The sequence below is a fragment of the Carica papaya genome, chromosome 6 (assembly GCF_054855325.1).
Source record: "Carica papaya isolate Zhongbai chromosome 6, ASM5485532v1, whole genome shotgun sequence".
Taxonomy (NCBI): domain Eukaryota; kingdom Viridiplantae; phylum Streptophyta; class Magnoliopsida; order Brassicales; family Caricaceae; genus Carica; species Carica papaya.
Window position 1 is genome coordinate 27,046,682 of NC_142314.1, and position 72,089 is coordinate 27,118,770.

General features: G+C 35.7%; 2 protein-coding genes across 3 annotated transcripts; both read right to left on the reverse strand.

The window, feature by feature from the left end:
• Nucleotides 1-3,417: 3,417 nt before the first annotated feature.
• On the reverse strand, nucleotides 3,418-31,485 carry LOC110806813 (E3 ubiquitin-protein ligase RKP). 2 transcript variants are annotated; one of them, XM_022031756.2, is made up of 10 exons: nucleotides 29,197-31,464; nucleotides 28,259-29,080; nucleotides 27,495-27,655; nucleotides 26,396-26,534; nucleotides 25,645-25,728; nucleotides 9,829-10,113; nucleotides 9,600-9,731; nucleotides 5,325-5,524; nucleotides 4,471-4,675; nucleotides 3,418-4,221 (listed from the first exon to the last, which is right to left on the reverse strand). In XM_022031756.2, exons 1-10 carry the CDS (start codon nucleotides 30,694-30,696, stop codon nucleotides 3,931-3,933), a joined length of 3,819 nt encoding a protein of 1,272 aa, XP_021887448.2. In that variant the 5' UTR covers nucleotides 30,697-31,464; the 3' UTR covers nucleotides 3,418-3,930. The 2 variants fall into 2 exon arrangements, with proteins under 2 accessions (XP_021887448.2, XP_088062602.1); XM_088206476.1 differs by lacking the exons at nucleotides 3,418-4,221; nucleotides 4,471-4,675 and having other exon boundaries at nucleotides 5,332-5,540; nucleotides 29,197-31,485.
• A 28,571-nt stretch (nucleotides 31,486-60,056) lies between these two features.
• LOC110806820 (uncharacterized) lies at nucleotides 60,057-63,376 on the reverse strand. The gene is made up of 2 exons (XM_088223152.1): nucleotides 63,060-63,376; nucleotides 60,057-60,332 (listed from the first exon to the last, which is right to left on the reverse strand). Exons 1-2 carry the CDS (start codon nucleotides 63,267-63,269, stop codon nucleotides 60,141-60,143), a joined length of 402 nt encoding a protein of 133 aa, XP_088079278.1. The 5' UTR covers nucleotides 63,270-63,376; the 3' UTR covers nucleotides 60,057-60,140.
• Nucleotides 63,377-72,089: the final 8,713 nt, after the last annotated feature.

Sequence of the window (72,089 nt, forward strand, 5' to 3'; positions counted from 1 at the left end):
ATAATTATAATTATAATATATGTTACAATTACAGTTTTTTCATAAATTAAACATGGTAATATCATAATAACTATGTTAGTTCTTTATTACATATATATCAAGACGAACATCAATTTATACTTTTAATTTTTTTTTTTATATTAATGTAAAACTTTTTAAAAAATTATATTCTCTTTCTGCTTCCTCAACTTGTTATTGAAATCAATAAATTATTTTCGTTAAATTTTTACTATCTCCTCTGGTTAGAGAAAAAAATCCCCTAATTTCTTATAATTTTGTCTCTAATTTAGATGGCAATTTCTCTCGATCTCTTCTAGTCAGTGGTAGGGAATATTTTCAACCCAGAAGAAACCTATCATAATCTACAACAAGAACCAAACATAATAGTGGCTGACAATAATAATCATGCAACAACGAAAAACTAATGTTAACATGGAATGATTTTTGGATATGCCCTTAAGGACGATACTCTCATGGCAAATGCAGTAAAAAGAGCAGATGTGCTAAGGAGACGCGCGTGCACGGCGGGCTTGTGCACGTGCGAGGAAGTCACGCACAAATAGAGAGGAGACGCACACTGTACACCGCACACCTGCAGACACGTGCAAGCTGCACACTGCACGTATACGGGGATGCCACCCACGTAGGTGAGGCATGCAGACATGATGTTGCTATAAGAAGGATTCTTCTTCTGCTTTTCTCCATGTGATTTAAATCTAAAATCATACGAGATAATATCCAGCTTATTTTATTAGTATTTTTATAATATTTTAGTATAATTTCTATGTTGTAAAACACATCTTTAGAATTCAGTAAATTAAAGTTTTTGTTTTAAATTAGCTCTGCTAATTTTTGGAGTTCTTCAAGCGTTTTCAAGTTAGAGAACTTCATATTATTCCATTGAGTTGGGAAGTGAGATCAACTTACTGGGTAAAATGTGACTTCTTTTCTTATTCTTCTTATTTTTTTCAATTACCTGAATAAATCTTCAATACATTGATTGTTATTCTAATAGGAAATGTTTAATTTTGGATAATTAAGTTTTGAATTGTTGAATATAGTAAGCTCGTGATTGAGTTATTTTTGATCCATTGAATAATCATTCTCCACCCCTTTGCACGTATGTATAACTTCTATGTACGCGTCACGTGTGCGGCTTGCTGCCCCGCACGAGTGCGTTGTCCAATGAGTGGGTGCGTCTTGGGTGCAGGCTACTCACCGGGTGCCTTCACTTGCACGCCTAGTGGGCCTCCAAGCCCACATCACAGCTCAGGCTTTTTTCCCTTGCTGTTATCTCTTTGGGCCGAGTCTCTCCATAATCGTGAGCCCTTGATGCTTTATTATTTTGGACCAACATTTAGACCTCTCTAGTTGGGCCAACAATGGACTTTTCTTGCAATTCTTCAAGCCCATAAATCGCCATTTGGGTCTTAAGTCTTCTTTAAAACAACTTGGTTTATTTTTTAGAATAATCTTAATTAGGAAAATAGTTAGAGATGATGTTACTTTTCTTTTTGGCCTATTCTAATTTAGGAAACTTGGATTTACTTTCCAGTTTAAGACTTAAGAAACAAAAGACTTTTGGACTTACTTGCCTATTTGGAACAGGACCTGTTAGAATTTCCCTTTTGGCGTGGTTTCTTTTTCTTACATGGGGTTTCGTCACTTGAGATTCTATTTAGATTTCTGGGAGGTCTTTTGGCTTGACCTTGCTCACATCACCATGCTTCATCCAGAGTCATGTTTTAAATTGCAAATGTGGGACTTTTATTCAGAATATGAATACTTCAATTGACTACTCAGCGAAAAAGCTTTTGGAGTACTATTACTTTTTAATAAATTTCACACCATATTCATAAAAGTACAATTTTTCCTCTTGCAAATTCTCTTTTGTTGGAGTGAGTAGACTATTGTACGTTGTCTTCTTATTTCATTAAGCTCAAAGAAATTTACAAATTCTTGTAAGTTATATTTTCTCCGATGATTTGAGCAAAATTTTTTACGAATTGTCACTTTATATTTTGATGATATTTATTATAACAAATAACAGTAGAACGAATTAAGCATTGATAATGATGAATATTTTGTCGAGAAAGTCAAGTAAGATTAGAGAATAAGAATAATTTTATTGATTTAATTGATCTTAATTCTCTTGTACTTTGATGTTGTTCAACATACTTAGATGAGTTTTTCTCTTCTTGTTGGTTTAGTAAAATTAATTAGATCTTCTTTTTTCTTTTAAAATAAAAAGTATAATGTGTATCATTACAAGTATTAAGTGGATGTCAACCAAGATATTAATAAGATTTCCTAAATCTTCTATAGAGCACAAAGTATGACTCACGATAAAAAAAAAAAAAAAAAATCAAAAATTTAAAACCATCTAGTTCCAACCCAATCAAATCATCTTCCATCCTTTTAAAGGCTCTTTTATTTATTTCTTTTGACACTATCCAAAAGATTAAAAGGGAATGAGGTCCAAAATTTTTTTCTAACCATTAACATCCTTCCGTGCCCACATCTCTCTTACATTACATAACTTAAACTCTGTAACTACAGAGTTAGACCTTTTTATTGGTGGTGTAATAATTTGAATGCAATTATTTGCAAATTAGAGTATGTGCATGTGATCATTTTATGAGCAACGCTATAGATTTTTTATTCTAAAATGGAGTAACGATTTATTCTGAAATAATGTAATAATTTGAATGAAATAAGTTAAAATTGAAATTTTATTTTGAAATAAAGTAATAAAACTCAAGAAACAAAAATAGTAAATATATTTTGACTATCTTAATTAATAACTAAATTGACGGATATACTTCGATCAATTCAGTTTTAGTTATAAACCGATTGGTTCATTCAATTTTGTTAAAAAAAAAAACCGACGGGCCAACCATTGCATACCCCCATAAACTTTTCTATAAAATGGGGTAATATTGAATTACAAATTCGAGAAGTAGAAATATATTGTTATTTAGTTCTTACGTTAGTATTTATTGGGCTTAATCCAATCCTTATTTCATTTGAAAATTTTGGAGGGAAATGAAGATTGTAATAGGGACTGGAGAACGTACTGAACTTTCCTCACAGTAGTACTAAAACAGAACAAATTAAATGACTTAGGAATTGGATTTTGCTGTTTTTTCCCTGGAGAATTTTGTTAAGTAAAATAAAAAAAAATTAATGGCTTATTTTGGAAAAAAATTGGTGCTCAAATAGAATAAATAAATATATCCGTGAATTGAAAGAATAAGCTTAATATTTTTTGCAAGTTTGGTGGTAATACCAAATAAACAGGATTTTCACTGTAATGCGGGAAATCACTGAATAATCCTGTGCAGTTATCCTTCTGAGTCTCGTCTCAGATTAATCCACAAGAACTTACTGATACTACAAACTTAAAACTTTCCAACATTAGTAGTAAACACTAGCACTTTTATTCTTCTCTAAATGTTGACATCTAAATGATAGTTCCTAAAATTACTGTCAACTTGAACTTAAATTATAACACCTCCTAAGATATCATCTTAAAAACCCTTTGAGAGAGAGAGAGAGAAAGAGAGATCTTCCTTGCAATTTACATCTCATATTTACAGAATAATGCGCTCAAAATTCTTGCTAACCTACTCCCACCATTTTTCCCTTCCCTACTACCCAAGCAATCTACAAACTTTAAGAACCCATATACACAGGAGAAAAAAATATGAACCTAACTTTATCTTGCAATATAAAATTAAATTATTTTTTTTTTCTCTCTCTCTCTCTCTTTTTTTTTTTCTTTCCTTTTCCCGTTATACTTTGTAATTCTATCTCTTTCCTTTTGGAGTCATCTCTTTTCACGATCTTCACTTGTAAAGGGCCTCAAGGCCAAGCTACAGCTACTTACCAGGGCAAAGCAAGGTACCAAAAGATGCAAAATAAGCTCAATCAGTCTTCATCATTTCTTATGACTTCTAAGACTGTTGCATTGCAGAAGAAACATCGCTGGCAATTCAGAAGATGCCTGGTTATGCAGCCATAGCAAGATCTATGTGCACAGGGTACAAACTGTACATCTGCTTCACAAGTATAACAGATACAGCATGTGCTCTCATCACCATCTGTTTCTTTCCCATATTGTATCCTTCCCTTGGACTCTGTCCTGCTGATGAGGCTGCTTAAGAAGTTCTCTAGCTGCCCGAGTTTTGCAAAACAAGCATCCCCTCTGAATGAGGCGGCCTGGAAATCAAAGATGGCAAAGTTAAAGGAGGCAGTTAGGATTACTAAAAGCAAAGCCAAAAAAAATAAAATTGGCATCAATGTCTATGCACTTGAAAGGAAATCTTATCAGATGGTGACTTGATCATCAAGAAAAATACCATGGAAACACAAGGGATCCCATCCATCATGTGAATATACAAATGCAAACACAAGTACCACCTAATTGCAGGCAGACAGAAAAACTGATTAAAACCAATATGAACTAACCCAATTGTACTCCAACAGGTAGTGGAATCCACAATGAACAGTATCAGGGCAGTCCATGCTTGCAAAGACATCCACAACGTCATTCTGGTCCCTGTATTCCAACTCTGCACTAGCATCTAGCAAATTCAAGATAATTCCTACAAGAGGGGCCAATATCATGCCTCGATTCATTTTCTCTATTGATTGTCCATGCCTTCTAAGAGATCTGCAAACGCACAGAAAAAGATAAAATAGCCATTATATACCTTGCTCAATTAAACAAATCTTAATGCTTTCATCTAAGAAAATACTTATAAGATACATAAAGTGTAGGTTCCAAGAAGCATCACAGCAAGCAATTAAGTTTCTTTCAATTCTGTAAGAAGGGTAAGTTAAGAAAAACAAAGTGTGATGAAATTATAGCAGTATAGCAATGTAATATCCTAAGAGCAGCTAATCAATAGATATAGATCCTCTCTAGGTCTTTTATAACTGATAAAATGATGTGAAAACAACCAGAAACTATAGCTCCATTTGACATTAAAAAATACTTTCTAATAATTTTTTTATTCTTACATACTACGGTGCATAAAAACATGTATGATAGTTAGAAACTAAAAAATCACCTGAGATTGAAAACAAAGACTTCTTGATATTTTGTAAGCTTTTATTTCATTTATAATTAAATAGCACACACATACAATCCCACGCATATTTACGTATACTATATAAATTTTTTCAAAATAAACCTCAAAATTTTTTACGAAATGAAAGAACCTCTGCTTTTAGGGGGAAGGGAGACAACAAGAAAAGGGGAGCATGCAAGAATAAAAAATAAGGAAAAGATAATAACTTCGGCTTCGCCAGCAACTTACAAATAAAAAAACTGAACATCTGATGAGGAGGTTAAATGGTTCAGAATAAATATAATCAGTTCAGTAAGCCTTCGCAGGTTTGTATCAGTTCCACAAAGAAACGCCTTAGGAATTTCACGAGTGCAGAACTCCAAAACCCTTGCAAGATTGCACGAGAGATCAAATATGACACAACATTTCCTTTGCTGAAATTCTAATACCTGCAAAACAGCCAATCTACTAAGAGACAAAAAGGTGACTTGATGTAAAAAAGAAAAACCAAACACTTACCAGTAAAACACATACCGATCAAACAACTACAATCAAGAACGAGGAAAGCTTTTGCATTTCTTTTCATCAAAATTATTTAAGTGTAACTATACTTGATAATAGAGACAAAAATTATGTCCATAAATTGACCATACGACCCCATTCTCACACTGATACAGTTTTTCTAATTTGAATCTGGACTTGGATCAGGTTACATAGTTAAATTCTCCAACCTCACCCAACGCACATATGTATTTTAAAAAATATAAAACAACAAAATTGTATTAATTATACTTTTTATATAATCAAATTATATTATACATTTGTAATTATTTTTTAAAATCTCTTAACTATTAATATTTAAATTGAGGATAGCTTGGTCTGATAAAAATTCTACTTTAAATGGTTAAGAGTCGGGATAGGTCATGCGCAAAAAAGATAACCGAGTTGGGTTCCTGTCATGCAAGCCCACCCAAACCTGACAAGTTGCCATGTTGACCAACAATTGTGAATCAAATGAAGTAGTCAAACAAACATATGAACAAATAGAATGCAGTATGGCAAGAATTCAATTTCCATAAAGAAGAGAACCTGTTTAACCCAGAAAAGAAAAGGGAAAAAAGTATTAAAAAAAAAACAAGAGTGCTTGTTTTGAAATGATTGACTTAGGTCAATGACTCACATACAAAATGATGTGAGCCGAGGTAGCATAGGAGAATCCCGAGACATGGAAGACAATTCCGCAAGCAAGCATGCGCCCGCAAGCAAGAATCCTGCAGCAAGTAAATTCCCATGGCATGTGAGAGACAGGTGCCCGCGGCTTGGGAGAGGAATTCCACGGGATTGACAATTCCCGCAGGATGGGGGATTCCTGCAACCACAAGGAATCCTGCAGCATAGGCATGGGAGAGTTCCGCCCAAAATCAAGCCCACAAGAGACCCAACGGCAACTTCAACACTTGGACGTGCAAGATTATGGACTTAGACCATTGGGGAAGAGAGTTATGATGCCTAATGTGCCTATCACAAAATCAAGGTCCAAAAACCTCCAACAAGCCTTTCAACTATTGGTTCAAGAATAGATTAATGAAGAAGAACACAAGTTTGAGTCCAAGACAAAGGCCCATGACCCATTTGGCCATAAACGGAGTCGGCCATGTTTCCTCCTAACGTTTAGAGGACTTAGCCGAGAGCTAGGAGGGGGAAAGAGTTCTTCAGCGAAGAGAATTCTCCCCCATGAGGAAACTTCTCCAACTAGCACGCTTGAGGAAGAAATCTTGGTGAAGTTGAATTCTGAATCCTAATTGCTTTAGGATTTGCAGCAAAGAGGATCATGGTGGAGGTTGAGAGCTATTTTAAGAGTCCTACATGAATTCTGTTCTTCATAAATTCATATTTTATGGAATAAGAATCATAGAAGATAAAGGAAAGACCACGAGAAGAGAAATCCAAGTCCTAGCCGATTTCCTCTTTGGATTTCTACTAAAGAAAGAGTTTGGATTCTACTTCATTTTGGAGGACTCTTTGCTTATCTTCAACACAACCACTTCAATAAGAAATTAATAAATTATTAGAAGCCTAATCCGAATGCAAGAGGGAGATTGAGTTCGGCCACACCAAGGACTTTCTTCCAAGAGAGAAGACTTTTAATTTTACTTGATTTACGTCTTTTTAAGTCTTATTTTAATAGTTTCTAAATTAAGTTGTAATTAGAGTTTTTCTAGGATTTTGTTTTTGAGTTCAAGTAGAACTAGTAATGCTTATGCCTACATAAAAGCCTTACTTCATAGGTTGTAATCATCACTTCACAAAATCAATAAAATTCAAGATTATTTTTGCTTCAGCTTTGGCTATTGGGAGTGTTTTTCGAGAAAGTTCTTCAACCGACTCGTTGAATCAGGAATTGAATCTACTTATCGAGGTAATCTCGTAGCGTCTTTTCAAATCTATTTAATTGTTCTCAATTATTTTAATTTGCAATCACAAATTAATTGTGGGTTAAAGTAGGGAGGGTTTATTAGGAATTTACGTTTTGCATGTTAAAATTGTATGTAGGGTTTTGGATTGCATGTGTTGATCCCGGGTTCCACATCACAAAATAAAACCAATAGCACAAGATCTATATTCTTTTTCCCCCTTGGATTGCATGTTTTGGATTTTAATTTTTTCCACAGCCAACTCTATGTGTTTCAAAGTTCTTTTTATCTGCATCAGACCCCCTGCCTTCTTTCTTGTTTGGCAGTGAGGTGGTGGAGAAAATCTAGACCGCGATATTGTTGATAATTTGGTCCGCATTATGAAATGTAGCACTCTGGTTTGATCAATTATCTATCTTAGGTGTCTCAGTGCCTTATTGAAGAGAGAAGGGGTTTTATCTTGGAAGTGGGGGAGAGTATAGCTTTCTTCTTTTTGGAACCTGGTTGTGGGAAGAATTTCTAAGAGTTCAGGAAATTGGATGGGAGACCCTTTCCCTCTTAGAGGTACAGTGACCTTCCCGTAGTATCTATCTACCACTCTCTTATATACTCTTCAGAATTCCAAATGGTGATAGAAGGATCATGAGATTTCTTGGGGCCAAGAGTTGGTCAGAATGCTCAAGACCATGTTGTAAAATGGGAGGCCTATTTCTTCCTAATAAGGTCAGGTTAGGTCCTGCAAAAAAAAAAAAAAAAAATAGCCATTCTGCCAAATGGTTATGGTGCTCTCCATATGAACCTAACTTTTTATGGCACAACATGGTGAGAAGCAAGTTCGGGCAACTCTAGAATGGTAAAGAACAAGTGGGTTCTCCCACCTCCCACAGAATCCCTAAGAAAATAATGACTCACGTAACCATTTTCACTCGCTTGTCTGAGGGAGGGAGACTGATCTTAGTTTCTTTCTTAGGTGGATAAGTAGATGGGAGACATAATCTTCACGTCTCTTTCTCTTCCATCTTCCTAGAAATTGAAAGTTCTCTAAAAGGAGACAGTGTTTATTTAAAACGTGGTCCTAAATAGAAGTAATACTAGATATTGTCAGATCTACAGATCCAGATTGCTCTTTTCATGTGCTTTCATAGCTCAACATAACAATCACATACTTCCTCCTTATTTGGGATAATTAAGTTTGCCCTCCAATTTTGAATATTTTCGTTTCTAATCTTTTTGTGGTTGTGTTAGGAAAAGTAAATCTTTGTTATCCACAATGGACTATATTTGCTTGTGTTTTACTATTTTATTTGGCGGAAATGCAAGAATCATCTACCAGTAGATCATACTTATTAGGAATCTGTGCTTATCTTCTCTTTGGGCCAAAATGGTTTCTTTAGGGGGTTCCTCTTTCCCCAATACAAAGGGACTGGTGGTAATCTTGTATTAACACATTGTTTTCCCTGTTGCTTTCTTGTTTTCTGGCTTTTTGAATGCATTCCCCATTTCTCTTCAAAAACATTTTCTTTCTAAACATAGGCATGATTTTATTGGTTTTACCTTCTTTTGCAACTAGGCAGATTACCTACATATGTCCACATCATAAATTATAACCCCTTCTATGTACAGGAGTACACCTTTTCCTTATTAAACATATTAGACATACATATACAATATTTACATACATATAAATAAATACATTATCTCCATGTTCCTCACCAATTTCCTTGCACCCCTAGTCCATGTACTTCTTCTCACAATATATTGTGTACATTACAAGAAGTCTGTTATCCATCTGTCTAAATTCTAATGTCAAACTAATAACTAAAACAGTGATACAATAACAACAAACTTAAGGAGTACAACCCTTTCCTTCTTAAACATATTAGACATACATATACAATATTTACATACATATACATAAATATACATTATCTCCATGTTCCTCACCAATTTCCTTGCACCCCTAGTCCATGTACTTCTTCTCACAATATATTGTGTACATTACAAGAAGTCTGTTATCCATCTGTCTAAATTCTAATGTCAAACTAATAACTAAAACAGTGATACAATGACAACAAACTTACAGCAGAATGATGAAACTTAAGTAGATTACCTGGTACTTTTCCTGCATTTCTCGAATTGAAACAGACAATTCAGTCATCGTCCAGCTAAGTGTGTTAAATAAGCGATTTAAAAAATTTGAGAACAACTTTTCATCATTAACACACGCCTCTTTTAGCAACGTCTACAGGACCAAAAAGGAGAAAATGATACATGGTTAGATGCAGTTTCATGTAGGAAACAGATATCAAAGAAAGCAAAGAAAGAATTTAGTCACTCACCTGGAAAATAACTGATGAAGACGATGAAGATTCTCCATGCTTTAAAGAACCAAAGCCTGAACCTTTGCACAATCGCAAAAGTATGTTTGTAACCGGGATCCAAGATCGATTGTCAAATGTAGATAACAATGCTCTGGGCATTTGTTGGGTGGCTGCCTCATTACCCTCAAAAGCTGCCAAATAGTCCTTGTACTGTACCAAGACTGATATAGATTGAAGAAGAAGATCCCTCAGGTCAGCACTTGCTATCCTTGGATCATTGAAATGGATAACCACAAAAGTGACCTGGTGAACAACAAACCAAAATGGTATGGACATCGGGAAGGAATATAGAAAAAAGGGTGCAAATATAGATCTCCAAATTATAACCATGCCCAAATAATTCAAACTTTGCAACCACAAGGAAATGCTCCAAAATATAATGCCCAATAATACAAAAGGAAATTGTGAAAGCTACCATAACCTGACTGTCCTGACAAAAAAATTGTGAAACTTGACAAAAAAAGCTTATTCAGAGACATTTCTCTTCAAATCATCTAGCAGACATCAAAAGAATTCAGGAAACCACATCCACCATCATCATCAAATAATAGACCCTTACAAGTAGATTTAAGTTTCACAATGCTCATCGACATAAACTTTCTGGCTCTTCAAGGAGCAACCAACATTTGTCCAAAAGATTCATTCATTTGTCTTAATGTCAAATAAAAAGTTGAACAATGTTTCTTTTTGGAAAGCCTTTTGGGGCCATATACAGACCACAAAAGATATGAAAAAATGGGCTGCATCACTCATCAAGCAATGCCTGCTCACAAATTAGGAAATCTGATCATCTTTATGGTGTATCGAGGAAGAAGTTTATGAGAGTCAAATTCTTAGCCTTATAGAGACTTCATATATGAGTCTATTCAAGTCGGCTTACGAGGATTTCTACTGACCAAAAAAAAAGGCAAAGCTTTTCCCACACATGCCTCATGCCATCTACTGGACCATTTGTAAAGATTGTTTAATAGAAAAAAAGGTTGTATAAATAAGAGAGGTAATGATAACAAAATCAGAGGATGAGACATCCTCCTCAAAAAACACAACATCAGGAATTACAAAAATGATTCTTGATGGGGAACCAATAAATAAAACCATTCATTTTGGGAAATTTTACACTAAACAAATTAGGAAATTCTAAGTTCCTTTTTACACTAAAAGAAATAGGAAATCTTAATTTCCTTTTAAAGTTTTGGAAAGTTTTGAATAAAAGGAAATAAGAAGGTTTCCTGTCTTCCTAATTCCCTCCTTTTAACTTATTTTCCTATGTTATACTTTCTTTGTTTACAATAAAAGGAAATAGGAATATTCCCTAGTTTCCTTCTATTTAACTTATTTTCATATTTTGTAGGTTTTTTGTTGTATTAGAGTGCTTATAGATATTAACTTAGTCATTAGGTAGACCACTTATGATTATTATTCAAATATTAAGAAATTGTTTTGATTATTGAGATCTAAGATCTCCAAGTTCTATTCTTAATAATTTTTTTTCTAAATGTTCTCTTCAAACTCTCTTTATCCTACATCAGTTGGTATGAGCTTAAAATCAATACATCACATTTCTCAAACTAGATTACTGTTTCAAATTGACTGGGAAAATCTATTCCTTCAAGCATGCAAGTAAACTCTTGCATTCTACCTATATTTTTCATAGTTATACCTACATCTGAAAAGAAAAAAGAAAGTCAACATACAACTCAGCCCTACACTCTCAACCTTCTCTTAGCCTCCCCTTACATTAATTTATTTATTTAAAAAAAAATCTTGAGCCTTACTGTGCATTCTTAAGCAGTTGATAGCATTTTACTTTAAGCAATTATAGCTTTCTCAGCAATTTTATTTTCCTACCATAACTTTTTTTTCGCCATTACCTTTTCTGGTCATCCTTCTTTCATTCCCCCTATTTACATCATGACAGAAAAATCTAACAATATTAAGACCATGAAATTAGTTGTTACAGAACTAAGTAATAAAATTCAAATATTAGAAAAAGGCAAATTCACGATTGATTAGAATCTTGAACTCCTTCTTAAACAGCATGGAACTCATGAAACTTCATATGTGCAAGCTAATTTCTATCACTACGAGACTAAACAAATGGATTAGTCCTCAAGGCTTAGAAAAGACCCTTATCATGACCCTCGTCTTTGTGTGCCAGCCTCTGATAAGGATCAAATCAATCATCTAAGAGATAGGTCTAGATATTCTCAACAAACTAAACAATCTCATCATGACTTTAGAAAGAAAATAATCACCAATAATCTAATACAAGAGTGAAAACATTTCTGACATTATCAAGCAAGTCAAGATAGATGTTGCTAGCTATGATGGTAAACTAGATCCTAATGTCTTCCTAGAATGGCTAGTCAGCATGGAAAATTACTTCGAATATATGAGATGACAGACATAGAAAGAGTCTGATTTGCTAAGGTGAAATTAAGTGGGTCAGCTAGAAAGTTTAGGCAAGTTGCCCAACTCAACCGTGAGCGTTTAGGGAAACCCTGCATAACTCAGTGGCATGTGATCAAACAGAAGCTCAAAGAAAAATATTTACCAACTTACTTCAAGAGACAATTGGTTGACTAATTAAACAGTTGAATACTTGAGTGAGTGATTATATGTCTAGGTTTGAAGAATTACTCCTTAGGTGTGCCCTTGAAGAAGAACGCGACATCATTGTTACTATGTTTATCAATGGCCTTAGGGCATACCTCAAGAGAGAACTCCTATACTACTCCCCTAATTCACTGAAAAATGCGTACACTAGAGCTATGGAAATTGAGAAGTACAATGGAAATTTTGTAGTCTGCCATACAAGCTACCAAGAGCCCTGACCAACTTGGTCAAGGATACAAGATGGTATTCATTGAAATGATGAATCTAGTATCTCCAACCATCACCTTACAGCCACCAATTCTGTTATTCCTTATCCTAGGGGCTCTTCCATAAAAACTCCTGCATCGTTTGTAATACCCAAATTAATTTTTGTAATTTAAATTAATTTATAAATATAATTTTTAAGATTTTTTTAATTTAATTTAATATAAAAATAAAGAAAATTTGAAGGATGATGAAATTGAAAATAATTTTTAAAAAAATATGTGAAAATTTGGGTTCTGAAGGAATTTTTGAAAGAAAAATCAGAAAACTGATGGTTGAAATGTAATTTAGGAAAGTTGTGCCACGTAAGATATCCGTTTAGCAGCTCTGACAAACCAAAATGCGCTGCATGGCAACGGACGTTGACGCAGTGCCACGAGAGTGATCCGCGTGCCCGCGATCAGACAGCCTAGATCCGCTCCCGCGCGCACAGATAACTCAGATGCGTGCACTCCTTAGATGCGATTGGACGATCATATTTAAATGCGATCAACAGTCCAAATCTACTTCCTATTTAATCACGATCAGACGGTCCAGATAAAACGCAATAAACGGTCCAGATCAAACGCGATGAATGACTCAAATTAAAAGAGGACGAGTATAAATAACCCTCTTCACACCAAACCCTAACCTTAGTCGCCAGACACCCTCGTCGGAGAAGAAGACCCAGCCGCCGCCACCTGCCGCCGTTCGGAGCCACCTCCGACCGCTAAAAGAGGTAAATATTTTTCCTTTTGCTTGGAATTCAATTTTAAACACCTTCATGGCCAAATCGGAGCAAAAAAATCAGCGAATTGGCCGGAAACTACAGGCAAATTCTGGCGATGCCGTCGCGAAAAATTTCAAAAATCGCCTCCGATGAGATCCTTTCCGATTCCTGTTCTGCAAAATTTTTTCATCGTTGTAATCACCGTTTTCTTCTCTACAGGTTAACCGAAGCAAAACACCCAACTGCAAAAATGAGCCGGCAGAACACCGCACTAGAGAGCCCTGCCGTCAGTAAGTTTCAATTTTTCGTATTTTTTGGCCAACCGAGACCTCTTAACGTGTTTTCTCGCAGGGATTGATACAAAACCGGCCGAAAATAACCAACTCGAGGTGGGCTGTCGTTGGAGCACGGCAGCTCTTCTGGAATTGGCCAAAAAAAGGTGTCTTGACACTGTTTTTGGGTTTTTTGTGATATTTGTAGATACTTATAGCACATTTTAATCCTGAAGAAAAATTCAAGGAATCTGGGGTACCGCTGGTAGGTGCAGTCAACGAGCTTCGCTTTTCGGGCATCGAATTGAGTAAAAATCTCTAACCCTATTTTCTGTTATGAAATTGAAGTCAAATTAACAATAATAAGGTGTTTTATATAATTTAGAAAATATGCATAATTAATTACGGATTATTAATAGAGTCAGAACCGAAAATTATCTACTGTTGTTTCTGTTAATTGTTTTTATGATTTGAATGCATAATAGTATCTGATTGATCGATTTCATAGTTTTGAATGTATGTATTGGTTGTTTTATGTGTTTACGGTTGAATTGGGAAAAATTGATATTAAAGGAAAACAGAAAATTGTGTGATTAAGTGAATAGATGAAACGACAACCTTACTGGATATCCTGCAAAATGGTGGACGGACCGGGTACATAGGAAAGCCTACCGTGAATGTTACTTCATACTGGACTGGGTATCGAGATTTGGTAATTTGGCACCTATACCGGACGGGGTATGAGGACGACCCGTTTCACCCTCATACCGGACGGGATATTGAGATTTAGTAGTTTGGTGCTCATACCGGACGGGATATGGGGACGGCCCGTTAATTTAAAAGGTTAAAGAAAAGGGTTCACACGTTGTGGAGACATCCCTATGAACCCCCATGGATACCAGTAGGCTAATAAAATGATAAAATAGTTGTTCAAATCGATTATATATGAAATCATGATCTGTGTTATATTATTGTATTTATAAATTGTTTTGTAAATTTCACTACAGTAAGTAGATGATAAAAGATTTTATTTATGATAAATGAATTTGTTTAATTAAGAGTTCCATTAGTTGTTTTTTATTTTTCTATCAACCTTCATTTTTGTGTCGGTGAGTAGCGTGATATTCTTACTGGGCTAGTGTACCTTATTCCTTATTTAACCATTTCAGATCAAGAGTACCAAGATCCAGATATCAATCTACAAAAGGGTTGAGAGTAGAATATTAGTTTTATTTATTTTCTATTTATTTCCTTAATTTTTGTATTTCCTTTAAAAAAGGTAATTCTCATAACACTTTTTGGTACTTTAAATTATTGTGTAAGGAATGTAAACACTAATTAATTATTTCGCTTCCGCACTTAATTTATGATTTATTTCATTTGGAATTTCGTAGTCGTTACAGTTGGTATCAGAGTCGCGTTCCTCGGACATATTCCTTACACAAAATTCTTAGGAAACACAAAAAATAATGAATTATCACTCAATCATTTTTTGTGAAATGCAGGTATAGATAGATAAGGAGAGGAAGGCCCCCACTAAACCGAGCAGCCCGGGAGGGTTTGCTACAAGAGGATGTTGACCGGTTATTTGAGATGCTGGAGAGACTCATCGCTGCCCAGCAAGCCCGGGAGGATAAAAAGGGAGCTACTTGACCCTCCCCCACTGCCACAGGTTGAGCCACCTCTGCAGTGAGAGGATCCCCAGCCACCCCGGTACGATCCTGCTCCTCCACAGTACCGTCCGACACTATCACAGTATGATCCGGTGCCCCAGCCACAGTACCACCTAGCAACCACTACAGTATGGCCCGGTGCCCTAACTGCGTTACCCGGCACCACCACAATACAATCCGGAGCCTCACCGTATCATCCAGTACCACCGCAAGGCCACCTAGTCCATCCTCAGCGCAGTCCAGTCCCTTTTCCACGGGACCCAGTTCCTCCCATGATAGACCCAGGCTACATCGAGAGGTATAAAAAACTAAATCCATCTACTTTTACAGGGGGGATCCTCCTTTGAAGAGGTCGAGTACTAGTTAGCTGTGATAGAGAAGGCCTTGATGACGCTTGGGGTAACTCATGGACAAAAAGTCATCCTTGCTACCTACATGCTGGTGGGAGAAGCAGGCCGCTGGTGGTAACTCAAACAGGCCACCTTGCCCTTTTCAGGCACTTGGGAATAGTTCCTGACGGTCTTTCATGCAGAGTACCTTCCAGAGCATCTCCGACATCTGAAAGAGATAGAGTTTGCACACTTGGTCTAGAGGAACATGACTGTATCAGAATATGTTCGCAAGTTCCTAGAGTTGGGCCGGTATTCCCCGGAAAGCATAATGGATAAAGGCAGGAAGGGTAGAAGGTTCGAGTGGGGTCTCCGTCCTGAGATCAGGCAACAGTTGTTCGTGCTCGAGATCAACACTTATTCGGCTGTCCTAGCCAAGGCACAGTTGGTGGAGAAGAACTTTCGCACCTTTCCTCAAGCAGTAGGGAACCTCAAGCCCTCGGCTTCACACTGCAAACCATCACCTACTACACCTGTTCAACAGAACAAGAGACCCAGGCCGATGACTCAGGCTCTTCCTCAGGTTCCAACAGCAGAGCGCAGTAAGACTTGTCAGCAACCTTGCTATCGCCTCAACAACACCTGCTGCATATGTGGTAGTGCCCAACATTATGTAAAGGAGTGACCGAGGAACCAAAACCAGACAAGACCTCCTATTAGGGCTTACAACCTCACTCAGCAAGATGCCGAAGCCGACCGGGAGATAGTACATGGTACGTACACTATTTGTAACCATTTTGCTCATATTTTAATTGATACTGATGCATTGCATTCATTTGTTTTACCTATTTTTGAATTAAAATTAAATATATTACCTCAAAAACTTGATTCTGTGTTGTTTGTATTTACTCCTGGAGTATGACACTATTGGAGGAAGTTGTATACAAAACCTGTGTCATAAATATAGCAGATAGAAAATTGAGTGTGGACTTAATAGATATTGACACGGGGGACTTTGATGTAATCTTAAGAATGAACTGGCTAACGGCATATCACGCCACCATAAATTATTTTAGCAAGAAGGTTGTATTCAACCCTGTTAATGAGGAGTCATTCACAAATTAATAAAATTCTTTAACATTTGTTTCTCTCATGGCAAATTCTCTTATTATCAAGTATTTTAATCTGACTGTTTTCTCTAACTAGGCAAATCCAAGAAAGAAATTTGTATTCAAGAGATTACAGTAGTCCGAAACTTTTCAGATGTATTCTCGGATGAACTACACGGACTGCCAGTGGATAGAGAAGTCGAATTCATCATAGATCTTCAGCCAGGCACTCAGCCTATTTCGGTTGCTCCTTACCACATGAGTCGTATTGAGATAGAAGAACTGAGAAAACAGATCACTGAATTGCAGAACAGTAGATTCATCTGACATAGTGTGTCCCCTTGGGGTGCCGGAGTCACATTTGTAAGAAAGAGAAATGGGATGTTGAGATTATGTATAGACTACAGAGATCTGAACAGGGTCATAATCAAGAACAAGTACTCCCATCCCAGGATCGATGATCTTTTTTATCAGTTGCAGGGTACCTAGATCTTCTCCAAGATAGACCTGCGTTTAGGTTACCATCAAATAAGGATCAGCGCAGAAGATATTCACAAAACAGCATTTTGAACCAGGTACGGGCACTATGAGTTCCTGGTCATGCCATTTGGACTAATCAACGCTCCAGCCATCTTCATGGACTTGGTGAACAAGATTTTCAGACAATTCCTGAATCAGTTCGTCCTTGTGTTCATCGACAATATCTTAATTTATTCAAAAAGTAGAGAGAAACACATTCACTATCTGACTCAGGTTTTGCAGGTTCTCAGATAGAAGATCCTGTATGCAAAGTTGAACAAGTGTGAATTCTGCCTTGAGTAGACTACCTTCTTATGGCACATTAAATCAAAAGATGAAGTGTCGGTAAACTCCGAAAAAATTAAAGCAGTGCTCGGTTGGGAAAGATTGACCTCGGTTAAGGAAATTCGTAGTTTTCTGGGAATGGCAGGTTATTACCGCAGGTTTGTGGAATGATTTTCTAACCTAACTACTCCTCTGACTCGGCTCACAAAAAAGAACGTCAAGTTTGAGTGGAACGAGAACTGTGAAATTTTTTTTCAGAACTAAAGAGACGATTGACTACCGCACCTGTGTTAACCTTGCCGAGGGAATCGGGTGGATATACAGTGTATAATGATGCCTCCTACCTAGGGTTGGGTTGTATTTTGATGCAGCATGAGAAGATCATAGCTTATGGGTCCAGATAGTTGAAAAATCATGAGAAAAACTACCCCACTCATGACTTAGAACTGGCTGCAATCATCCACGCTTTGAAGACTTGGCGCCATTACTTGTATGGGAAGACTTTTCAGATCTATATCGATCATAAGAGCTTGAAACACATATTCACTCAAAAGAATCTCAACATGCGTAAGAGAAAGTGGATAGAACTCCTCAAGAACTATGATTGCGACATTTTATATCACCCAGGTAAGGGCAACGTGGTAGCCGACGCACTCAGTAAAAAAAGTGCAAGTATATTAACTCATTTGATGGTTTCAAAATGCAGGCAGATAGGGGCCGCACAACATGTACGGCTTCAGGACATGAAGAGAGTACATGTTGGATCACCTGATTGTTCAACCTGAGTTAATCCAGAGAATAAAGGAAGCTCAATCTGCCGATTCCATCCTAGCAGCTCTTAAGAAAAATGCAGAACAGGGAGTTAATTCAAAATTTCGAATATCTGCCGATAGGTTGCTCAGATTGCAGGATAAAGTGTGTGTTGCAGGTGACAGTGAGTTGAAAAGGGACATCATGACAGAGACCCATAGTTCAAAATTTGTCATGTATCCCAGAAGCACTAAGATGTATCAAAGTGTGCGACCCTGATTTTGGTGGAACAAGATGAAAAGAGATGTAGCTGACTTTGATTCTAAGTGTTTGGTATGTCAGCAGGTCAAGGCAGAGCATCAACGCCCAAGTGAGCTACTTCAACCATTACCAATTCCGGAGTGGAAGTGGGAACATATCACCATGGATTTTGTAACAGAATTGTCCAGGGCATGCTCAGGACATGATGGCATCTGGGTAATTGTTGACCAACTTACCAAGTTTTCCCACTTCTTGGCCATCAGGATGACCGATCCCTTGGACAAGTTGGCAAGAATGTATATCCAAGAGATAGTCAGATTACATAGAGTGTCAGTGACAGTAGTGTCCGACAGGGACCCCAGGTTCACTTCTCGGTTCTGGTCTAGTTTTCAACAAGTCATGGGAACGAAACTGTCCCTTAGTATTGTATTCCACTCTCAGACCGATGAATAGTCAGAAAAGACGATCCGCACACTTGAGGATATGCTCCGAACTTATGTTCTTGACTTCGGGGGGCATTGAGATGACCATTTACCCCTGATAAAGTTCGCGTACAACAACTACCAAGCAAATATTAGTATAGCTCCGTATGAGGCGTTGTATGGCTGCACATGCAGATCGCCGATATGTTGGGAAGAAGTGGGTGAAAGAGAACTATTTGGCTCAGCTCTCGTAGAGGAGACTACTGCCAAAATAGTTAAAAGATCAGAAAGAACATTGAGATGACTCAGAGCAGATAGAAGAATTATGCAAACACCCGAATGAGGGATTTGAAATTTGAGAAAGGTGATCGAGTGTTCCTTAAAGTCACTCCTTTCAAAGGATTCAATAGTTTGGCAAGAGGGAGAAACTAAATTCCCGATTTATTGGGCCATTTGAAATTTTAGACAGAATTGGTACCGCCGCCTATAGACTGGCACTGCCTCCAGAATTTTCCAGAGTCCACAATGTGTTTCATGTATCCATGCTATGCAAGTACAACCCGCACCCTTTCACGTCTTGGCTCACAAGCCTCTTTCATTCCATAAGCATTTGTCCTACGAGGAAGTACCAGTCGGTATTGTGGACCGAAAGAGTAGATTACTCCGTAACTGAAAAATTCCCTTTGTTAAGTTCCAATGGCAGAATCGCACACCGAGAGAGGCAACATGGGAATTAGAATCAGACTTCAAAATCCAATATCTCCAACTGTTTGATTGAGAGTGAGAGAGACAAATTTGAGGGACCAAATTTCTTTTAAGGGGGGAGCGTTGAATTACCCAAATTAATTTGTAAATGTAATTTTTAAAATTTTTTATTTTAATTTAGTGTAAAAATGAAGAAAATTTGAAGGAATATGAAATTGAAAATAATTTTGAAAAAAATGAATGAAAATTTATATTATTGGGGCATTTTTGAAAGAAAAATCAGAAACTGGAAATCAAAATACAATTTAGAAAAGTTGTGCTATAAAAGTTGTGCTACATAGGATGCTCGGTCAACAACTCCGACAAAGCAAAACGCGCCGCGTTGCAACGAACGCTGATGTGGTGCCAGGTAGGAGGCCATGCAGGCGATCCACGTGCCCGCGATCGGATGACCCAGATCCGCTACCACGCACACGGACAACCCAGATGCGTACACTCCCCAGACACGATCGGACGGTCAAATTTAAACGTGATCAACAGTTCAAATCTACTTCCTATTTAATCGCGATCGGACGGTCCAGATCAAATGCGATAAACAGCTCAGATTAAAAAGAGACAGATATAAATAATCTTCTTCACACCAAACCCTAACCCTAGCCGCTAGACACCCTCACCGGAGAAGAAGATCCAGCCGCCGGGAAGGAGAGTCGCCGCCACCCGCCACCGCGTTAGAGCCAGTTCTGACTGCCAAAAAGAGGTAAAAAAATTTTCATTTACTCGGAATTCAATTTTAAGCACCCCCATGACCAAATCGGAGCCAAACGACCGACAAATTGGCCAGAAACCGCAGGCAAAGCCCAGGGCGCTATCGCAGAAAATTTCAAAAACTACCTCCAATGAGGCCTTTTTCGATTCCCGTTCTGTGAATTTTTTCTACTGTTGTAATCACCGTTTCCTTCTCTACAAGTTGACCGAAACAAAACACTCAACCGCAAAAGTGAGCCAGCCGCACCAGGGAGCCCCGTCGCCAGTGAATTTCGATTTTTCATTTTTTTTGGGCCAATCAAGCCCCCTTAATAGGTTTTTTCGCAGAGATTGATGCAAAACAGGACGAATTCGGCCGAAAACAGCTGAGAATAGCCAACCCGAGGTGTACCACCGCCGTGCCAGAATTCCGAATTTGGCCAAAAAGCGGTCCTGACATTGTTTTTGGGTTTTTTGGGATATTTGTAGGTACTTATAGCGCGTTTTAATTCCCGAAAAAAATTCAGTGAATCCAGAGACCGCCAGTAGGCGCAGTTAACAAGTTTCGCTTTTTGGGCATTGAATTGAGTAAGAATCTATCACCCTATTCTCTGTTATGGAATTAAAATCAAATTAATAATAATACGGTATTTTGTATAATTTAAACAATATTCATAATTAATTACGGATTATTAATGGAGCCAGAACCAGATATTATCTACTGTTGTTTCTGTTGATTGTTTTTATAATTTGAATGCATGATAGTATCTGATTGATTGATTTCATAATTTTGAATGCATGCATTGGTTGTTTTATGTATTTACGGTTGAATTGGAAAAAATTGAGATTAAACAAAAACGAAAAATTGCATGATTGTGAAATGGTGGACGGACCGGGACATAGGGAACCCTATCGTGAATGTTGTCTCATACTAGACGAGATATCGAGATTTGATAATTTGACGCTCATACTGAACTGGGTATGGGAACGGCCTGTTTCACCCTCATACCAGACGGGGTATTGAGGTTTAATAATTTGGCACTCATAGCGGACGGGGTATGAGGACAGCCCGTTAATTTAAAAAGTTAAAGGAAAGAGTTCACACATTATGGGGACATCCCTATAAACCCCTATGAATACCAGTAGACTGATAAAAGAATAAAATAGTTGTTCAAATCGATTACATATGAAATCATGATCTGTGTTATGTTATTATCTCTATAAGTGGTTTTGTAAATTTCACTACAGTAAGTAAATGGTAAAAGATTTTGTTTATGATAAATGAATTTATTTAATTAAGAGTTCCATTAATTGTTTTTTATTTTTCTACCAATCTTCATTTTTGTGTCGGTAAGTAGCGTGATATTCTTACTAATATAGTGTACCTCATTCCTTATTTAACAATTTCATATCAAGAGAACCAGGATCCAGAACTCGATCCACAAGAGAGTTGCGAGTAAGATATCAGTTTTATTTATTTTCCGTTTATTTTCTTAATTTTTGTATTTTCTTTAAAAATGGTAATTCTCGTAACATTATTTGGTACTTTAAATTATTGTGTAAAGAATGTAAACCCTAACTAATTATTTTGCTTCCGTAATTAATTTATGATTTATTTCCTTTAGAATTCCGGAGTCGTTACATCGTTTCTCCAATGTCAAAATTATCATCAGCATACCTCTACCTTTTTTTTTTGAAATAAAAAGTATAAATATATTAATAAAGCACCAAGACGGTGCCACCCATGTCCAAAAAAAATTTACAATTCAGTACAGCAATCAATCACATACCCAAATTATTCCACTCTATACAAATCGTGCGCAAGTAAAAGAGACCCAAATAAATGCAGCCACCTATCTCTAATTTTCTAATATCACTATCCACCCTATCAAAAGTCCTCCTATTTCTTTCCTTCCATATAACCCAAAATATACTCAAATTTATTTATATAAATGCCATCCCAAACCCCAAATTTCCTCCCTCACTCCACCACAACCCAGCAAACACCAAGAAGACCATACATCATAGTCCGATTGTTGTAAACAGTCAGACACCATAACAACAGATAATTGCACGATTCAGCCTCCTGTTTGCACATATAGCAGCCATTCACCATCACTCTACCTATCTTCATGAAGTTGTCAATAGTCAAAATGCAATTCCTACTAGCTTCCCAAGCAAAGAAGGCAATCTTACGTGAATCTTCATTCCTCCAAATCTGTTTAGCAGGAAAGTTCCCTTGTCTAGAGTCGCCAACATCCATAATATAATCATAGCAGGACTTATACTCCACCACCTCCCAATCATTAAAATTCCTCATTACATTCACATTGCATCCCCCCTCCACTCCCCACACCACCATAAGCCTCCTCCACAACAATCCCCTTCTCTTGTGCAACAACAAACTCCTCGAAAATCGATCTTTAAGACATCCCTCATCAACCCATGCATCCAACCATAAGTGGGTCCCATCCCCCCCTTCCAAGCTTCCATTGATGCATTCAGCCAATTTACTACAAACCCCACATATGCTACTCCTCAACCCACAACCATATCAACCACCCTAAATACCCAACAGCCACTACCACTCCAAGACCCCATCACACCTCAACCAACCTTTTCCACAATCTGTCTTCCCCTGTCAGGTATCTCCAAAGCCACTTTTCGTGCAAGACCCTATTCATCTCCACCAAAAATCTAATCCCCAAACCCCCTTGCCTCTTCGGCTTTTCACTTCCTTCCAACTGAACAAATGGTATCTCTTTCTATCCACATTGTCCCCCCACCAAAAGTTGCATTAAATACTTTCCAAATTTTTTGCAATCTTTACCGTAATTGTGAGAACCAATAAGTAATATTTGATAAGGTGCTTTTCACGAGTGTTAACCTTCCCTCCTTAGACAACAAATTTCTCTTCCATTTGGCTAGCCTCCTCACGAAAAGATCAATCATTGGATCCCAAATCTTAGTATCTTTGTATTTCGAGCCCAACGGAACATCCAAGTATTTCAAGGGAAGATCAGTCGTTCTACACCCCAACAAAACCGCATATGCATTCCCATGCCCCTATCACCAATACTGACCAATTCAGATTTCTGGATCCCAAATTCCAGCATCTTTGTATTTCGAGCCCAACGGAACACCCAGGTATTTCAAGGGAAGATCAGCCGTTCTACACCCCAACAAAACTGCAGATGTGTTCCCATGCCCCTATCACCAATACTGACCAATTCAGATTTTTCCAAATTGATGTTGAGCCCCGAAACAGCTTGAAACATAGAAGGATACATCTCAAATTTAAAATCTTCGTCTCGTCCGATTGATCACCGTACCCCTACCTAAAGAATGGCATGTCCCACCTGAATACGAGGACCAAATAGTTGATCCCATACCCAAGTGATGAAGAAAATAATGATCTTGAAGACAATGATAAGTGGAAGCAGACTAGTATTTTCATTACTTTCATAAAGTGTGGACCAATCGTCCAAACAAGTTATTGATGGTGATAGTACCATGAATGTAATATCTAAGATTGCCATATTAAGATTTAAACTCAAAATAGAATCGGACCCTCACCCTCTTAGGGTAGTTAGACAACCTTACCTATTACCCAAAGATGTTTACATTCAAATTCAAATGGGTGATTACTTAGATGAGATTTATTGCAGTGTCTTAACCATGGACGTGGCCCATGTGTTGTTAGGAAGACCATGGTTATACAATTAAAATATGACCCATTGTGACAGGGACACCACCCATCCCTTCAAATACAAAAGTAAAAACATTATCCTCAAACCAACCAAACCTATAGACACAAGTAAAGAGGTTAATACAAAGTCCCAACCCATTTCTACTAAGAAGTTAGTATCTTTTAATTAAAACGAGTTTGCGAAAGAAATAGCGAATAGTCAATGCCACCAAATAGTCAATGTTGGATTATTGTGGTGCCCGCCATGCTTCCTCAAAGGGTAATGTGGCTAGCATAGGTGAGCCCCCTCAAATTACACAGTTATTAGAAAAGTTTTCTAATCTCATTCCTGATGCACAACCTGATGAAACCTCTCATGAGAGACATCCAACATGTCCTTGATCTTGTTGCTGGATCCCAGCTTCCTAATCTTCAACAGTTTAGGATGAAACCAAAACAGCGTGCTAAGTTAAACAGACAAGTGGAAGAACTCTTGGAAAAGGAATTTGTTCAACACAGTCTTAGTTGTTGTGTTGTTCCCGCCCTTCTAACCCCTAAAAAGGATGCAACATGGAGGATGTGCATAGACAATTGATTAATAAGATCACTATTAAAAATATTGATTTCTAATTCTCCACCTTGAGGATATATTAGATATGTTAACAAGATCAAGACTTACACAGTGTGTACCAATACTCTAAGTGCTCTTTTTGTTGCAGTTTAGTGCCTATAAATAAGGTATCTTAACTAAGTCATTAGGTCAATTATTTATGATTTTATTAATCAAATATTGAGATATTGTTTTGATTATTGAGATTCGAGATCTCCATGTTTTGTTCTTAATAAAATTTTTCTAAGTTTTCTCTTCAAGCTCTCTTTGTCATACATCAGATTCCATCCTACGGGATCAAAATGATAGTATCCCAAATCTAGTATGGCCAGATTTATGGACAGTTGGCTTCAGACCTTATCTATTCTCATTAAGGGTCATCAAGTTCTTGAATGAGAAGGTCTGGAAATATCACTGAATTTTCTCTAATTTTATTATACACCAGTCCCAGTGTGCCACCCCCTTGGTGCAACTTTCTATAATAATATATTTCTTTTTTTTTTCTCTCGGACACCAGAGAAATCTGGAGCTATCATGAGAAACATGGACATCTCCATCTGATGACTGAAATTCCAATCTAAACTGTATTTTCATAAAAATTGTGATTTTATAAGGTCTATTAATAAAAATGTCTGGTAACTAATATCATTGAAACCAGTTAATTTAACTCAATTATTTTAGCATGGTAAGAAAGTAAAGATTGCATAAACCTATTGATCGCCTCTTATTAATTTTTTTTAAAGACATATACATAAACTCATTCGCAATAGAAACAGGAAATAGAGAAACAAAAAGTATAATTAACAGCTAAGACATACAAATGAAGAAAGCCCTTGCTTGACAAATATTGCAGAGGGGACAAATGGCGGATCACTTTTACGCAGAACATGAAAGCAGTCAACCTGAAAAGGCAATAGTAACATGTCAGGAATTGAAGAAATTGCCATGGAAACACACTTAATCTCGAGTACTTGAAGTAAGAATTAGAATCAAGGCAATTTCATACAGACTTCAGTTAAATTTCTGTACAGAACCAGATCTTAAACCCTGAAGTAACTCATTAATAGCTTCTTTATAAAAGAGATAGAATAATAAACATAAAGATAAGTCGATAGATAAAAATTATGTCTAGAAAATTTGAACAGCAACTATATAACTTTATAGACAAATTTTCTGCACAATCTAGTATATACAAATCTTTTAGTACAAGACATACGACTTAACAGATGACATGCTTTGCAAAAAAATGCCCTTAGCATATATTAGTACAGAATATTCCACAAGAAAACAAAATAAAACAAGATTCCTTACTCTGTTTGAATCTCAAACTGCAGTTTCACTAAGCAATTGTAAGGTATCCCATAGGAATTTTCAAAGTTCTATTGAACTATGAATAGGCTACAAAAGTTCATGCAACCTAAGCAGATTATATTTATATTTGATAGCTGCAGTTATGACAGCACGTGCACTAAAAGAACATGCACTCTCTTCTTACAATATAGAGTAGACAAAATTCGTGCACAATGTTTGACATAGAATGATGTTATATTGTTGAAGATTTACACTTACCAGAGCTTCGAGGTAGAATTCAGGAATATAGATGAACACCGAATCAACTTTGCTGAGGACAAGAAGCAACTGGACAGTCCACATGCACATTGCATACATTCCTCTTTGTTTCCATCTTGAAGATAGCGAGATGCGATACCTGTAAATCCATATAATTTGAGCAACAGAAGTTGAACCAAACACAAGCATACAACAAAATCATTTTCCTAATTACAGGTACTGCTATTTCTTTTCCAGCAAAATCCGTTTTGCAACCTTCCCAAAATAGCCATGATGAATTACATAATCAAAAAACAAGCTCTTAAGTTGCCAATTATAGAACTCTTGCTGCTCCAATTAAAACATTACTACTTGTGGAAAAAAACATTATTATGTGCACCAAAGGGGTACCACCCAAACTAAATATCAAATTATAGGAAAGATCATCATGGCACCAAGGAAGTGCCACCCAAACTACAGGATTTACAAGTTCATCAAAAACAATGTATCAAAAGGGTCAACAATTATCAGCCTCCATCAGGAGACCTTCCGCAAATACAGAGAGTCCTCAACACTGAACCCTTATGGCAGAGAAAGAGGAGCAAGAATTCTCAAAACCTCTCCCATTACTCTCCTTCAAGAAAGCCAAAAAATGGACAATGGAATAAGAGAGAGGATCCTTTTTCTTTTTTTCGTTTTAGAAACTATGATACCATCCAACATCCACAGCTCACCTTGATCAAGCCACACATCAGCCAAGAAGGGTTAAGGAGAGCAAGGGCTGAATCCCAAAGCCTTCTAGTCTTGGGGCACAAAGAGAGAAGATGGCCCAGGGATTCCCACCCTTCGCAACAACAAAAAAAAGCCATTTTACCAGGATGGAAGTCAAAGCACACACTCAAGAAACAGGAAACTAAAAGACAGGAAGATAACGAGTATAACTATTCCACAAGTAACCCGCTCGTAATCGACTTCAGGATTACATTGCTTTTTCTCTGGCTTAAGTACATTGAACTAAATCCATTAGACAAGGATAATGTAGATAATATGGTCCAGAAATACTCAAATGTCATCAAAACCATATCTTCTTAAGAGAGCACATTTTAGCTAATCATCTTACCATGCAGAATGTCTGACATAATCCATTACTTCATCGCGATAATTACTACGAGCTTCCTTCAATTGTTTTAATTGCTCGCTGCAAATTTGGTCTCTTATTTGTTTATCAGTTTCTTCCAAGAGAGAGATTGACTGCAACTGATGAGACATATAATATGATGCCTACAATAGAAAGAAAGATCTCCCATCAGCTGTTGCACCAGTTCCAAAAGTGCAGCCCACACAAAAATCCTTGAACTAAAATTTTCTTTTCAGTACTCCAAACCCTTCGGTTATATTCCTTAAATTTGTAAAATTCTCCATCCAGTACCTCTAAAATTATTATTAATGTACATGGTAGAATTGATAGAATGAAAGGTAGAATTTATTTATCACCTTTTCATCAGATCTTTCCCATTCAATTAGACTACAAGCAAGTCTGGCAGACTTTCAGTCATATGGATAATATGAAGTGTTAATATTTTGAAATCTAGAAAACAAAATCAAAACATATCCCAAGGCCAAGATACATCCCATGCTCAGTAAAACTAGCTTGCACTAAGGAGGATTGCAAACCGAAAAAAAAAATTGCAGTTCCAAATCGATTGTATGAGTTAATGAAACCATTAGTAGTTAATATCACTAGCAAAAGAAACTAGACTAATCTCTCAAGTAACCAGTATAAGTCCCATTTCAAACTTCTACTTGTACTTAAAAAGAAAATGATCGGCAAAATCAGTAGTTTCATCAGGATATGGAAAAACTTCTGCCCCCTAATCCCCTCACCTGCTTAAAGTTTGGTGCAAGACCTATGTGGTACAACAGCAGCAGCCCATCTAGAAGTTCGTCTTCACTCAAAGTAGCAGAAGTAAAATTACACTCACGTGGTTCAGTCCTTGTATTCCAAACTGGACAGTAGCCAAACTCAGATTCAGATTGATCACTGGAGCTAGGTTTATCAGCTATCTCTTCATTCAAACTTCCGGTGCTGCATTCTGCAGCAACATGAGCAGACCTCTCAGGAATAGAGCTGCAATGGCCACGAGAAACTTTTGATACATTTTTACCCGGATCCTTTAAGGTTCTTCCAAAGTCAACATCATAAACTGAACAACAACACGGTTTCTGGTTAGTTGAATGAGTTACTCTATTTTCTTTATCATCCATACAACCTTCCTCCCACCGGATCACTTCTGCTTCCTGATCATCTACTGGATGAGATTTGGACAAATGACTAAATGATCCCCCAAGCCTGCTGATATCTTCAGGATAAGATTCACTTCTAAGGAACAAACCTACAGAGAATTGCTGTTGACCGCCTCTATGAAGAAATCCAACATCATGATGACTGGTACAATTTTTCAACCAGCCGCATATATCCCCCATGGCAAACCCTTCAGATAAAAAATGGAGTATGACTGTAAAAAGTGAAACAAGAACAGAATTACTTGAAACTCCAGGAGGTGGCACATTTCGATCTGCTCCCCTGTTCTTCAATAAAAGATTCTTTACAAATTTCCTAAACACTGATCCAGGAGGCTGAGGAGGTGATATAGGTGGAATGAACTGTATGACTAAGAGACACAGGTCCCTCTGCTTTTCCTCAATCTGCAGACGAAGAAAAGTACAACAAATCCGTTGGTCTTGATACAGAAACTCAGATGAATAGTAAACTGAATTAAAAAAACAGAAAAAAGTATGAGATCCAAATGACTTGAATATACCTTGTTTATAGCTTCAGATAAAGCCAATGTTGCCAACATCATGCTACTTTCAGAGGACATGTCCTCACAGGATCCAGGCCACCAAACAGCAGGCATCAAGCACTGAAGATCCTGCCCATTTGGACTCTTACGTGATAGAAAACCTTCAAACAAAATTTCAAAATTGGAAGATCTCCACCACTGCGCCATCACTTCCTCGCGTCTTAATATATGACATGCCAATGCAAGATACGGATACGATCCAGAATATGGGCATTCAGTTAGAACAAACGAGGCTGTTTTGCAACAACATGAAAGAGCATTTATAACATGCTCAAGTATAAGGTATGAACCCTGAAATTCCTGGAAGATATCAAGAACTTTATCCAAACTGGAACAATCATGCGGTGCATGCATCCCAAAGACCCCCATCATGAATTCTAGAAGTGCACCCCATCCTATATACACTATGCTAGCAGGATCTCCTTCAAGTAAAGAGAAAAATTCCTTGCATATTGCACGAGAAACTGGGTGAAAGAGTTCTTCAAATGACCCAAATCTCTTTAATCTCCTGAATTTGTCGACCAAAGATCGCTCAGCCCGTTCTACAGAGTGCATATCAAGCAACCTTGAAAAGCACTGCAGCAGTTTTGCAGCATAACTGTTTATAGATGGAGGCGCTTGAAGAGGAAGGTAGCCTTCTACCTGGTATTTGAAAGGCCGACAACCAAAATTCAATATACAGCGCTCACCTTGGGAAAGAGAAATAGCAGGATAATATCCAAATCCAGGTCCCATTTTCCGAATGCCTGAAAATGCAACTCCAAGTGAGACCCCATTCCTGTAGAATGAAATTTCATCAGAGTCCAAATCTATGCAACATCCAATAACATCACCAACTACCCAGGACTGACCATATGGCTCAGATTCCTTATTCCATTTGCTAACCCTTCTTCCATCAAATGCATATGAATCGTCAGCATCTCCTACTCCCTTGTGGTCAGTGAAAGGGCAAGTTAGAGTTGCCCATCCAAGCTGTTGTATGCCTGAAGTTTCCAAAGAAACTTCATACATCCATTTTCCCTTCCAGATACAAGCATTAGCCCTAGCACTGCTGAACAGAGCTGAACTTTCTACAAGTAGGGGGATCTTAGTCATTCTAATATCACCACATATGCTATCTTCTTCAAGGCCAACAACATGGCGTCCACAGCCATTATCCATGATGGAGATTCCATCTCTGCTAGTAAATAATGCATCTGCTTTTGAATAAAGATCAGAGAACTGGTTCTTTATAATGGATTGGATTAAATTGATGTCAATAGGACAAGCCAAAGGACCAATGGATTTATCGTGAAGACCAAATATGTATTCAACAGTCCGCTCAACAGAACGGTGCCCAAACTCATCACATAAGGAAACAAGACGGTTTTTCGGCAAATTCTCCTTTCCATCCTCACCGTTCAATATCACAGCCAAACCAGAAGAAAGCCCACCAATCCGAAGGCCATCTTCTGCCATCGGCCAAAAAGAAAAAGACAAACAATTTCAGGGATATACACAACCACTTCCAAGAGTTATTCAACAACCAAAAGTCCAACGTCAAATATGCTCCTCCAATATCTCAACACGTTAATAATCTACCCCACTCCTCGCCCAGAAAGTTCAAGAAATTTCGCATTTCCAACTAAGGTGCAAAACAAATCCACGCGACGTCCTTTCTGCTGCCGCAAATCATAGAAAAGAACGTAGAAACAGTAAAACTTAGCTTCTATATACACAAATAAAAAAGCATGACACCACTCGATTAAGCTGGACACGATTTCATAAACTAGGCTTCCTCAATCCTCCAAATTCAGGAAAAGCACTAGCAAAATACAGAAGAAATCCAACTTCCCGCTCTTTATCACCAATTCTTCTACCTATATTATTTACAACACAGCGATTGGCGATAAAAGGCTGACCTTAATGAGACGAAATTATCATAAAACTTCACGAACAGCTAACAACTCGAGAGACTTACATTGATTGTTTTTTATGGCGGACATACTTGAAATAGCGAAGGCGGCTGTCTCATGCTAGGGTTCTCATATGCCACTTAGAGAGAGAAAAAACGAAAAGCTCTTTTTACGCACAGAGAGAGAGAGAGAGCGAGAGAGAGTGGACTCAAAAGAACATTTTGCCCCAGAGTTTTGGGAGTGGGGAACCGGAACGAATCGCGCCAAATTAGGTACGGACCATGGGCTGCGATCGAAGGAACTCGAGCTTGGAGCCACTAGATCGGGCGGCGTGTGTGGTTCCGACCGACACGTGTCCGTTTCGTTGGGCTTTCGCAGTATAATGACGTGGCGGATCATGCTATCTTGCGCCCCATATGTGTACAGGGAACAACCGACCTTTTGAATTGCACCATCGTTTGTTGGATGGGTTGACTTTCACTATAATATCTAGTTTTACCACTCAACTTTAAAAAAATATTTAAATAGAACTCTCAAATTTTTTTAATTTAAATTAATTCTTAATTTTTCAAAATAATCAAATTATTTTTTGGTTGTTACTATTTAATTATAAAGTTACGAGTTTAATTATCAATAACTTGTATAATTTTAATTCACATGCATGACACGTGATGTTAAATAGATTTAAAATAAGTTTTTTTTTTTATTTATACTCTAAAGACACGTCTAAGAATACGCATCAATCTCCTTTTATAAATGAATTCCTTGATATTCCATCATCTTTCTCATTCCTCCACCACCCCATCAACCTCGTGTTGCAACCGGTTGCTTAAGTGGTCACTTGTGAGCGTAGTTTGAGGATATAGAATTATCATCACTATTTATTTTGTTAGTGTCACACTTCATCACCATCTTTTTTTAAAATCAACTTCTAATCACCCCTTATTTTTAATTTCTTTAACTGATTTAATACAATTTCGTTATGCATTTTTACCTTTGTTGTGTCTTCAATATTCAAAAAATAATAAAATAAATTATTAAAATATAAGTATCAAATCCAACAAAAATTAAAGAATAAAAATTAATATAAAGTGAATTTTTCTTATTTGGATCAATCTCAATGCTAGCAAGCTGTAAAATTATATATCCACTCTCTTTTGAACAACACTATTTGTATAGCTTTTTAGCAATTAAAGTATATGCTCTTTTATCAACTTTAATATCTTAATTCTCACAATCACAAAGAGCCATCACTTTGGATTTTATAATTACTGCATGTATCTTCTCTTTTGCATTTTTTATCAACTCACGACAATAATAATCATAATGACCTTGATGATAATAATAATAATTGATCTCTATAAGAGTAACATTATTGTTCTTTTGGCTCCCACAGTTCCATTAATAAGGATATTTTGCCTAATTTTATCGTTATATTCATATAATTATCAAGTATGTTATAGTTTTTTTAGTGAACAAATCATGTGAATGGTCTTCCAAAAGTTATTGACATTCGTTTAGTTTATGCCACTACTGTAGCTAAAAGATTGTGTCAGCAGAAGTTCTATTTTCTTGTTAATTAGCGATTCTACTTCCTTGAACATTTAGTTGATGAAGTTAGTAGTGGAGGAACTAAAAAGATGATGGAGTATCAGGGAGCTAATGTGCATAGGGGATTGGGGTTGTTTCTCATGTGTTTTAGGGCACATATGAAGAAAGAGCTTGTTTTTAATGGATTCTTATAAACACTAAATTTCATGCATGTGGTGCCATATTGATTAAATTATACATGCCACTAATGGCATGTGCAGACTTGTATCGATGTGATCGAGACAGTAACAGTAAGAGAGTGATTTGAACATTTTCTAAAGTTAAAGGGCTTAAGACAAAAAAAAGAACTTGGTAAAATTAGATATTTTAACCAATTATCTTTTAAATTTGATCAATAATAAGAAACATTTTTTAATTAAGAATGATAAAAAACATCTTATTGTCATATTTAGACCCTTCGATTCTATAATCTCTTATGGTTATTAGCATGCAATACAGAAAAATTTCAGTCTATATAAAATCAACATGAATATAAAAAAAGAAATGAATTTACTAAAAAATAATATTTAATTTCACAATAAAAAGAAAGAAATAAAAGATAATTATTATATATCAAATAAAAACATACAAACTATGGAACCTAAACATTGATTTTGAAAGTAACAAAGGCTTAATATATAGTTGATATAAGATTTAGTTTATATATTATGCAATGAAATTTTGAAGCATAGTAAGCATAATGCAACATTTCAAGAAAACTAATATGCAAAAACCAAAATTTGATCATTTAAGTGAAATATAAAGATCTCGTTAATTTTAATTGGAGTCTTAGACCATTTAAAAAACATTTACTAATAATAAAGAAAATATAAATGGAAAATTGGAAAATAAAAATTGACTATTTATTCTTTCATAAATTAACTCTAAAGAAATTTGAAAATGTTTTGATGGAATAAAATTTTAAATCAGACAAGCTTTTTTTTTTAATCAAAAGAGTAGGAAGAGATGCTTTTAGAGATGCTTTCTATATATAAACAAAATTGTAAATTGTTTATAGAGATGCTTTCTAAAACAAAATGATTCCCAAATGCAGGCCGATCTTCAATCAAAAGAGTAGGAAGAGGAGGTTGGTTCTCTTTTGTTTAGACTATTTTAATGGATTTAATATATATATATAATTAATTGAAAAATATAATATATATATATAAACTTAAGTTTAATATGTATTTATATATGTATAAATACATATATTTTTAAATATTAAATTTAAAATAAAAATATTTAAAAAATAGAGAATAATCTATTTTATTATAGATTTAATTCAAAAGAGAACGGTTCAATCTTTAATCCAAATCCTTCTTATTTTCAGTTTTGGTTCATTGCAGGTCCAAACTGTTGAATATTCTTAGTTATTTAATGTAAATTGGAAGAATTATTAGATTCACTTTAAAGATAAAGCTTTACATATAAAAACCATCACTAACCTAAGATCTTTGTTGTCAATCATAAAAAAAATATTATAGCATAAACATACCTAAATCCATACAAAATATAATGATTGTCGTTTCAATCTTCCAACTTGATATGTAGAAGATTTTCTCAATAGAAAACTAGATTAACTTTTCTCTCTAACTCTTTTTTCAAAATAATTGGATTTCAAAAAGAACACATTTCTATATATAATTTGGAGATCATAACTATCTTAACTATATAAATCTTTTTAATTTTATATCATGAAACCAAAAATTAGACTTTTTGACATATACATATAAAAAATATACTTCATGAGATATCACCAAAAATATGTCTTAAACTTTATAAGATCAATTTAATCAAGCTTCATCCATATGATAACATATAATGTACAACAATTATTTTATATATACAGATCCATTATTATAATCATAGATTACATCCAATAATCTCTTATTTTAGTTACATATATTATTTTATAATTGTATATAATAATATAACGTTATCAATTAAAAATTTTGTTATCATTACTAAAAGAATCTCTAATCAATCTGGTTCTTCAATTATATCAATATACAACCAAAGTGATTTTTTTTTAACATGTAACATCAATTAATAGTCATATATATTGTTTTAATTAACAACATAAATCAAGTACGAATATTTAACATATACATTGTGACTGACATGTTCCCCATTGAGGGTTATAGACGTCATCTACTAACTAACTCAAGGAATTAGTCATTAATAACAAATATACATCACAAAAAAGATTAACTATTCAACCATTAAATATATTTTAATAATATTTATAATAATATGAGATCTAACATATAGAGTTAAAACAAAATATAATAATACCTGTTCATTCCATAATATTTAAATTTTGCCTCAAAAATTACTACATCCTCTCATTGATTCGATTCTAGCTCCAAATCCTCTTTATTTGAAAAATATTATAATATAATTGGGTAAATTTTTCACATACTTAGTAAGTATAAGAGGTAATCTACGCCCTAAACATGAGAACACACAAATCTTACACTCATTCAAAAATGTAAAATTTTATTTTATATAGAAAAAATGATGAACTAAGTATTAAAATCTTATGTTACTCTTTCCTTCTTTCTTCCTCAACTCTATTATTTGGGCTTGCATTTTATTAGCATTTTACTTAAATTTCTTTCTTTCTTATTTCTTCTTACTTTAAAATTCTCATTCTTCTTATCTCATTTACTTGTATTGTAACATCCCAAACCTGAAAACTTGGTTTGGGATGATGAAATTTATTTATTTATTATTTATTTTATTTAATAATAAAAAGCGTAGGGTTTAATTTTTAATTATTTTTGAAAATATATGTATTTTAGATATTTTTGAAATAATTTTCAGAAATCAGTGCCAAATTGTGAATACAAAAGGTATTCTTGAAAGAAAACTGGGAAACTCGGGATCAATTCAAAAATTAAAAAAAAGGGTCACGTAGGACGACCATGTTAGCAACATGACGAACCACGACATGTCATGTGGCGGCTGCATCAGCAAGCGTTTCCACGCAAGAGGCCAAGTGAGTGATCCATGTGCTACACCGATCAAACGACCCACATCCATTCCTACTAGCACAAATGGTCCAATCGCGATTCTCGCCCGAATTTGAACGAACGACTCTGATCGTCCACGTAATGGATTCAACAATTGCATGATCAATGACTTAAATTTGCAGAATTGGCTTATCGAACGATCTGAGACGTACACGAAAGCGAAATTCGGACGCCTTAAATAGGCTGGACTAGACGACCTTCGCTGCTCCACGTGTCCCCGCATGAACGACCCTGATTGAAGAAGGAGAGGTATTTAAACCTCTTGTGGTCGGCTCCCCAAACCCTATATGCCAAGTTGATTGGAGAAGAAGAAGCAAGTGGTGTCGAAGGGAGCTCAAATATTGGGAGAGCAACGCCACCGCCGTGCTGGAAGCCAAAAATGATGCTGGTAAGTGCGATTTTCCCCCCCATTCGTCCAATTTTTCCGTTCTAGACCATTTAAAACTATCTTTGATGTAGAAAAACCTAAGAGAAAGCCGTAACCCGAGAAATCAGGCAGTGTAGCTGGTTGCACCGTCGTGCTGAAGGCCAAATCAATGCTGGTAAAGTTGAAATTTCTCTTTTATTGTGTAAAATGCTTCTTAACCATGTTTTAGGCTAAATTCCACTGTCACTGTACCAGTTCTATCGTAATCGAAGGAGAAAAGTGTCAAAGAAGAAGAACCAGGCGGTGGAGCTCTACGGTGCCGCCGTGTCGAACCCAAACCTAACCTCCCTGGTGAGAGTTTTTGCCTGGTTTGGCTGTTTCTCGCGTATTTTCATGCTATTGTGACATACATTTTCATCTTAGTGGGAAAAACTCAAGAAATCTAAAAACTAAGAATCATAGTAAAAAAGGTAGTGTTCTGGACACCGACCTAGGGTAAGAATCCCTCACCCCTTTTTCTTGTTACAGTTAAATTAAAGATAAATTGATAAATAAATGAAATTTTTAGTTAATATGTAGTCCTCTAATTGATTTAAAGTATAGGTTGCCAATGAAGCAAGTAACCGGTCAGTTTATGCTTGTTTGAGTTTTAATTGCAATAATTATTTCCATAGTTATTTATTATATTATTCTGTTCACTATGCTGCTTACTTCAATATATTTATTTTAAATTCTACAGCGAATGTGGTAAGGTCTCTCTATATATGTTGTCTTGCCATTCAATTGTGTGTTTAATATGTTTCTATCGGTATTATACATGCTTCTTTCATATACTTACCCTAAAATGTGAATTCATTACTCATGTGTTGTTGGGATACAAATATACGTATCTCTTAAGGCTAAACAGTAAATAAAAGAAAAGATATGCATGAATTAATGGTATTAGATAAAAAAGGCTTACTGGGTGTGTTGAAAAAGAGTGTACGGACTTGGTTCATAGAGTGAACCCTATTATGGATGTTACTTTCAGTCAAATGGGGTTGAGAAGTCCTATACCAGAAAGGGTTGAGAATTGTTTTAATTACACTCGTACCAGACGGGGTATTGAGACGGATATATGTTTTGACACTCATTACCAAATGGCATATATGAACAATCATTTGATTATAGAATGAATGCTCGTGTCCACGTGTAGTGGGAATCTCTATGGACCCCAAATGGTACTGGTAGGCAAGGTAAAATGATAAAGATGAATGTGGTAGGAATCTAGTTTTGGGAAATAATGAAAGATTAATTGTTATATGTCCTTAGAATGCACGTTGTAGATTGTTATCTTAATATTTACCTTAATAAATGACATTTAAGAACTTACAGGTGAGTTAAAAAAATATTAACATTTTTAGTGAAACGAATAATGAATGCACTAGCGTTCAAATTTTATAAAAACAAGCTCCATTAATTATTTTATGTTTTTCTACAAACCTTTAATTTTCTGTATCAGTAATAAGACATTGGTATTCTTATTGAGATAATGTAACTCACCCTTTATTATTAACCATTTCAGATCAGGATGACCAAGACCCGAATCTTGAACAACATTGCCTCCTTATTTCTTGAGTTTCGAGTAGAGGTTGATCATATTTGTTTTCTTTATTTTTCCTTCCATTTAAGTTTTCAAGGGCATTCTCGTAACCCTATTAGACATTTTAAGTAAACTGTGCAAGGAATGTAACTCTAAACTTTAATTGCTTCCGCTAAATTATAAATTTTAGTGTTGCTTATTTCACTTTTTCTGAGTCATACGGTAAAAATCCCCAGTAGGGGGTTTGGGTTTTTACAGTTGGTATCAGAATTGCATTCCTCGAAACCATTATTTTCATATAGGGTTAGAGTAAAAATTTAATGCAACTCGAATCTTAAACTATTGTTGTGAAATATAAGTCAGAAACATAAGGAGAAGAAGACATCCACTAAATAAAGAAGCCCAAGAGGGATCACTTCGGGAGGATGTTGATTGACTCTTTGAGATGCTTGAAAGACTTATTTCTATCCAGCAGACCAAGAAGAAGATAAGGGAGTTGTCTGATCTCCCTCCATCCCTACCATAATATGAGCCACCTCTACACCGATAGTGTAATACTGGGCCCAAAATTTAACTGAGGATCAATTTTTGTGTTTATAAAAATAATTAAAAATATTATTTTAATTTAATCTTATTAAATTATTTGAGAAAAATAGGTTAAGAACGTAATTAAAAATAATTTTGAGAAAAAAGGGTGAAAATTTGAGTTCGAGTGGTGTTTTTTTTAAAAAAAATTAGAAACATGGAGCTAAAATGCAAAAAGAAAAAATTCAGCCACGTGGGACGATCCAGTCAGTAGACCCGACAAATTAGAGCACGCCGCTTAACAAAACACACTGACATCGACGCCACACGGGCGATCTGCATGCCCAGTGATCATGGGGATTATGGGGGACCGACCTTGCTATCATCTTAATAATACCTACCGCATATGTAGGAGTGCCCAACATTACGCGAGAGAGTGTCCGAAAAATCAGAATCAGGTCAAACCTCTTATTTAGGGTAGAGCTTACAACCTCACTTAGTAAGATACTGAAGCCAACCTGGACGTGATATATGGTACGTATACTATCTGTAATCATCTTGCACATATTTTGATTGATACTAGTGCTTCACATTCGTTTGTCTCACATACTTTTGCATGAAACTTGAATGTATTACATGAGAGACTTGATTCTGTACTATTTGTGTCTATTCTTGGAAGTAGAACACTACTAGGGGAGGTTATAAACAAAGCTTGTCTAATAGATATAATAGATAAAAAACTGAGTGTGGACCTGATAAAGATTGACACGGGAGACTTTGATGTAATTTTAGAAATGAACTAGTTAGCGGCATATCATGCCACCGTAGATTTTTTCCACATGAAACTTGTATTCAACAATCCTAACAAAGAGTCATTTACAAGTTAATAAAAATTTTAAATATTATTCACTCCTGAAAATTTCCTTATTACATAATGCTTTAACTCAGTTGTCTTTTCTACATTAGGCAATTTTAAGAAAGAAGTTTGTATTCAAGAGATCCCAGTAGTCCAAGGCTTCCCAGATGTGTTTTCTGATGAACTATCTGGACTGCCAGTGGACAGAGAAATTGAGTTCACTATAGATCTTCAGGGTGACACCCAACATATCTCGGTTGCCCTTTACAGCATGAGTCATATTGAGATGGAGGAGCTGAAAAAACATATTAATGAATTGTAGGACAGTGGGTTCATCTGACATAGTGTGTCTTCTTTGGGCTACTGGAGTCATATTTCTAAGGAAAAAGGATGAGACGTTAAGATATGAATTGACTACAGGGAATTAAACAGAGTTACGATCAAGAACAAATACCCCTTCTCCAGGATTGATGACCTATTTGATAAGTTGTAAGGTACCCAAGTCTTCTTCAAAATAGACTTGTGTTTGAGTTACCATCAGGTAAAGATAAGGGCAGAGTACATTTCCAAGACAGCTTTCTGAACCAGGTATGGACACTATGAATTCCTGGTCATGCCATTTGGACTAACCAACGCACCATCCATTTTTATGGACTTGATAAGAGAGTTTTCAGATAATTCTTAGATCAGTTTGTCATTGTATTCATCAATAATATCTTGATCTATTCAAAGAGCAGAAAGGAACACACTCACCACCTGAAATAGGTCTTACAAGTTCTTAGAAAGAAAAAATTGTATGCAAAATTGAATAAATATCGTTCTTGCCACGAGCATACTACATTTTTAAGGCACATCATATTAAAAGATGAAGTATCAGTGAACCCCAAAAAAATTGAGACAGTACTTGGTTGAGAGAAATTAACCTCGATTAAGAAGATTCGTAGTTTTTTGAAAATGACAGGTTATTATCGCTGGTTTATGGAATGATTTTCTAGCCTAGCCACTCATTTGACCCTGCTCACAAAGAAGAACGTTAAATTTGAATGAAAAAAGAATTATGAAAGGAGCTTTACGGAATTCAAAAAGTGGTTGACTACTGCACCCGTGTTAACCTTATTGAGTGGGACAAGTGGATATACAGTGTATAGCGATGGCCCCTACCTGGGGTCGGGTTGTGTTCTAATGCAGCATAGGAAGGTCATAGCCTATGGGTCCAGACAGTTAAAGAGTCATGAGAAATTACCCCACCCACGACTTAGAACTTGCCGCCATTATCCACGCCTTGAAGACCTAATGTCACTACTTGTATGGGGAGACTTTTGAGATTTATACTGATTATAAGAGCTTGAAGCATATATTCACTCAAAAGGATCTCAAAATGCGTTAGAGGCATTGGATAGAACTCCTTAAGGACTATGATTGTAATATTTTGTATCACCCAGGTAAGAACAATGTGGTAGCTAACACGATCAATGGAAAAAGTATAGGTATGTTAGCTCAATTAATAGTTTCTGAATGCAGGGTAATAAGAACTGTACAACTGATATGACTTAAGGACTTGAAGAGAGTTACATGTTTGACCCACTTGACGGTCCAACCTAAATTGATCTAGAGAATAAAGGAAGCCCAATTAACCAATTCCATTATAGCAGCTCTCAAGAAGGATGCAGAATAGGCAGTAAATTCAGAATTTTAAGTTTCCATCGATGGGTTGCTCAGGTTTCAGGATAAGTTGTGTGTTCCAGATGACAGTGAACTGAAAATAGACATCATGAAAGAGACTCACAGCTCAAAGTTCGCCATACACCCCAAAAGTATTAAAATATATCAAAATATACGACCGGATATGAAAAAAGAGATAGTCGACTTTGTCTCTAAGTGTCTGGTATGTCAATAGGTTAAGCTAAAGCATCAACGCTCAAGCAGGCTACTTTAGTCATTACCGATCCCGAAGTGAAAAAAATGGAAATATATCACAATTGATTTTGTGATAGGGTTGTCTAAGGCACACTCAGAACATGATGCTATCTAAGTAATTGTCGACTAGCTCACCAAGCCTTCTCACTTATTAGCTATCAAGATGACCGACCCCTTGGATAAGCTAGCGAAAATATATATCCAGGAGATAGTTAGGTTATATGGAGTTCTAGTGACAGTGGTATCTGACAGAGACCCCATGTTCACTTATCAATTTCGGTCTAGTTTTCAGCAAGCTATGGGGACAAAACTGTCCCTTAGCATTATATTCCACCCTCAAACCAATAGACAATCAGAAAAACGATTCGCACAGTGGAGGATATGCTCCGAGCTTGTGTTCTTGACTTTGAGGCCTATTGGGATGATCACCTACCTTTGATAGAATTCGTCTACAATAATAACTATCAAGCAAGAGGTGGGTGATAGAAAATTATTCAGACCAAATCTTGTAGAAGAGATTACGACCAAAATAGTTAAAATTAGGAAGAACATTCAGACAGCTCAGAGTAGGCAGAAGAGTTATGTGGACACCCGGAGAAGAGATTTGGAAATTAAAAAATGTAATCGAGTTTTTCTTAAAGTCACCCCTTTCAAGGGAATCAGCAAGTTCGGTCAGAGGAGAAAATTAAATCTCTGATTCATTGGACCGTTTGAAATCTTAGACATAATTAGTACAACCACCTACAGACTGACACTACTTCTAGAGCTATTCAACGTTCATAATGTGTTTCATATATCCATGCTATGTAAGTACAACCCGAACCCATCGCACATCTTGTCCCACGAGTCTCTTTCACTCTAGGAGGATTTATCTTATGAGGAAGTACCAGTGGGCATTGTAGACCAAAAAAGTAGAATACTTCACAATAGAAAAATTTCTGTCGTCAATGTCTTATGGCAGAATCACACACAGAAAGAGGCCACATGGGAGTTAAAATCGGACTTTATAGCTCAGTATCTCCAACTATTTGACTAAGTGAGAGGGTGACAAATTTGAGACACGAAATTTTTTCTTAAGGGGGGGAGAGTTATAATACTCATTCCCAGAATTTGGTCCAGAATTAATTTCCATATTTATAAAAATATTTAAATATTACTTTAAATTATTAAATTATTTGAGAAAAATATGTTAGAGCCGTAATTGAAAGTAATCTTGGGGAAGATGGGTGAAAATTTGAGTTCAAGTAGTGTTTTTAAAAGAAAAATTAGAAATAGGGGATCAAAATGCAAAAAAAAAATCGACCACGTGAGACGGTTCAGTCAGCAGCCCCGATGAAACAGAGCACATCATGTGAAAAAATACGTTGATGTCAGCGCCATGCGAGAGGCCACGCGGGCAATCTGCATGCCCAGCAATCCGACGGTCCAAATTCAATCCTGTAAGGGTGAATAGCTCATATGCATTCCCTCCTCATGTGCGATCGGGTAGACGAGATGAATCGCTATCATCGGTCCATATTCGCTTACACATTTGGCCTAAAAAGGCAACAATTGGACAACTCTCCTCGCTCTACATCGACGCGAATGGAAGCCTAGATCGATGCGGGATGAGTATATAAACATCGCGTTGTAGGGGAACCCTAACTTTAACTGCCCTCGCCACACCAGAGCCACCGTCAATCGCAAAAAAAAAAGAAAAATTCTCTCTTACTTGCTCGAAATTTGATTTTAAGGCTCCCAGTATCCATATTGGAGTAAAAAAGATGGCGAGTGAGCAAAAAACTGCGAATAAACCTTGATAGAGCCATCGCGAACAAAACCCTAAAACCCCTCCAATGAGCCCCTTTCCGCTTCCCGTTTCATAAATTTTTCTTACTATTGTGTTCATCGTCTTTTCTGTGTAGGTTAGCTAAAGAAAAAATCTCATCTGCAAAGGAGAACCGGTAGAACTGCTGCCCAGAGATCTCTTCATTGGTAGGTTCTATGTTTTTGTTTTTTTTAGCTAACTGAGGTCCTCTAACGCATTTTTCAGTAGAATACGTGTAAAACTGGCCAAAACTGCCAAAATCGGCTAAAATCGGCTAGACCTAGGCGAATCACCATTGCGAGCGACGGAACTGGCATTGGAGCACGACAGTAGCGCGGTGCTGGAACCCTAAAATTTTTCGAGAAGGGTTTTTGACACCAGTTTAGAGTTTTTGATGTATTTTTAGTTACATGACGAATATTTTGGTTTTCCGCATGAAAATTCAGGAAATTCGGGACTTGTTAAGAGACAGTGCAGTGTCTCGAATATCGATCCTGGTAAGAATTCCTCATCCTATTCTCGGTTACGATAAATTGAGGATCAATAATCGATAATTGTGTATTTTGTGAAAAATTTAAAAAATCCTAAAAATATTCAAGGTCACTAGTGGAGCCGGAACCAGTTAGTTTATATTTGTTCTGATTTTCTATTTATTTTTCTGTACTTCTTATACTTGCTTACTATTATATTGTGCGTAATTGAATTGATAATTTTTATGGTCTTCCTGATTATTTGATCGACTCACTAAGTCGTCCAATTTACTGATTATCAAAATAACATATCCTTGGACAAGTTAGTTAGAATCCATATCTGGGAGATAGTCAAATTGTATAAAGTTTTGGCGGCAGTGGTATCAGATAGGGATCCCAGGTTCACCTCTAGATTTTGGACAAGCTTTCAACAAGCAATGAGAATAAAATTGTCTCTTAGTACAATATTTCACCCCCTGACAGATGGACAGTCAGAACAAACTATTCGTACACTAAAGGATATGCTCAGGGCTTGTATTTTGGATTTCGGAGGGTATGGGATAACTGTCTACCCCTGGTAGAGTTTGTTTATAATAGCAGTTATCAAGCAAGTATTGGCATGACCTCGTATGAGGTATCATATGGCCGACCTTATAGGTCAGAGGTTTGCCTAGAGCAGCCACCCTTGAAAGAGTGCGTAATAGCTCACTGATCGAGCGCTCTTGCGCCGAAGATGAACGGGGCTAAGCGATCTGCCGAAGCTGTGGGATGTAAAAATGCATCGGTAGGGGAGCGTTCCGCCTTAGGGGGAAGCAGCCGCACGAGCGGGGGTGGACGAAGCGGAAGCGAGAATGTCGGCTTGAGTAACACAAACATTGGTGAATTTATCTTTAAAGAGATATCCTCTAACTTTAATAATTTTAAATATAAAAATAGGCTAGGTTATGAAAATCTAGATGAGAATCAAGAAAATTCCAATTTAGAAATATTAAAAAGAAAAGAAGATAAATATTTATTATGGTTTGAAAAACCTTTTGTGACTCCGACCTTCTAGGTCACTGATTTTTTGGAAAAAAGTGGGTGACAAGAAATTGATTGACCCAAATCTTGTAGATGAGACCATAATGAAGATTGTTAAGATCAAGAAGAATATTCAAACGACCCGGAGTAGACAAAAAAGTTATGTGAACACCCGAAATAGAGATTTGAAATTTGAGAGAGGCGATCAGTTCCTTAAGGTCAACCCTTTAAGGGCATCATCAGGTTTGGAAAAAGGAAAAAGTTGAATCCCTAGTTCATCGAACCATTTGAATTTTGGACTACATTGGGATATTCGCCAACAGACTGCACTACCTCAAGAACTATCTAAAATTCATAACGTCTTCTATGTATCAATGCTGCACAAGTATAACCCTGACCCCTAATATGTTTTGTCTTACAAGCCACTTCCACTTCAAGAGGATTTATCTTATAAGGAGGTATCGGTTAGCATTTTAAACCAAAATAGTAGAGTGCTTCGTAACAGAGAAATTTTCTTTATCGAATTTCTATAGTAAAATCACTCACAGAACGAAACCATCTGGGAGTTAGAATCAGACTTTAGGGCTAGGTATTTTAAATTGTTTGACTAAGCGACAACAATTTGATGGACCAAATTTTCTTTAGGGGGAGAGTTATAACATCCCGAACCCGAAAACTTGGCTTAGGATGATGATTTTTTTTATTTAATAATAAAAAATATAAGATTTAATTTTAATTATTTTTTACAATATATGTATTCTAGACATTTTTAAAATAATTTTAAGAAATCAAGGCCAAATTGTGAATATAGGGGGGGCATTCTTGAAAAAAAATTGAGAAAACTGGGGAACCATGGTAGGACGGCCATGTCAGCAACACGATGAACCATGACCACGTAGTGGTGGTTGTAAATTAAAGGAAACAGGCCATATAGGATGGCTTGGTTAACAACACGGCAAAAAAAGGCGTGCCACGTGGTGGTCACATCAGCAAGTGTTTCCACGCGGAAGGTTAGATGAGTGATCTGCGTGCTACACCGATCTAACAGCCCACATCAATTCCCATTCGCAGGAACAACCCGATCGTAATCCTGCCTGAATTCAAATGAACAACTTTGATCATCCACATAATGGATCTAACAGTCATGCGATCAATGGTCCAGATTCGTAGAATTAATCGATCGAACGGTCTAAGATGCACACTGGGTGAAAATCCAAACGCCCTAAATAGGCCGTATCGGACAACCTTTGCTGCTCCACGTGTCCTCACATGAACAACCTTGATTGAAGAAGGAGAGTTATTTAAACCTCTTTTGGCTGGCTCCCCAAACCCTAGTCGCCAAGTCAACCGGAGAAAAAGAAGCAGGGGGTGCTGGAGGGAGCTTAGACATCGGAAGAGCGACAACACCGTCGTGCTGGAAGCCAAAAAGGACGCCGGTAAGTGCAATTTTTCCCCCTATTAGTCCAAATTTTTCGTTCTAGACCATTTAAAACTATCCTTGATGTAGAAAAACCCAAGAAAAGTCGTAACCCGAGAAAACAAGTGGTGTAGCCAGTTGCGACATTGTGTCAGAAGCCAAATCAACACCGATAAAGTAAAGATTTCTCTTTTTATTCTATAAAATGCTTCATAACCATGTTTTAGGCTCAATTCCATTGTCACTGTACCGGTTCCGTCCTAACTGAGGGAGAGAAGCACCAAGGAAGAAGAACTAGGCAACGTAGCTCAGCGGCACCGCCATGCCAGAAACCCAACCCAATCCCTCGGTGACAGTTTTTGCCTTTTTGGCTGTTTTTCATGTATTTTTAATGCTATTTTGACATATGTATTGATCTTAGCCGAAGAACTCTAAGAAATTTGAGAATCGAGAACTGTTGGGAACCATAATGAAAAATGCGATATTTTGAAGATTGACCTAGGGTAAGAATCCCTCACCTCTTTTTCCTGTTACGATAATATTGAAGCTAAACTGATAAATAAATGAAAATTTTAGTTAATCTCTGGTCCTCGAATTGATTAAAGTATAGGTTGTTAATTAAGCAAGTACCCAGTCAGTTTATGCCTGTTTGAGTTTTAATTGCAATAATTATTCCCATAGTTATTTATTATACTATTATATTCACTGTACTGCTTACTTTGATGTATGTTTTAAATTCTATGGCAAACATGGTAAGGTCTCTCTATATATGTTGTCCTGTAATTCAATTGTGTGTTTAATATCTTTTTGTCGGTATAATGCATGCTTATTTTATGTACTTACCCTACAATATGAATTCATTACTCATGTGTTGTTGAGATACAGATATACATGTCTCTTAAGACTAAACAGTAAACAAAAAAAAATATATGTGTGGAATAATGGTATTGAATGAAAGGGGCTTACCAGGTATCTTAGGAAATAGTGTACGGACTTGGTGCATAGAGTATCTACAAACGTTTAATTTTTTGTATTAGTGGTAAGACGTTGATATTCTTACTGAGTTAGTATAATTCACTATTTTATTAACCATTTCATATTAGGACGACTACGACCCAAATTCTAAACAGTAAGAAAACTAGTTCGGAGATTGTCTATCTGCTTCCACAAATATCACAACATAATTTTATTTCTTTCCACACAACTTATATAGTTTTCACAAGTATAATTAATTACTTTAATATTGAGATTTTTTAATATTTTATTTAAAAATTTTATTTTTATTTCTTTTTATTCTTATTAATTCTTCATGTTGCATTAAATGAATTATTATATGATTTCATTTACAACCAATACCATTGTGGTACTAGGATTCCCACTACTACATGGACAGGAACATAAAATACACATGCAACCTTTTGGTCACAACATTACTCGCCAGCTGACCTACATCAAAATCCCATCCACATTTGCCGAGACTTTCATCCACCCATGGATATGGTTCACCACCTACCAAGTTTTAATCATACCAGTCAAACAAATTTCTTCAAACATTTTATTTTTTAATTTTTTTCTAAGTGGATGTTTTTCTTTTATCATATTAATGATTTTGTATATATCTACAATTTTTTTCTTAATTATTTTCTTTTTAATTCCCTATTTTTATTTAATTATTTAACAAAATTTTGTCTTAGCTCAAGATTCTCTCCTTAAATTTTCAATTTAATCGTCCACTTTAATTTAAATTTTCATTATTTTGTTTATTTAATTAATTATGTTTTCTCTCTTTATTTGTTACTTCTAAATTTTTTTCCTAAATTATTTTGTTTAAATTTTATTTTAGTCATGTCCTTGCTTATTCCTCTATTCACATAATTATTTTATTAATTAATTTTTGTCACATTATTTAATTAATTTTTCTTAATCATTTCTTATTTAGAATAATGTTCCTAAATTTTACTTTCTCTGGTTTATTTTTGTTATTACTATTGTTGTTACATGTTTTATGGTTTCTATTATTATTAATGCTATTATTTCATCTCACTCCTTACAAATCATATTTTCTGATTTTTGGACCTCCCCTGTTTATTTTGTTGATGATTTTAAGTATTATGTTATTTTTTTATATCATTTTACATGTTATATATGGTATTACCCTTTAAAGAAGAAATATCATGTTTGTGATATCTTTTCTTGTTTCAAAGCACTAGTAGAAAATCACTTCAAACACTTCATTTTCACTCTTTACTCTGATAATGATGGGGAATATCAAACATTAGATCAATTTATATCCCATCATGGAATATCTCATCTCACTTCTCCTTCGCATACACCTAAAAACAATGGTTTAGGTGAATGCCAACATCAACATATTATTAAAATTGGTCTCTCTCTACTCAATTACGCCTCACTTCTGCGCACAAATTGGAACTCTGCCCTTGAAACCACATTATGTCTCATTAGTCACATGCCCACACCCACACTTTCCCTTTATTCGCCTTTTGAGTCCTTTTTTGCTCTCCACCAAACTACACAAAGCTCTATATTTTTGGTTGTTTATGATATCCATGGCTTCGTCCCTATTCTAGTCAAACTTGAGTCTCGATCCCTTACATGTGTGTTTGTTGGGTACTCCCTCACCCAAAGTGCCTATCTTTGTCTTGATCCTTCCATTTCTAAAATCTACACATCCTGTCATGTCAAATTTGTGGAATCTATTTTTCCATTTAAGTATATTCAAAGTCATCTTAGTTGTTCAAGCCTATTAAAACTCTCGAATTGGTTTATTTCTTCTTACTAAGATTGCGCCACTTAACATGACCTTTATAGCCTCACCCTTAGGCTAAGATCCATCTCAAAGCTCACCATATGATTGACCTAAACATTCCACAACACCAATAATAACCCACGCAATCTACCTTCTAATTTCTTACCTCTCTCTTCAAAACCACCTCCTCTATAACCACCCACCAACACCGACACCATGACTACTCTCACTAAAAAGAAATTCATAAATCTATCTAATAACTTAATCTTACTGCTACCATCACCTCAAATACTCAACTTGAGCAACACACATCGACCCAAGCCCTCAAAAATCCAAAATGGTGTCAGGTTCTATGTAAGGAGTATGATTCTCTTGTGAGGAATGAAACATGAGAACTTATCCCACTTAATTTAATGTAAAATATTGTTGGCTGTAAATGGACTTTTAGAATTAAATGCTTATTTAATGGCTTGATTGATAGGTACAAAGCTCGATTAGTTGTAAAAGGGTTCCATCAGCATCTTGGTGTTGGTTATCATGACACATTCAGTCTAGTTGTCAAACCTATCATTATTTGTTGTAGTCCTCAATCTTGTTATTAGTCTTGGGTGATCTCTTCGTCAACTTAATGTCCATAATGTCTTTCTACAATGTCATCTCTCAAAAGATGTCTTTATGACACAACCACTAAGTATATCTCTTTATGTATGTTGATGAGATAATTATTATTGGAAGCAATGTCACTATAATTCAAAAGCTTATTGATATTATTGGTAAATGATTTTCTTTCAAAGACCTTGATGATTTGACTTACTTTTTTAGTGTTGAAGTTGTGACTACTTCTACTAGTTTACTTCTCTCTCGGTGGAAGTATATCACAAATATTCTCGCTCGCACAAATATGACAGGGGTTAAATTTGTCACCACTCCACTTGCCACTAAGTTAACACTTATAATTTTTTATACTACTTTGACAGATCCTGAATAGTTGTTGGAAGTCTCCAATTCTTACGTCTCACTCGCCTTAATAACTTGTTAATAAGTTATCTCAATTCATGGATTGACCTACTATTGATCATTGGAATGCTATCAAGCGTTTGCTTCACTATCTTTCAAGTACAACTAATCATGGTCTTATCTTGCACTGTCATACATCTCTATCTCTTTATATCTTTTCATATGCGGACTAGAATAGTAATAAGAATGACTACACCCATAAGTGTTTATGTTGTTTACCTCGGTCGTAATCCCATATCTTGTTCCTCCAAGAAACAACACATGGTTGAACGATCCTCCACTGAAGTTGAATAACTACTGAGTTACGTTGGATTTGTTCTCTTTTAACTAAGCTTGGAATTTGTATTCTTTTTATTTTGGTTATCTATTGTGATAATGTTGTTGCAACTCATCTTTGTTCTAATCTTGTTTTCTATTCACGGATAAAGTATGTTGCAGTGGATTATCATTTTAATCGGAATCAACTCCAAATTAGAGCTTTACATGTCACCTATGTGTTCTCAGAAGATTAATTAGCAAATCTCTTGACCAAGCCTCTTCCACACATTCACTTTTAACTTTTGAAGACTAAGATTAGACTTTCCACAGGAGCTCCATCTTAAGGGGGTATATTAGATGAAATAATTAATCGTGTATTTATGTAATTTCTGTAAATAATTTAATTGAAAATAAATTTCACAAAGTAGGTTATTGACAATAAATGCCAAAAATTAGGTGATTGACAATAAATCTCACAAATTAGATAATTTACAATAAATCCAATAAATTAGATAAGTTATAATAAATCTCACAAATTAGATTATTGATAGAATTAGAATATTTAATTAGTCATTAATTTCTCATGTTGTATGTGTATATATATCTCACATTTGTTCAATGGAAATTAAGCCATTATGTTTCAATATCATACATATGAAACATAAGATTTGTGCATGGTGGATTTGCTGTTAGTAGCTTGGATCTTTAATACACTTAAACCTTCTTTACATTCTATCATAACCTATATAGAGAACCTGTGAAGGACTTGTGGGAGGATCTTCAACATCAATTCTCCATTAGGAATGATAACGCGGGAGGGACTTTGAAGGACTGTAATACTCCTGGAATCTCGTACCACTTGTGATCAAATAGCTTAACAGCATAACTCACCCTCTCTACTTGTTTCTAAATCCACCCAAAATGTAATGCAAAAACAAGATAATCATGAATCAAAATAAAAAAAAGAAAAACATCACAATTTACTCGATAAGTCGATCCAAACTCCTCAGCTCTTGCAAGACTTAAAAAAACTCTCTAACTTTGAAGAACTTGGAGATGTTGAAAATAATTAGCCACAACTAATCTTAAACAAAGCAAAAACTTTAATTTTAAAATTGTGATTACATCCTAAGAGCTAAAGCCTTTATATAAGCTTTTATTTACGAATATAACTCGAAGTAAATCCTACTTGAACTCTAAAATAGAAATAGACTAGGATTCGTAATTTAATTAACTACGAAGCTTTCTGAAAATAATAAATTCATAAAAGTACAATGCTAAATCTATAATGAAATTAATTAAATTAATTAAAAAAATACTTATGTTTCGTAAGAAGAATTCTTTTTATTTATAGCAGCTCTTCTGCTCATTTGATGCTAGAATTTAAGTGAAAATTGACTGCAAAGAGGATTTGGGAAAGCAAATGGGAGAAGGAAAAATTGGATGAGTCCCATTTGGACTCAATAAGCTAGGGACACACTGTCCGCGCATTTTTCACGTGCGCGTGCTACTAGCATGCTGACAGCAAGCTCGAAAGATTCCTACACGCACGTGGTGCGTGTGTGATAGGGGCTTTCTGCACATGTGCAACCCAAAATTACGCTGGCTATGTGTTTGTGCATAGTGTGCTCGCCCGCATGTAGTCCCCCTTTTGTGCGAATATCGGCAATGCACGCATGTGCTGAGGCGCATTGTCCGTGCGTGCGCACAAACCTCCCATGCATGCTTGGTGTGCTCTCTTATGTGGCTGATTTCCCCACACGGGCCGTCGCTCTTACTTACCTGTGGATTGACCAATGGGTATGGGCCCAATGGGCACCCAAGCCCAAATAGCTTTTTGGGTCAGTTTTAGGTTCAGGATTCTGGGCCAGAGTTGTTCTTTCCCTGTGATGCTTGTCATCTTCTTTGTTTCAATTCTCCGTCAGTGTCTTCTTCTTTTGGGCCTCTTTTTTTGTTGGCCCATCTCTTGGGGAGGACCGGTTTGATTCTGATTGGGCTCTAAACTCTAGATAGTCATTTTCATCATCAACCCCAGTTCAAATATACTTTCGAGTATGTCTTGGCATGACATTAGGGTATGGTCATTTCCTTTTTTTTTGTCGTTAGATAGATTTCTTATTTGCTATTAAGTGTTTCTTCACTTATTATCACATCAAATGAACCTCGTGTTCATCAATTAAAAACTAATATTGTTATGTGTATGTAACGAGGACAAGTAGTGGTAGAATATTATGTATGTTTGAAGATGATGTGGGATGAATTGGTAAATATGAGCCAATACCCACTTGTTGACGCAGTTGCAATATTTATCTTGAAATTGAAAGTAAGTGAGAAGAAGAGATGGTTCATTAGTTTTCAATAGGTCTTGATGATGTGACGTATGAGAATCTGCGTACTAACATATGGAGTAGGGAGCCATTGCCAAAATTGAATAGAGTTTATATTATGGTAATTCAAGAAGAGAGGCATCAGAACATTGCACGAAATAAATAAGAACAAGGAGATGTGATGTGATTATATGTTAAAGTTGTTGTTGTACGTGTAAAAGAAAAGAATAGGATTGTTGCTTATTATGGACGAGCTAGGCATAAAGTTGAGGAATATTTTCAAATTATTGGGTATTCAGAATGGTGGGAAGACAGACCACGAGGAACAAGAAAAGGAATTGGTTGTGGTCGTGGAAGAACTAATGTAATTTATGTGAGTCGCAGATGAGAAGGCATTGCAAAGGACAATGTTGCTCAAGTTGCAGCAAGTGAAACCAGGGAACAACAAGTGATTAACATGACTGGAACTAATTGCAATGGGTTTCCAGGGCTAAGCAGAGATCAATGGGTGATGTTGCTTGATATGCTGAATGCAAGTAAAACATGCAAAGTTGCACAATTTTCTTAAAAGACAAATTCAAATGAATGGATTTTTTACTCTTGAACCTCATATCATACGACAGGAGATATGAACCTGTTGTTGGATGTTCGGGAGATTGCACCATACCTGGCAGGACTTCCAATGGAAAAAATACAGTAGCTTTAAAGGAAGGAAAATTGTGCTTGAAAAATGATATCTATGTGAATTATGTTTTATTTGTTCTAAATATAAATTGCACTCTTATATCTATTGTAAAATTATTGTAAGAATTAAAAAACACTAACTTTCACTGATAAATTATGCATGATATAAGACCGAACTTCAAGGACTTTGATTGAAGTGGGTGAGCAAAGTTCTATCATTTTAGATTAATAGCACCGGAGTGAACAAATACAGTTAAGTGGAATAAATGAGAAGAACTATGGCATTGTAGGTTAAAATATCCTTCTAAGTAAATATTCTCTTTTATTCATGTTAGAAAATAAAGAAAATTCCTCAGCTATTATTTCATAATTACTATAATTAAATTATCCAAAATTTGTATGACATAAAATATAAATTATTTATAACTGTAGAAATATTTATGGTTATAATTTATCCTTTACTTGTATAAATAGGTGTTTGTAATTCATTAAATAAAATATCAAATAAAAAACATATATCACATAAAACACATTTTATTCTTCTTCGTTTCTTTTCTTACTTAAAGCACTATTTGCATAATTATCTCCAATATTACCAACAAGTGGTATCAGAGCCTCAACAATCAAGAAGGATATAATACAATATACTTTATGGCTTTCGTAAACATCACTCAACAACAAATTGTTCTGCTTTTCAATGGAGAAAACTATGGATATTAGAGTAATAGAATGAAGACTGTCTTACGTGTATATGACTTATGGGAATTAGTAGAAAATGGTATACCAGGAGTTCAGGGTAATATTAATACATCAATTTCAGTTACTATAGAATGATCAAAAAAGAATGTGGAAGTATTAGCCAAAATTCATCTTGCCGCATTAGATACAATATTTTCATGTATAATGAATGTCACTTCAGCAAAAGAAGCATAGGGTATCTTGAAGAAAGAATTTGAAGGAACAGAAAAGACAAGAATAATCAAGCTTCAATCATTAAGATATGAGTTTGAGAATTTGAAAATGAGAGATGGAGAAACCATTAAAGATTATTCTTCGAGACTAATAGAGCTTGTGAATCAACTAAAGATATATGGTGATAGCTTTACTGATCAACAAGAAGTGGAAAAAATGTTGGTCAGTTTGCTAGAAAAATTTGAGATGGTAGTAACTGTCATAGAGGAATCAAAAGACCTATTGATGTTAACTATATCAGAATTTATTGGTTCTCTTCAAGTTTATGAAAATAAGACGTCAAACAGACATGAAGAATCTTCAGAATGAGCTTTCCAGTCGAAGCATAAACATTTATCTTCAAGAATAAATAAAAACAAAGGTCCAAGGTAATACAATTTGGGGAGTAGCAAAGAAAGAGACAAGAAAGGTAAATTATCTTATTGTAAAATTTATAAAAAAACAAAATTATGAAGAAAGGAATTGTCGGCATAAGGGAAAGTCACAGTGTAGTTTTTGCAAGAAATTTGGTCACATGGAACACTAATGCAAATTTAAAAGGCAACGAGCAAGCTTGTCAGAGACTATGGATAAAGAAGATAAACTATTTTATGCATGTCCAAACATATATAGACAGAAAGATGATTGGCTTATTGATAGTGGATGCACTAATCATATGACCAAGTTTACTCAAGCATTTAGTGAAATAGACACATCAGTTAAAGTTCCTATCAAAATGGACAATGGAGCCACAATAAAATATGAAGGTAAAGGTACTATTACTGTGTAGACAAAGAAAGGCACAAGATTTATCAAAGATGTTCTATACATCCCAGATTTAGATCATAATTTACTTAGTCTTCCACAAATGATACATAATGGGTATTCTCTTCAATTTAAAAATGACTTTTGTTCAATATTTGATTCAAAGAGAAACTCAATTGCTTGTATGAAAATGCAACAAAAATATTTTTCTATACAATGGTAGTATGTTGCAAGGGAAAAATCAATGCATGTTTAGATGGATGAGGTAGCATGGTTATGGCACAAGCACTTCGGACACAATAACTTTTAAAGTCTGAAACTATTTTGACAGAAAAATATGGTGAAAGGTTTTCCTATCATTTATTAGACAAGTGGCATATGTAATAGCTGTCAACTAGGAAAAATGACAAGGCAATCATTTTCAGTGGGACAAGCGTGAGGAGCATCAAAGAAACTCAAGTTAATGCATACTGATGTATGTGATCCTATAAGAACCCCTTCACTTGACAATAGCAAGTATTTTATCTTATTTATTGATGATTACTCTCGGATGACATGGGTCTATTTAATGAAAGATCGATCCAAAGTCTTCAAAACTTTATGCAAATTCAAGAGTTTATTTGAAAAAGAAAGTTCTTGCTAGTTTAAGAATCGTGGAAATGATAATGGAAAGGAGCATACGTCCTTAGAACTCAACAAGTTTTATGATGAGAAAAATATACATCATCAACTTATTATTCCAAATACTCCACAACAAAATGGCGTATCAGAAAACAAGAACAGAACTGTAATGGATATGACGAGATCGATGCTGAAGGATAGAGGTTTACCTAACAAGTTTTGGGTTGAAGCAGTATATACATCGATTTATCTCCAAAATCGGCTATCTAGGAGAGCAATTGAAGGATTTACTGTAACAGCCCGAACCCTAATATCGGTGGGTACGAATGTTTGCACAATATTTTTAATTAGTGGAACAGATAAATATTAAATATGTAGCAGAACTACACTTTAATAGAAAATCTAAATTAATTTACAATTTTAAAATAAAAACTGATAAATTTTTTTTCACCATCTTCTATTGATCTTTGACTTGTTTTTCATTTTCACGAGTTCAGTAAGAAAAAAGATTATATAACAGATACTTACGTATGCATATTCACACAAAATGAAAGATATAATGATACTCTATGATCTAGAAAAATATCAATCAAAACTCATAAATAAATATACAACAAAATATCAACAAAAACTTATCTTAATCTTTTTCATTATGTTATACTCTTATTCTTATAGATTATTTCTCAAAATTTTATACTTCATTCAAATCATTTTTTTCTTATTATTTACATTCTTTTTTCGTAATATTTCTCTATTTTGGATATCACACATCCACTCGAATATCACATCTACAATCGAAATATCACAATCCACTCGAAATATCACATCTAAGATTTTATCTCGCGAGTTTGTTTATATTGTCATCAATGATAGGCGAAAAGGATTCCCCCATCGCATGGATAGGACACACAATCTCACATTGGCCACAACAGGTATGTTTACTAGGTGACCCACAGGCTCACAAATACCTATCCACGTGTGAACTAGGTTTCACAAAGCTATCCATGTGCAGGTTCACCATACACACTGAAGTTCAGCCACACACACACCTTCCCCTCCTCGATTCAGACTAAACGAGTAAGGTACCGTGGTCCTTACACTCTACACTCTTTGAAAATCTCTCTAATTTCCAATTCACTTATTTCATATCTAAGATATTAATTTTTACGCATAATTAAACACAAATATGGACACTGTTTCATACACACAGATTACACATTCACATGCCTAACATGTTTACACACATATTAATACACACACATATATTATAATATAAATATGTATCATCATTACATGTCTCACACGTAATATATATTTATATTTGCACATACAATCTTTGATACATACACACACATTTGTATTTAAACAAGCATATACAATTACACACAACAAATGATATACATAATTATTCATGTATTTATTCTTATCAATTCATATTTCATTTATCGTATATTTTTATACACACACACACACATGCATAATAATGTATATATATATACACAGTGTAAACACACCTAACTACAAATTATATTTATATTACATTACACATAGATTTAAATATTCACACATATTGCATTATATACATACACATTTACATAAATATATAATTTATGTCTTCGTATGGAATACACACAATTCTTACCCATGGTGTGATCGAAAAAGCTTTGGAAATCTTTTCTGGCTTGGTTTATAATCTTTTCGAAAATTTAGATATCATTTAGATAATTTTCCTCGTTTATAATGGAAAATACGCACTAATTATTCATGCAAAAGGAGAATCATATTTTACCCTTAGACATGCGGTTCTGGTCACCGGCGTCACCACGTGCTACCACACGCATGTCAACGAAAATGCCACGCGCTGATGTTGGAATCAGTGCGCCTCATCATGCACAGCATACCAACAACATAACTGGTCACAACGCTTCCTTTTTTCTTCCCTATTTTTTTTCCTTTTTTTTCTTTTTTTCTTTTTCTTTCTTTTCTTCCTCGCAATCGCTTTCTCTCTCCTCTGCTGTGAACCATGGCCACTGCACGCTTCCTCTCTGGCTGCATGTAAATCCTTCATTTGCCATGCGCATGAACTTTTTCTCTGACAAGTCCACTACGCACGGAGCCCCTCGATTCAGTCCAGCGTGCTCTCTTCTCTTTCTTCATCTCCTTCATCTTCTTTTATTTCTTTCTTATTTTCTTCTTTTTTCCTTTCTTTTTTTTCTTCTTATGTGACATGTGCTAATTTTTTAGTTAGACATCGATTTTTGTTAGCTTCAATCAACACCTGTATTGAGCCTAAACGATTTTCAAAGTCAGTGACATATGAAAAATGACGGGAAGCCATGAGAAAAGAAATTCATACAATGAAAGATAACGAGACATGGACTCTAGAAACTTTACCTGCAGGGAAAAAAATAATTAGATGTGAATAGATATATAAGATAAAGAACAAGTCAGATGGGATAATTAAAAAAATACAAGGCATGATGGGTAATACTGGGCAATAATCAAGTTGAAAGGATCGATTATAATAATATGTTTGCTCTAGTGGCGAAAATGGTGATAATAAGAACATTATTAGTTGTAGATGTCGTGAAAAACTGGGAGCTCCATCAAATGGACATGAATAATGCATTCTTGCATGGTGATTTGAATGAGGAAGCCTACATGAAGTTGCTTCTAGGATTTTAATTAGTAAATCAAATAAAGATTTACAAGCTGGAGAAATCTCTATATGGGTTGAGACAAGCTCTATAGTGCTAGTTTTCTAAGCTTGTGGCAATATTAAAAAAGTATGATTTCCTCCAATCATATTCTGACTATTCTTTATTCACTTATTGTAAGAATTTAATTCGACATATCTATGTTGAAGATTTAATTATTTATGGGAATGACTCTTTTACTATAGTAAAACTCAAGGAATATCTTAATAAATATTTTCATATGAAGGATTTTGGGATACTTAAGTATTTTCTTGGTATTGAAATGACTTATGGACCTAAAAGATTTTTTTTATATCAACGGAAGTATGCATTAAATTTTGTTACAAAAATCTTATCATTGGGAGCCAAACTAGTGTCAGCTCCGATTGAATAGAATCATCGATTGACTCTAGTAAACAAGCCACTCATGGACGATCCATAATAATACCAATGGTTGGTGGAAAGGTTAATATATTTGACTATTACTAAACTTAAACTTTACTACTGTGTTCATGTATTAGCTCAGTTTATGCAAAACCCACAATGAGACTATTGGGAAACAACATTGCGTGTAGTGTGCTACTTGAAGGAAAATATAAGACGAGGCATTTTTCTATGATTTGACAGTGATTTATGATTGTTTGATTATTGTAATTCAGAATAGGCAATCTGCCACTTTAACTCAAAGTTCATTGATTGGTTATGTGGTATTGTTGGCTCAATCTACTATCTCTTGGAAGATTAAGAAGTAACACACAATGTCTCATTCGTCTGTGGAAAATAAATATCGTTCCATGACTACTACAAGTTGTGAATTTAAGTGTTTGAAAAGACTTGTACTGTTCTTGGGAGTGACAAACAAAAGTCCTGCCTATTTATACCATGATAGCCAAACGACATTGCATATTACTACTAGTCCAATTTATCATGAAATGACAAAGCATATTGAGATCGATTATCGTTTTGTTCAGGATGAAATACAAGGAGAGAATATTGCTACATCTCATGTGCGTAACTCATGTGCGTACTTATAAGCAGTTGGTAGATATATTGACTAAGGGACTTAGTAGACACCAATTTGAACATTTATTGTTCAAGTTGGACATTCGTAATCTTCATGCACCAACTTGAAGGGGAGTATTAGAGACCAAAATTAAGGAGGTCTTAAGGCTAGAATTAAGGAGATCTTAGGAGTCATAATTAAAGATATATGATTGTACAGGATTATGGAGACCTTATGAGTCAGAATTAAGGAGATTTGATTATAATAGGTTTCTTGTGGCCTTATGACTATTTTATATATATGAATTCATTTGTATAAGAGAGACATACAATTTTTCCATCAAAATTGACGGTCGTTATCCACCATTAGCTCTATTGCTAAACAAGATATCCTGTTTTTTTTTTTTAATGACTAGCTCCAAATCTTTTACATATTGTTGCATTCGAGAGAATACTTCAATAGAGAATGTTACTTTGAGAAGATGAAAAAAAGATTGACTAAAAAATCAAACAATCTTAAAAGAGTAGGAAATAATGAATATTTGGTTGCAATTTTAGGTAAAAATGGTTGACACACTACTAGAGAGAGGGAAACCTCATTTGGAAGAAAGGAACCCACCCTTTTAGGTTTTACATAATACACATTTCTACCTAGCAACATTTCTCTATTTAGTAAGTTTGATTTAATCATATGAATATCCAATGAACATAGTATTTAGCAAGAGCCTATCCAAAGGTGCAACAAAATTAGACATGGTTGGTTAGTCCATATTACAACATGGTGCCAAATAATTTTTTATGTCGTACTATTTCTATTTAAATTTTTTGTTTGATGAACCGTACATATTTTTTACATACAATAGATATTAGTAGCAATTCTCACTTTTATTTGTTTTCCGAATTCCGCACTGCGAGTTGTGTGGTAATGTGCAAGAAACAGTGAGTTGTTTTCCCCCTAACTTTAACCAACACAATACAAGATGACATTTCTTTCCCTTTTCCTCACACTTAAATCTCAACTACGAATTAAAAAATTGACTACCTAAGAATTTAATGAGAAATGAAGAAAAAGAGACCTTATTATACTATGTTTCAGTTAATTTTATCAACTTTTAGAACTTTTTTATGGACAAGAAAACATCACTTTAACTTAGTTCATCAAACAGTACTTTTTTTAAAAAGAAAAGAACTAAAACCATCAAAGAAAAAAGTAGCAAATAGTCAAAATTAAATTAGAGTAGACATCTACTTAACAATATGGAATTGATTCTTCCCTTTGTTTCATTACTTTGCTCTTTACTAGAGACCCCAAATACATAGAGAAGAAATGTATTTAAGATTGTTTTCTTTGTTCAGAATTATCTGATGAAAAGTCGAGACCTAGACACTTAAGGAATGCCGACTTAGCAAGCCTTACATAATAACACGGGTGGAATGGAAGCCTCGGTTCACTTTCTACAATCTCTTCTACTCTACTACTTGTGCCGGTTGCCACCTCACCTTTCATCATTTGGTTTTCCTCTATCTGCAAAAATTGCACAGAAAAGACTCTGTCTCATAGAGGTCTATAGAAAATTCTAGGGAACATTGACTGATCAATTTGATATTTTTATCAATTCACAATCAACAAAACTTCATCCCACCCAAAATTCTATGAATAAACAATGAAAACATAAACTTGGGCCAATTAATGCATAGAAGAATAGTGGACATAATGCTTGCATTAATATTTATTATGAATTTAAATAGATCGGTAATATGGTATTATATATTTAATTTAGTGATGATTTATTTCCTAAATTAGTTATGCTTCAATTTCCTATTTGTTTAGTATTGACTATCTGTGTTAGCAAGTATTGCTGTTCTAGGATTATTGTTGTGAACGGTTCAAGTAAATAATAATTATGGGTTGTAAAGGATAAAAAGTTCAATTCTAATAAACTCATATGTTATTCTTTAATAAAATAATTATTACATTGGAAGCATTTCCAAGCATTTCTTGTTTTCTGGGTGAATATTCCAATGAAAACTTACTGGATTTAAAGACTATTCGCTAGTTTAAACATTACCAAAACTTTTTGATAAGCTTGAAAGAGATCTAGCAAATTCATCAGCAATTTTTTCCTACATCAATTAATGTCAGAGCCTTTTTATCCAAATCAATAAAAACAAAAACAAGCACTGGAGAAAAAGAAACGTGAAGTTGCAGGACAACCTTCCACCTCCAACACCATGCTGTTAGCGAGATAAATTATCAGGATTTCTCATAATAAATATTAAAAACTTGGATCATCAGTCCTATTTATGGAGAATGTTCAAAACTATCAGGCTTTCTCAGACGTTCTCTCTCTCTCTCTCTCTCTCTCTCTTTAATTCCCTGGGTCCCTGGCTAAGTAGGGAAGGCATATGTATATCTGTTTTATCTTACCCTAATATAGAAATCCTTTCGAGTAATTTATCCAAACAAGTGAAACAACAGGACCAGGTTAGCCAAATCTTCTCTTTTTTCACCTCACTTTGAAGTTTGATCCTATCTATAATTTATAGTTTAAGTTAAGAGTCACGGGGTGATGTGGTCTCTCTCTCTCTCTCTCTCTCTTCTTTTGATAAAAATATAATTTTATTTTTTCACTATTGTATAATGCCTTCTTTCAATTTTGTTACCCGGTAAAACAATTATTACCTAAGTAAGTAAAGAAATTACTGATAATATACACAAAATCATATATGTCAAATGAGTAAAGAAATTACTGATAATATACACAAAATCATATATGTCAAATGCTGTAAGATATGGTTAGAGCACTACATAACTAGACAGTTGCTTTATTTTATATATGCGTTTGCAAAGTTGAGGTTGGGAGGAGCCATGATTAAATGAAGCTAATAATCTCTTTCCTCTTGAAAAAATGAGCAACCCATTATGGCTCTTCAACCTACCAGAAGGGCTGGTTATCTAACTTAGGTCATACTGATTTCCCAGTTATTTACTAAAAGAATATACTTTCAATCGAGATGAGATACATCTAAAAAAATGAATTTCTATAAACAATTATATATGTCAATGTCATAGTGAATGCAATCCGATTAATATGGTATTTAATTATTCCAATGCCCTTTATACTATTTGGATTGAGTTTGATTTTAATTTAATCATAAAATTAAGTTGTGTTTAACTAACTAATATTTCAATCAATTGTTATTAACTAATAAAATATGAATGTAAGTTTAAACTGAAAAGAGTCCAAAATTCAATAAAGTTATAATTAATATTTGTATACTTTATCAATAATATAATAACTATTTTGAAAAGGAAAATGTTTTTAATCAATTTGAAATTTTTACTTCAAAATTCTTGTACTTTAAAAGTAAAAGTCAAAACTAAAGCTCAACAAAGTTCTTTTTGTAAAAAAAAAAAATAATAATATTTTTGATATAAAATTTGTTGTTATATTTAAATAATTATGTTAAAATTAAAATAATAAAAACTTCCATACGATTAAAAACTTAATCATTATTATAATTTTATCATAATCCATTTATCAAAACTATGTATTTATTGTTTTTTATTTTATGTTTTAATAACAAACTCATGTTTTTAACATTTGACTTTAAAAAAAAAAAAAAAAGGGAAGGCACTGGGGATCAATGAATATTCAGCTAACTTTGGAAAACGTGACCAAATTATAATCCTGCAATTATTGAAGTTCTAATTTAAGATTATTTAAATTTTAGTTTAAGATAAAATTTTAGTTTATAAACTTTTATTTAAAATAGTAACACAAATTAGAATGAGATTAAAAAATTTTGGATAACATGCATCCTCATCATTTTCTACAAATGATATCTACCATATTCATAACTATTCATTCCATCCAAAACTACAGCACTATTATAATAGTAATAATCATAATTTAATAATAATAATAATAATAATAATAATGTAATGAAAGGCCAAAAAGAAAAACCTAGAAAGAGGTCGGCAAGACTAATGCCAAAGCCCAGAAAGAGGCTGGCAAAAATAAAGTGATTTTTCAGATTGCGTGTAGAGTGTTTTTATATTTCTTTTGCTTCAAGATTGAATTAGAGTCGGACTTGGGTGGAATAAATTTGAGGTCAGAATCAAGTTTATCTCGCTTTGAATTTTTATTTGGTGTGATATTATCCTAAATCCAAACAAACACAAACGACATACAAGCATCTCGTACATCCAAATCAAGCGGAGAAGAAAAAAGAACAATAAGTTACGTACCTGCGAGCGGTTTAGGGTAAAAACCGTGGAGATAGTAGTGTTGAGCTGAGGAGAGGTTGTAGAGATTGAAGTTTCTTGTAGATCCAAGGGGGAAATACTGACAAAATAGAGAAGAAAGATGAGAAGAAAGAGAACTAATATCTGAATCCATATCAGCCATGGAATTTTGTAGTCGCTCTCCAGTGTTAGCTCATCCCCAAATTCAAACATGAAAGCTCTACGGAACCCTCAAAATATATGGCTTTTGAATTTCAGGGAGAGAGATAAGAGGGAGCGGAGAGCTGGTGAGAAAATTGGGTGAGAGAGAGACTGATGGTGGTTTTTACTCTATTATAATGGTGGAAAAATATATCAAATTTTCTCACAAAACGACGACGTGTTGTGTCTTTCTTTTAACAAGGGAAAAGTATATTAAAATAAAATATTAATTATATAAAGAGAGATCAGATTATAAAAAATTTAGGTTAGTAGCCCATTGAATTATATTCTGGGAGCTTCCATTATTATATCAATTAAAAAATGTGATTAAAAATTTAAACAATTAGGTAAAAAATTCTACTATACAATATAAAAGAGAGAGTACTAAGTTTTTAATTATAAAAAATATCGAATTTTCAAAATCATAACACATGGGTGATTTGCAGACAAAAAAAAAAAGAATGACTTAATTTTTAGCTATGAAGGGGCTCGAAGAAATAAACTATAAAGCTCTAGTAATGAAAAAAATTTAATGACTTCATGTAATGTTAATGTATAATTGTGGTGTTACCATGAAGGTTCCTTATTTCTTGATAATAGAAAAAGAAATTCTTTTATAGCACCAAAAAGAAAAAGCATATTAGAGTCATGTATACATTAAATAGGTTACTTCACAAAGAATATGAATTCTCCCAACTAAATTTTCTTCCATCAAAGCCGTAATAACAAACGCATGATATGAAATTTTCTTGCAAATTCTTTTAGAGTGAAGTAAGAAAGTAAATCATTAATGCAATGTAGAGGAAGATTTTCAAGTTTAAATATTCAAAATAATTCTAGAAAAAATTTTAGAACATGTGCAAAGATTAAAATAAAATTGATATTTGTAACCACTAGGATAAGACTAGACACTGGACAAAGGACTTTATAATCATGAATCAACAAAAAAGTTTATGGAGATTTTTCAAGTATGTTAATTATTGAACTAAATCTATTTGTCAACAACTCTTATTGGATATTAGATATTAAATTTATTTTCATACATTTGCATTGGGTTATATTTAGTAATAAATATAAGGAATTTGAGTAAAAGCAATTGCTTATTCGATCGAGAATAAAGTGTTCTCAAGTCGTAATAAGCGATAGTTTAGAACTTATTGCAAGAAAAATATTAATTTTGAAAAATCGATAATTGTATTTTCTTTCGACACTATTCTAAAGTCGTTTAACACTTTATCTCTCAAAAAAAAAAAAAAAATAAAAAGTTCATCAATGATTCTCTAAAAATAGCAAGAAAATATTATTAGACAGTCAAAAAATATATATATAGTAAATGAACTTTATATAATTTGTTCTTGAAGCATTGCTCCCATTTTCATTTTTCTTGATGTCTTCTAGTCTCATTATGTAACACCCAACATTTATTTTTTTTATTTATATATATATAATTATTTGTTAATTGAATTTAATTTAGTTTATTTTATTTTAATTTAATTTAATAAAAAATAATAATAATAATAAAAAGGTAAAAATTGGTTGAGCATTTAATTGAAAATAATTTTGAAAAAAAGGGGTGAAAATTTAGGTTTTTGGGTATCTTTGAAAGAAAAATCGGAAACCGGGAGGTCAAAACGCAATTTAAAAAAATTTCGCCATGTCAAATGTCCGGTCAGCAGCCCCGACCAATTAGGACGCGTCAGGTGGCAGAGGCGCTGACGCGGGAGGCTACGTAGGCGATCTGCGTGCACGCGATCGAACGGCAGAGATCCGTTCCCAGGCGCACGGACGACCCATTTGAAAACGCGCACGGACAGCCCAGATTGAATCACGCACGAATGGTCTAGATTGAATCGTGCACGGATGGCACAGATTGAATCGCGATGAATGGTCCAGATTCACTCTCTATTTAATCGCGATCGGACAGTCCAGATCAAAAATGATGGACAGCCCAGATCAAAAGCTGATGGGTATAAATAACCCCATACGCACCCAAACCCTCACCTTATCCATCAAAGCCCCTCGCTAGAGAAGACATCCCAGTCGCCGGGGAGCCGACCGCTGCCACTCGCTGCCGCACCGGAGCAATTTTTGACAGCCAAACGAGGTAAACATTTCTCCTCTTGCACGAAATTCAATTTTAAACCCACTCGTGGCCAAATCGGAGTGAAAAAACCAGTTAATTGGCCAGAAAATGCCGCCAAAGCTCGGCGGCGCCACTGCGAGGTGTTTCAGAAAACGTCTCCGATGAGGCCCTTCTAGATTCCCATTCGATGTGATTTTTCTACCGTTGTGATCACCGTTTCCTTCTCTACAGGTTAACTAGAGCAAAACACCCAATTGAAATGTGAGCTGGAGGAGCCGCCGCACCGAAGAGCCCCACTGTCGGTGAGTTTTGATTTTCTACATTTTTCAGCCCACCGAGGGAACTAAGTGTCTTTTCTCACAGGAATCGATGTAAATTTGGCTAAATTTGGCCAAAAACAGCTAACCCGAGGTGGATCGCCGCCGTAGGCGGCAACGCCGGATTTTTAAAATTGGCCGAGTAGGTCGTGGGTCTAATTTTTTTATTATTTGGGACATTTGTAGGCACCGTGAGCACGTTTCAGTTCCCGAAGAAAAATTTAGAGAACCTAGGGACCGCCCGTAGGCGCAGTAAGCCATTTAGCTTTTTAGCGTCAAATCAAGTAAGGACCCCTCACCCTATTTCTTATTATAGAATTGAAGTTCAAATAAATAATAATACGGTCTTTTGTACAAATTAAATAGTTATGCATAATTAATTACGGATTGCTAATGGAGCCCGAATTAGATATTTTTATACGTTGATTTATTTTACAGTTTAAATGCATGATGGTATCTGCTTTAGGATTTTAAATGCATGTATTACTATTTTACTTGACCATTGTGTGATTTTGGGATTTAAGATATGATTGCATTACCGGGTGCATGTTCATTATTTATGTCATTGTGTTTGATTTGGTAACGGAGACTAAGAAAAATAGGAAAGGGGTGTGATATAATAAACAGGTAAGTTGACAGCCTCACTAAATATCTTGGGAGATGGTGAACGGACCGGCTTCATAAGGACCCCATCGTGAACGTTGTCTAATACCGGACGGAGTATAGAGACTTGGTAATTTGGTGCTCATACCAGACGGGGTATGAGGACAGCCCGCTTCACTTTCATACCGGACGGGGTATGGGGACGGCTCTGTAATTAAGATTGTTAAGGAAAATAGTTCACGTGTAGCGGGGACACCCCTATGGATCCCCATGGATATTAGTAGATTGGTGAAACGAGAAACGGTTATGAGTTCGTCTATTATTAATGGATATGAATTTATAATATGTACCGTGATGGTTGATTATACATGAAATTATGATCTATATGATATTATTGCTTCTATAATTTGTTTTCATGAATTCCCTAATGGTAAGTAAAAGGGTAAATGATTTTATTTTAGATAAATGTATTGGTTTAAATCTACTGCTCCATTGGTTATTTTAATTTTCTACCAACCTTTACTTCTGTGACGGGATATAGTGTGATGTCCTTACTGGTCTAGTGTAGCTCATTCATTATTCAACTATTTCGGATCAAGATGACCTGATTTCCGAGTCCGATCCGCAAGAAGACTGTGAGTAGATGCTAGATACTTTATATTTTTCTTTGCTTTTCTCATTTCTCGTGTTTCTTTTAGAGAATTCATTCCGTGATGTTTGTTTAGTACTTTTAAGTTATTGTGTAAGGGATATAAACCTTAACTTTTTACTTCGCTTCTGCACTTAAATTATTATAAATTTTCTTTTGGATTTTCGGGGTCATTACAGTTGGTATTAGAGCCGCGTTCCTCGGACCCGTCCCTTACATAATAATATTTAGAGAAACACAAACCAATGAATTATCACTCAACATTTTCTTATGAAATGCAGGTACAGAGAGATGAGAAGAGGAAGACCCTCACTAAACCGAGCAGCCCGGGATGGTTCGCTTAGGGAGGACGTTAACAGGATATTTGAGATACTAGAGAGACTCATTGCTGCCCAGCAGGGTCGAGAGGAGAGGAAGAAGCTACCTGACCCTCCCCAACTACCACAGGCTGAGCCACCACTCCAACGAGAGGATCCCGAGCCACTCCGGTATGACCTTGCTCCTCCATAGTATCACCCAACACTGCAACAGTACAATCTGGTGCCTCCACTGTATCAGCAAGTACCACCACAGGGCCCCTCAATCTACCCTCCGCCTGGCCCATTCCTTTTTCCACAAGACTTAGTTCCTCCCACGATTGACCCTGGCTACATAGAGAGGTACAAGAGACTAAACTCATCCATTTTTGTAAGGGGATCCTCTTTTGAAGATGTTGAGTACTGGTTGGCAGAGATAGAGAAGGCCTTCAAGACCTTAGGGGTGACTTTTGAGCAAAAAGTCACCCTTGCTACCTACATGCTAGTGGGAGAAGCAGATCGTTGGTGGGAACTCAAACAAGCCACCTTACCTGTTTCGGTTACTTGGGAACAGTTCCTATCAGCCTTTAATACAGAGTACCTCCCAAAGCATCTCTGACATCTGAAGGAGATGGAGTTCGTCCACTTGGTCTAGGGGAACATGACTGTGTTAGAATATACTCGTAAGTTCCTAGAGTTGGGCCAATACTCCTCTAAGATGTTGTTAGATGAAGGCAGGAAGGCTAGGAGGTTCCAGTGGGGCCTCCGCCCAGAGATTAGATAGCATTTGTTTGTGCTGGAGCTCAGGACCTATTCGGCCGTTCTGGCTAAGGCACAGCTAGTGGAGAGGAGCTTCCACACCCTCTCTTAGGCAGCAGGGAACCTCAGACACTCAACTCCACCCCGTATACCAACACCTACTGTGTCTGTCCAACAAAACAAGAGGCCCATACCGGTGATCCAGGCTCCCTCTTAGGCTCCACTGGTAGGACGTGGTAAGATCTATCAGCATTGCAGCAGGGATCACAGGGACCGACCCTGTTACCACCTCAACAACACCTGTGGCATATGTGGTAATGTCCAGCATTATGCGAGAGTGTGCCGAAGGAACCAGAATTATAGCAGACCTCCTATCTAGGGTAGAGCTTACAACCTCACCCAACAGGATGTCGAAGTCAACCCAAATATAGTACAGGGTATGTACACTATTTTTAACTATCTTGCTAATGTTTTGATTGACACTGGTGTATCGCATTCATTTGTTTCACCTATTTTTGCATTCAAATTTAATGTATTACTTGATAAACTTGATTCTATGTTGTTTGTGTCTACTGTTGGGAGTATAACACTATTGGAAGAAGTTTTCTACAGGGCTTGTATCGTAGAGATAGTAGATAGAAAATTGAGTGTGGACCTAATAGAATTAGACACGGGAGATTTCAATGTAATTTTAGGAATGAATTGGATAGCGGCCTATCACGCCACTGTAGATTATTTTAGCAAGAAGGTTGTATTCAATCCTCCTAATGAGGAGCCATTTACAAATTAATAAAATCATTTAGTACTTATTCCTTACTGGCAAGTTTTCTTATTCGTCGAGTACTTTAACCCTATTGTTTTCTCTAACTAGGCAAACCCAAGAAAGAGAATTGTATTCAAGAGATTCCGGTAATCCGAGACTTCCCAGACGTATTTTTGGATGAACTACCCGGACTGCTAGTGGACAGGAAAGTCGAATTCACCATAGACCTACAGCCATACACCTAGCGTATTTCGATTGCTCTTTATCGCATGAGCTGCATCGAGATGAAGAAACTGAGGAAACAGATCACTGAATTGCAGGACAATAGTTTTATCAGACATAATGTGTCCCCTTGGAGTGCTGAAGTCACTTTTGCCAGAAAGGGAGATGTAACATTGAGACTATGTATTGATTTCAGAGGATTAAACAGAGTCACAATCAAGAACAAATATCCTCTCCCTAGAATTGATGACCTCTTCGATCAGTTGCAGAGTGCGCAGGTCTTCTTCAAAATAGACCTACGTTTAGGTTACCATCAGGTGAAAATTAGGACAGAAGACTTTCCCAAGATAGCTTTTTGAACCAAGTACGGACACTATGAGTTCCTGTTCATGCCATTTGGTCTAACCAACGCCCTAACCATATTCATGGATATGATAAATAGGGTCTTCAGACAATTCTTAGATCAATTTGTTATTGTGTTCATCGATGACATTCTGGTTTATTCAAAAAGCAAAGAGGATCATGTTCACCATCTCGCTCAGGTTTTGTAGGTTCTCAAAAGAAAGAAACTATATGCAAAGTTGAGTAACTGTGGATTTTGGCTTGAGCAGACCACCTTCCTAGGACACATCATATTTAAGGATGGAGTATCAGTGAACCCTGAAAATGTTGAAGCGGTACTCGGCTGGGAGAAATTGATATCAGTTAAAAAGATCTCTAACTTTCTAGGAATGACGGGCTATTACCGCAAGTTTGTTGAATGATTTTCTAGTCTAGCCGCTCCCCTGACCCGGCTCACAAAGAAGAATGTCAAGTTTGAGTGGAATGAGGACTGTGAAAGAAGTTTTTCAAAACTAAAAAAATAGTTGACTACTACACTTGTGCTGGCCTTACCGAGTGGATCGGGGAGATATACAGTTTACAGTGATGCCTCATATCTAGGCCTGGGTTGTGTTTTAATGCAGTATGGGAAGGTAATAGCCTATGGGTCCAGACAGTTAAAAAATCATGAGAAAAACTATCCTACCTATGACTTAGAGCTCGCCGCAATCATACACGCATTGAAGACTTGGTGTCATTATTTATATGGAGCGACCTTTTAGATCTATACCGATCACAAGAGTTTAAAACACATATTCACTCAAAATGATCTCAACATACGTAAGAGAATGTGGATAGAACTTCTTAAGGACTATGATTGTGATATCTTGTATCATCTAGGTAAGGACAACGTGATAGCCGATGCATTCAGTAGAAAAAGTAAAGGTATATTAGCCGATTTGATAGTTTCAGAATGCAGGTAGATTGGGGCCACACAACAGGTTCGGCTTCAGAATTTGAGGAGAGTCACATGTTTGGGCCATCTGACCGTTCAGCCTGAGCTAATCCAGAGAATAAGGGAAACTCAGTCAACCGATCCCGCCCTTATAGCCATCAAGAAAGATGTAGAACAGAGAGTTAGCTCAGAATTCTGAGTCTCTTTTGATGGGTTACTCTGATTCCAGAATAGGGTGTGTGTTCCAGGTGACAGTGAGTTAAAGAGAGACAAATGACAGAAGCCCATAGCTCAAAGTTTACTATGCATCCCGGAAGCACTAAAATGTATCAAAGTATGCGACCTCGATTTTGGTGGAACATAATGAAAAAAGATATAGCAGATTTTGTTTCTAAGTGTTTAGTATTTCAACAGGTCAAGGCAGAGCATCAGCACCCAAGCGGGCTACTTCAGCCATTACCGATCCCATAATGGAAGTGGGAACATATCACAATGGACTTCATGACAGGATTATCTAAGGCACGGTCAGGACATGATGCCATGTGGGTAATTGTCGACCGGCTTACCAAGTCTTCCCACTTCTTGGCCATCAGAGTGACTGATCCCTTGGACAAGTTAACAAGAGTGTATATCTGGGAAGTAGTCACATTACATGGAGTCCTAATGATAGTGGTGTCCGATAGGGACCCAAAGTTCACTTCTCGATTTTGGAGTAGCTTTCAACAAGCCATGGGAACGAAGTTATCCCTCAGTACTGCATTCTACCATCAGACTGATGGACAGTCAGAAAGAACAATTCGTACACTTGAGAATATGCTCCGAGCTTTTGTCCTTGACTCCGGAGGCCATTAGGACGACCATCTACCCCTGATAGAGTTCGCCTACAATAACAGTTACCAAACGAGTATTGACATGACTCCGTACGAGGCGTTATATGGGTGCCCATGTAGATAGCTGATTTGTTGGAAAGAAGTGGACGATAAAAAACTATTCATCCCAAAGCTGGTAGAGGAAACTACATCCAAAATAGTTAAGATCAAGAAGAACATTCAGACGGCTCAGAGAATGCAGAAGAGTTATGCGGACACCCGGATGAGAGATTTAGAATTTGAGGAAGGCGACCGGATGTTCCTCAAGGGAATCAGTAGGTTCGATAGGAGGGAAAAACTGAACCTCCGATTTATTGGATCATTTGAAGTCTTAGACAGGATTGGTACCGCCACCTACAGACTAGCACTGCATCCGGAACTTTCTAAAGTCCACAATGTGTTTCATGTATCCAAGCTACGCAATTATAACTCGGATCCCTCTCATGTCCCGACACACGATCCTCTTCCACTCCAGGAGGATTTATCCTACGAGGAAGTATCAGTCGACATTGTGGATCAAAAGAGCATATTACTCTGCAACCGAAAAATATCCTTTGTAAAGGTCATATGACAAAACCATACACCAAGGGAGGCTACATGGGAGCTAGAATCAGACTTCAGAGCCTAGTATCCCTAGTTGTTCGATCAAGAGTAAAGGACAAATTTGAGGGATTAAATTTCTTTTAAGGAGGGGAAAGTTATAACACCCAACATTTATTTTTTTCATTTATATATATAATTATTTGTTAATTAAATTTAATTTGGTTTATTTTATTTTATTTTAATTTAATGAAAATAATAATAATAAAGGGTAAAAATTAATTGAGGATTTAATTGAAAATAATTTTGGAAAAAAGAGGTAAAAATTTGGGTTCTGGGGGTATTTTGGAAAGAAAAATTGAAAACCGGGGGTCAAAATATAATTTAAAAAAATTTCACCACGTCAGATGCTCGATCAGCAGCCCCGACCAATCAGGACGTGCCAGGTGGCACAG

Bases quoted from the DNA above. Each gene is read 5' to 3' on its own strand.
- LOC110806813 (XM_022031756.2), bottom strand. From the start codon at position 30,696: ATGGCAGAAGATGGCCTTCGGATTGGTGGGCTTTCTTCTGGTTTGGCT. The intron at 29,081-29,196 runs GTATATTCAAGT...CTTCGTCTGCAG, and splicing joins TATCTGAAGCTATAAACAAG to ATTGAGGAAAAGCAGAGGGA. The intron at 9,732-9,828 runs GTGAGTGACTAA...TTGGTCCTGTAG, and splicing joins CTTCATCAGTTATTTTCCAG to ACGTTGCTAAAAGAGGCGTG.
- LOC110806820 (XM_088223152.1), bottom strand. From the start codon at position 63,269: ATGTTTGAATTTGGGGATGAGCTAACACTGGAGAGCGACTACAAAATT. The intron at 60,333-63,059 runs GTACGTAACTTA...CAATTTTTGCAG, and splicing joins TTACCCTAAACCGCTCGCAG to ATAGAGGAAAACCAAATGAT.